The sequence below is a fragment of the Diadema antillarum genome, unplaced genomic scaffold, assembly GCF_040938485.1.
Source record: "Diadema antillarum isolate AM-2024a unplaced genomic scaffold, OU_Dant_1.0 seq00000136_RagTag, whole genome shotgun sequence".
Taxonomy (NCBI): domain Eukaryota; kingdom Metazoa; phylum Echinodermata; class Echinoidea; order Diadematoida; family Diadematidae; genus Diadema; species Diadema antillarum.
The window spans coordinates 2,357,438-2,429,526 of NW_027271213.1; the positions used below are offsets into that span (position 1 = coordinate 2,357,438).

The 72,089-nt window shown below is 38.3% G+C and overlaps 1 protein-coding gene across 1 annotated transcript; it reads left to right on the plus strand.

Moving 5' to 3' along the window:
* The first annotated feature begins 13,524 nt into the window (after positions 1 to 13,524).
* Positions 13,525 to 47,787, plus strand: LOC139727560 (LHFPL tetraspan subfamily member 6 protein-like). Its single transcript, XM_071638541.1, has 3 exons — positions 13,525 to 13,620; positions 35,308 to 35,828; positions 47,681 to 47,787. The coding sequence occupies exons 1-3, from the start codon at positions 13,556 to 13,558 to the stop codon at positions 47,785 to 47,787; spliced, it is 693 nt and encodes a 230-aa protein (XP_071494642.1). The 5' UTR covers positions 13,525 to 13,555.
* The last annotated feature ends 24,302 nt before the right edge of the window (positions 47,788 to 72,089 follow it).

The following is a 72,089-nucleotide window of genomic DNA, read 5'->3' on the forward strand; positions in this document are numbered from 1 at the left end:
ATCCGCTGGATTTGTCTTTTTTCAATACCAGGGATATACATGGTGGTGGCGACCTCTCAGTCGGGGAAAATTATCTTGGAATTTCTACAGATGTGTGGTTTGTGCAAATGTGCTGCAATGAATGATTCTGAAGGATTCCAGCAAGAGTTATTTTGGGTCAGATAGCCCCTTGGCAGTAAGTGAGCAGAGCAGGCTGTCAAAATGAATGACGCTCAGTAGAAAATGTCCTTGGGGATGTCGGAAAGTGGAGCAAAGTCTATTTGGAGGTCCTTTAACCACAGGAGACGTATATCAAGAGTTGAAAATGTTTTGATGAGTTCATGGTTATCGTGGTTGTCACATTTGTGGTGTCCGTGGTGATGATGATGTTTAAATCATCGTTGGGTAGAAGAAGGAGTGATGAAAGTGTGTCTCCTCTAGAGCCAAGCACAAGGCCACCATGTCCATTTCAATTTTGCAGACGTCAGATAAATCATAGCTCTCATTATATTCTCATTTAGTTTTATGAGGACAGTGCTGTATGCTCTTATTGGCTGTCATTGATCTAGGTGATGTGGTATGAATATGATTCTCTTTTATGTGATTGTCAGAATAGGTGGTGAGGTGAAGTTTGTTGGAATGTTTGAAGGAAAACAATTTGATATTGAATAGGGCACTCTGCTGGAAAGGTGCTTTTTAGGTAAAATATGTGAAAACAGTTTTTAGTGTTTATATAGGTGGAAAGAGGTTGTAAGAAGGAGTGAAAGCTAAAAAAAAAAATATGCCAACATCAACTGACTGGCCATAATTTGCATACTGCTAGTTGGGTGCCATGTTACATTCTTTATATTATGGGGAGAATGATTAGCATATGCTTCTCTATAAGCCAGTGGCATACAGTCAAACAATGAATTTGAATGCATCTTCTGCCAGTAAGCCATCTTCAGTTTTAGTTAATATGTTGTATGTGATCCATTCATACAGGCAGTAAGTACCACTGCAATGTTAAACTTTGAAGTACCAGAAACATACCTGTTATGGGTAATGTATCATTTCATTCTCCTCATTGTTAGTATTTCATAGTAAGGTAGAATAAAAAATAGTATTCTTTCATTTGAGCCATATTGATGTTTTTCATATTTAGCCTAGTTGTTGTTGGTTTTTTTTTCAGGTGTAGAATATAAAATGCCTTTTAACTCAATATGATTAATATAAAGTACATGATTAATTACAAATTCACAAATTTGTGTTTTTTTCTTTCTCATTTTGTGCAGATTAGTGATTTTTAACCAGTTTCATTTCTCTAATGTAAGATACAGTGATAATCAGAGGTGCCAATTAAGTGATGATGCATTGGTAATTGCTGTAATGAAATTGCTGCTCGACTCATTGGATTTTAATAATGTGAAAGGTTTGACTTAATCATGCTGTGCATGGTGACACCCAAGGCATGCAAGACAAATTTGACTGGTAGAAATGTGATGATAAAAAGGAGACAAAAAGACAAAAATAATTATTTCAAATTGCTTGAACCAGACACACTCATATAAGATGGGTGAAAATGACAAACGGACTTGCTTACTGGCTTGCATCAAGGCGCAAAATCTGCGCCGCGAAGATTCACCGTGCATCATGACAAAACATTCCTATGAATCTGGGTATTTTATGGTACTGTTTAATCAGCAACATGGTCGTATATTAGAGATTTGTTGATTTCTAATTTACGATTTGTATAATGCTTCTGTCTCTCTTTGCTGCTGAAGAAATGCAGAATCTTCATCAAACTTTTTGTGAAATGAGGGGCCTACATGAAGAACTTTATGAAAAACAGATATTAAAGGCAACTATGAAGTGCTGAATAGTAAAGAAAAGACATTATCAAATTAATGGGGTTTTTTTGGTGAAATTTGAACAATTTAGATACTTAGGCATAGGCCTATACATGTATATCAAATACACTATGATGTGTGCACATCCTATTAAAAACTGATGATTCAGTTTTTATATTTCTAGATAAAATACACTTCCCTTTTCAAACCTCAATTTTCATTTACTGAAGCAAAGATGAAAAATGACAAGAAAACAATTGAAGACATTTTTAACAATGCACTGTGTGTGAATACTCCCTTTATTAAACACTGTTATAGCCTAAAATGCTTGTGGGAATTTTCTTTTTCTGTATATGTATGGGTGACATTCCTCTGTCAATATGTTTATTTCCACTCCCATTTTATGACCCCCATAAACCTTAATACTCTTCTTTTTCCATGATGCCTATATGTTAATGCAGTCTTTATTCAGCAGCAGAATCATAGCCAATGATAGAAAGAGGAATTTCTCGAAAGCAAAGTCTCTGAAGGTCATCCTTAAAATAAAAATTCAGCAAAGGTCACATTGTAACTTATAATTCTAGGACTCGTGAGGGCTTTTTACACTGGTAAATTTTTGCTTAGTCCCATATACCAATGGTGGGGCTAAGGGGGGGGGGGGGGGCCTTAGCCCCACCGTTGGTACGGGACTATCCTTAGCCCACTTTCTGTTTACACTCGTTTTTGCCAAAGTGGGCTCGCCCCAGCGATAATCCCGTACTATCTGGCCCTGCAAAATAGCAGGGTTAGCACCGCAATTGCGGTGCCAAGCAAGTGAGTGTAAACAGAACGAAAAAATAATCCGGGGCTAAGCGACGGAGACGAAGTCCGACCCCCACTGACCAATCAGAAACAAGGTAATCAAGTGCTGCCGGTGCGTGCGTGTACGTGTACAGTGCACAGCGTAATCATGAATATTCATATGGTTTGGAAAGTACCGGACTAAGAAATTCGAGTGTAAAAAGGTCAATTTTCTCCTTAGCCCCGGACAAGAGCTTAGTACGGGACTAAATGGCGAGTGTAAAAAGCTGAAAAAATTGGTGCGGGACTAACGATAATCCTGGGTCAGAGAAAGTACGGGGTTAAGAAACACAAGTGTAAAAAGGGCTATGGAGAAGCTGTTTTAGTGTGACCAATTTCCCCTGGCAGATGTTACCAAAATTATCAGAAATATAAAATATGAGACATACTTCACTTAACAGGGATGAGATGAAATAGAAACCTAATAGGTAGAATTTGAAGGTTACGGCATACTGCTCTATCAAGCTATTAATCGTTCTTATTGGAATATAAATTATATTCTCTTTTGAAAGTTTTCATAGCTTCACAATCGTTGCAAAGATATGCAACGTTCCATATCGCTCGATTTGAATGGAGACCGATTATACCAGATTAGATTGCCGATTTTATATTGTGTTTCTAGTAGCTGTCATAGCCTTTACTCTTTCATTTCAGGGTGAATTGATATTTTGGGATGGGGCCATGGGGGAGGGGTGGAAGAGTAGGAGTTAGATCAAAATAATATCATGATATGTCATGATTTCAGTGTATGTTTAATTGAGAGGTTCTGTCTGAACATTTGTCACTGGAGATTAAAGGACAAGTTCCTCTAAATAGTTGTGTGGATTGAGTGAATACAGCATTACTAGTAGAACACATCAATGAAAGTTTGAGGACAATTGACAGTCCATTCAAAAGTTTGAATTTTTAAAGTTTCTTTGCAGCCATTGCTGGATGAGAAGGAGAGTTATTAGTTTTGTTTATGATATCAGATACAGGTCAAGTGACTGTGTGCTTGATTCATTAATATGAAGATTTATACAATTCCAGTTATACTTTGTGTTTAAAAGTTATTTGTTGTGACATCATGATTGTGGTAGAGTTCTCATCTTCAAAAGTAGAGGGGACAGCATGTTGAATTAACCAAAACTTGACAAAATTTTTTTCAACTTTTGAACAATCCCTTGAAGCTGTTTTCTATGCAGGGTATACATATAGCTGTGCAGCCCCAGGATGCACATAACACACCCCCGTTAGGCTGTGGCAGTACAATGCTGCAACATATTGCAGCAGAGCTGGTAGAGTCTGAGTAAGACATTCCCGCGTTTGTCACCGGCAGCGACGGTGATGAATGCAGCAATTAAAGAGACGACTCCTGTGACAGATCTCTCTTGAGGGAGCGCCCGAGTTCAGTGGCACCAGACAGAAGTCTGCGTCTATGGAATAGACCCTGCAGCAAAATGCTATAGAGAATGTTTCTTGACCATGTCTTGGAGGATAATGTTACCATGGAAACCACTGGCGTGCAATGACAAGACCACAAAAGCTCTGATAATCCATCCAGTTGTGGGGCGATTTTACTGCAAGAGTCATCCTCTTGTCCACATTGACTTTGCAGCTTCATATTTTATGCTGTATCCTACTAAAAAAAAAGAAGAAAAAATCAGAATAAATACCAAAGTTAGCCAGTTTGAGACAGAATCATAGGCTTTAATCTTTTAAGTCTATTGCCAATTTAACATTCAGTTACAAATTTAACAACTTGAGGGCTGTAAATAATTTTGCTCAAATGAAAGATAACTTTTTCATTGTCCCTTATGATATGAAATACTAGCTGTTGATGACAATATTATGATTAAAAGATCCAACATTAAATCACCAAAAAAAAAAAATGTGGTTTGGAGGACTTGGTGTGTCAAACAGTGCTTGTAAAAGATACTAGTCAAGTGACGAAGTAAAGTCAAGTAAGTGCTGTGAAGGACTCACATTTTGTTGTTGTTGCTGCTGCTGCAAAGACAGGAATTGAGTTGCTGAAGAGATCAAGAAGGACCAAAAAAAAATTGTGTTGTTAATAAGAAGAGAGACAGAGACATGTAGCTCATTTGTATGAACTACTACAAATAGCCGAGTATGAATTCTGAGGAGGCTAAGATAATGGAAAGGTGACAGACCTGCCATTAAGACGGGAAGCGATAATTGGTAATGTGCATTATCCCTGAATATGACAACATCTCTATATCATATCTTAAGTTAACCCATGTCATGTCGTGTTGAAATTGTTTCTTCAGCTCCCTGAAAATTTAAAGTACATAGACTTAGGCGTGAAACATGATTAATCCCATGTCATTTTTATACATGTATTGTTTTAAGAGAAGCAGTTTTTTCAACTGACCAATTTTCATTGTAAACTGACAATCGATATAAAAGGAAAAATACCAGTAGAAAATCAGCGACAAATTGAGGTCAGGTATTGTGCCCTTCCTGCCCTTAGTTAGATAAGGATCAATGTACTATTATACCCTTAAAGGACAAGTTCAATCAAATATATGGTGGTTTGAGTGAATGCTGCAATATTGGTAAAACACATCAGTGAAGTTTGAGAAAAATTGGACAATCCGATCAGAGGTTATGAATGGTTAAAGTTTTAGTGCCATTATTGCTAAATGAGAAGACTACAACAGTTTGTGACATCACTGCAGACAATGACATAGAGAAAATATAAAGAGAGTTCCAATAAATTAAATTTTTTAATGAAATATACACTTTCCCTAAACGTGTTTCTGACACATTGAGGATGATACTGTTCCCCTTGCAGCACCAAAACTTTAAAAACCCATAGCTTTTGAACTGATTATTTGATTTTCCCCAAACTTCCACTGATTTGTCTTACTAATATCTTGCTGCATTCACTCAATCCACATATATATATTTAGTTGAACTTGTCCTTTAAACCCTGCACAGTCTTCTCTTGTGCCTGAATATACTTTCATCCGGGACATCAAGAATTTGTTTGGCATGGCAAGAGTTGCTCCACTCGAGGTGTCGCAGTAATGGGCCATGGCAGAGATGGAATCAAATTTTGATCACGCTCACCTTTAAGGCCCAATATTTGCAAGATTTCCCTTTCATCCACCAGTAAGGAGCTGATGATGGCAGTCACCACTGACTACCGCCTGATAAACCCATCCCCTGCATCATTGACAAAGATCTTAATGACAAAGACTGTGTGACAAAATTGACTGATGACACGGCTTGTGATAAGACGATAAGATAAACTGTGCCAGCGAAGTTGATTGCCTGTCAAGATATACACTGATGTTGCCAACTTGAAGCGATAATCTTATGAATATTTTATCCCTTTGTCCACAGAAACCAAGAAGATTATAGGAGCTAGTGTCACTGGGAGTCAAGTCTAGCGAGACAAAATGGTTTTGTTTGCAGATCATTTTGAGAATTCTCTATAACGTTATCAGACTGTTCAAATTGGTTTATAGTCAGTGGGCAAATCAATCAATCAACAAGATTTAATTATGAATCAGTCAAAGCCCTTTTTTATAAATAATTCATATCTAAAAATAGTGACAATTTCTCTTTACAGAATTGCACTGAAAGGATGATAAAAAGGTGCTTAGAAGCAAAATATTATTTCAGTGGGATAATCCTACCACTCTGAGTACCAGAAGGGAAACTGGGTCCTATCTTTTTATTTATTTTTTATTTTGCTTTCTTCTTATACTTTAATGGGGTTTTTTTCCCCTGAGGTTACACATTAAAGGGATGGTACAGTTTCAGTTGAGATGTGGCTTGAGGTTTCCAATGTTTTTTGGATGATTTTTTTTTTTTAATATTGAGAAACCTATCATGAAATATGAAATAGCATTGCCTTGTTTTACTTTGTTTTTGGATATCTCAGCCATTTCAAAACAAATTTTCATCAAATGTAGTTTGAATTCTTCTTAGAATTGTATGCTCTTCAGCATTTCATGAAGTGGTTTCTAAAGTATCTTGCAATACATTAAAAGCTGAATTCTCACTTCAACCAACACTATACCATCTCTTTAACAATGTGATACATCTATATGTAGGTTCACTTTGTTGTTCTTTACTAATTTTCAGAAGTGATATACTGTGCCCAATCTTTAAATGAGATTGTTACCAGTATTTGACTTGGAATAAAACTTACGAAGATGGGCAGGAAGCAGGGTGGGGTGGGGAAGTAAACCTCCAAAATTAGAATTGGAAGTGACAGCAAGCTGTCTCACCAAGGCAATCTGGAAAATTGGCCGGACCAATCTTTCATTCCCCCTCCCATTATAGGCTTACCACCTCGATTTGCTATCTAATTCCGAATGTTGACTCGCAGCACACCGAGTAGGATTAGGTGGAGGTTACGTCAAGAGCGGCGTGTTTGTAGATATGTGTCAATTTGCTCTTTCCCCCCATGTAGCGCTGCCCGTCCACTTTGTCCCCCTGCACCCGCTTTACTTGTGCGAAGGAGAGATGTCCGCTGTTGGGCGACAGATGTCAATATCATGTAGACAGACATGAGTATTCGTGTTTTCGCCAAGGAGAATACGAAGGCCTATTTTCATCTGGGATGAGAGGTAACATGACCCTGGGCCAGCAAATCCGGTTACCATGGAGACGGTTGCGCTGGGATGAAAATGGGAAAACATTCTAAAGGGGTTCTGACACATCCCTGCAGCTTATATCGAAAGTCAACGTAGGGCTCTTCTGTTGTATAGTTTGCTTTTAGGGGAAGGGATTCTTTTTTTGATAATCTTTCAAATGCAAAGTTAGCATAGACTGCCATGAGATGAAATTTTACACCACAGAAATGATAGCCTTTGCTGAAAACTGTGAAGCAAAAGTAACATACTGTTGAGAAATTTGGTGATATTGGCAACAAGTTAGAAGTTAGTGATGTGGTACCAGTATTTAAAGTAATATTATTTGGGAAATAATAAGCTGTGTGGTTTGTTGATTCCCCTCAGATTTTTTTTTAATATGATTAAGAATTTTTTTATTAAAGAGCAAACTTTGTAATGTGCTTCCAAATATTTAGTATTTCTGACATTTTGTAGCAACCCAGTTCATCTTACTCTTGACAATTTAATAACTAATACACATATTGAAAAATAGCATACAAAATATATTCCTTAGTGTCAACTTCAATTATAGTATACTTCCGTACAAATGAGGCGCAAGCCATCAATTACCGTTACATAATGATGCTTTGTGAGATGCTTAAGTGTACTCCTGAATTCTCAATTTTTGTTTTGTTTTGTCTTGTTTTCAAATAGAATATAATGTAATTACAGACTTGCAGGGGCACACATGATAATTGCATTCAGTCAGAATACACCAGGCAAGTCTGTGTTCTGAACAATATGCATTAAACAGCAGGCAGTGTACAGGAATCTAATTTGAGTTTCAGCATTTGACAAGTGGCAACACTATGCCCGGCCCTCCTTAAACTGAACTGTGTATGTAGTATACATTTAAATGTCCTAGCCTCATTTCAGACTTATATATATTTTTTCAGTGTCCATGTGTCACGATGGACTTGGAAAGCAAATCTGTGTATGATTAGGCATAGTTACCAATAGATAACATACTTGTTTTTATAAAAGGCAGGGTCTGAAATCATTTTAAGTTTTTTTTTTTTTCCCCACAGGTCCAGTCTCACACTCTCGTAATTTGTTATTCCAATAGAATAGTTGAGTAAGAACTCATGTATTTTACCAGATATTTTGAATTTCACATGGTTTCTATGTCTTGCCTTGTTTATAAAGTCACATTTATGATTGTTCTCCCTACATTATGTTTTCTGCACAAGGTTTTCTATGAATTGCAGAAATCCCTGTAACTTTTGCCTTGCGGCACAAGTTTTTGGTATTCACTTACTCTGCATACTGGGTTATAGATCTCTATACTGACATTGTCACAAAGCACTTCAGAAAGCTTATTACAGGTGAAGCATTTATTGGAGAATGTTAAAGTTGCATCCTGCAACAAATATATTTCTCACTCATCGATTAATGCATAATCTGGCAAGTAACTCACACCATGGTCTACAACGAATGCTCACACAAATACACATATAGTTGAGAAAATAAAAATGTTAGGTACCCTAGCAGAGCAAATAATGACCCATGTTTTTTAATGCTGTATCAGCAGTCCCTTTATTTTAGGCCTACTGTTTATTTAAAAGGTGTATAAATTGCTTGTTTTCCTTTCAGTTCAATCTTCAGGCCATGTATGGTTTTATAGGGTTTTTGTTTGTTTGTTTGTTTTTTTACTTCGGATGGGCATAGAGCATTCGAGCGTATATAATGGTTACCCAATTCCAATTTTATGAAGCGAAATTGCATTTTATTTGCCTCATGGCAAATCTTACTTTTTCCTCGTGGTGGATTTTACTTGCCTCAGGCTAGGACTCGGAGGCAGCAGCTATGACTTTGTGGGCATCTAGAGTTTTTGGCTGGCAGCTTGGAAAGATTGTGATCTTTCTTTCGGTTATCACATCAATGGGTTCACGCTCAACCCTAACTGGCCCTGTGCGCTCTACTATACCTCGGCTGGCTCGGCAGGGGCAGTGAAGTGTTCTCGTATGCCCCACCGAATATAGGTCGATAGATGCTGTCCCTTTCTTTGTGTGACTTCCAGTTTCATCCCGCCTTGTGGAAATCATCGATCGGCATGGAAATGAGATTGGGAGACGCAGACCCTCTCCTCCCAGCTACCAGGGCCAGACTCCGGTTGTGTGAGTGGCAGGGTAGGCGTTAGTCTCTGAAATGCAGACCTGCATTCAAGTCACATCACCAGAAGGAATTTGACATTTGTTGGCATTATTCATTATTCAAAGACAGGGATTTTATTTTTTACTAGCACCATGTGTCTCTAGTTGAGTTTGTTACTCTTGTTCATTTGTTTGTTGTATGCCAAGACACAAAACCCTTTCTTGCCCAGAACCAAATTCTATCTTTATAGATCGCTGAAATGAAAAATTTTGGAAGCTCTGATGACCAGCTGATATTTTGAGAATGAAACAGGTTTGGGAATTGTATCTACAATTCTATGTAGATTTTGGTCTCAAAGGAAGGCTTCACAAATTACCATGCATTGTGGATCAAAAAGATGGATGATCTATCTAGTCTAAGTTTTATTGAAGTAACTCATGTTGGCATCTTTATTTGATGCACATATTCTTTAATCTTGGTGCATCTAACTTTTGAACTCAGAGATACCCATCCTATAAATGTAGCTACTCAGTGCTGAGGATGTGCACTAATGTACATTTTCCATTATCTTTCTAGAATTACAGTCAATAGTATGATGCTGTAGGATGTTGCATTTGCCCAGCATTCTGCATTTCATTTGTAAAATCTTTCAGTGCATTGAAACAAAATTCAGTTAATAACCATTTTTATTCCTTTCTGAGGTAAATATTGAGCCTCCAAAGTGAGAAGTTCTTTAATATTTCTAGTGTTTCACTGCCAGTAATAAATGACATCCTAATTGCTACATGATAGGAGGATAAACTTCGTTTAAACTTGAGAACATAAAGTCCTGTGATTTTTACATAAAAGATAGAAAGGGGTCTGTAAGTACAGACTATGGCTTAAACCTTATTGGTGTCGAGATTTGGCGATGAATATGACCATATGACACGTCTCATAAAGAGTGTGTCACAATTAACACCAACCCCACAGTCTTTAGGCCCAGATTTCAAAAAAATGGAAAAAAATGGCTGCTAACATGGATGCTATGGAAGATAATCTTTATGCATAAAATGAGGGAATTGTATGGGAAAAGTCTGCTCTCTGTTCAAAAGGTTATGTTTTAATAGATTACCATGACATCTATAGGTAAATATATAAAACGTACAATTACCTCATCCTGTGTGTTTCTTTTCAGTGTCTGTGTTTGTTTGTTCGTTTGTTTGTTTGTTTGTTTGGGGTGTTGTTTTGGTGGGGGGGGGGGTACATGAAAGGAAACAACTAACTTTTCCCTGTTAGCTGTAAAATAGGAATTTAAAGAGGGCTTATTTGTGATATGTTCTGAAACATCACTTTAAAGCACTTAATACTGTAGAGCATGTACTAAAGTTTGGATGAGGTCGAGAAGTTTGCACAGGATTTAATGTCAGAGAATAAACAAAAAATCAAAATGAAATTGAAAACTAGACTGGCAATGATGTAGATTCTTAAAGACTGACTCACAGAAATCTAACATAACATACAGAGCAAATATCTCTAACCAAGGAAGTACTCCTTGCTCTAACTTAAAAAAATATCCATTGGTATCCTGCATTAGTTATTAGCAGTGAAGTAGTTCCCAGTTGCTTTTTACAAGAAGTGTGAATTTGTCTATATTTACAATCAGGTGTCTCACTCATTATTACATTGTAATTGATTAGAAGTCTTATCATTTGTCAAATATGCTTTCAGTGATAATTTACATTTTTAGGTGTGTTGCAAGCTGAATCACACTTATATTATTTCTGTAATTTGCCCCATGTGTGGCTAGATATGGAGAATACCGCACTGATGATTTTGAGGTCTGAGCTATTTCTCTTCCGTGCCAGCAAGACAAGGCGCGATGTTTGCTCACACAACTCACAATGTTTGTGAGAAAACACTCGGGAGTTTGACTTCTCCCCAGTTTGCCGTGCAGGGTTAGGAGAATGTCACTCGTCTTATATTTCCACTCCAGGAGCGTTTGGCTCCTCTTCAACTGATGTTCTCCTGTTGCAGTATTTACAATAAGCTTTATAAAAGAAGTTTATGGTGGAGAAACTAGGCTCTATAATCATCCTCCTCACCCTATTCCTATCGTCTCTTCTGTGACTATTACCATTCTCATCTTCTGTGTCTGATGCCTTATCACCAAATTACTTTCAAGTGTTGTGATCAGCTTCGTTGTTACCATGTAATAAAATGTTGACTGCTTTTCTACTGTCTTTACTGAACATTTTCATAATCATCATCACCATCATTATCATGATTATCATCGTCATCACCATCATCATGACCATCATCATCACCTTCATCATCACTATCATAATCATTGTCAGCACCATCATCATCACCATTAACCATCATCATCATCACCATCATCACTACCATCACCATCACCATCACCATCACCATCACCATCACCATCACCATCACCATCACCATCACCATCACCACACCATCACATTCATCATCACTATCATCATCATCATCATTGTCATCATCATCGTCATCGTCATCATGACCCTCATTATCTCACTATATAGTTATTCGTCTTTTTTTTTACCGATACCACTTCCATTATTAACATCATCATCATCATTATTGATTTCATAATCATCCTCTTCAATACAGCATTTGTGTGATTTTTCATGAATCTCTCAAGCATTTTATCTAAATTTCTCTTCATTATTTTCATCACTCATCACCATCACTAAAATCACCACACCCTCCTCCTCCTTATCATGCAGTCATGGTACTACAGTTAACATTACCATCAATCTTGAATGTCAGTCATCATCACCTGCTATTCAGAGCTCAGTCTCCCATATTGCCTCCATATCTTTTATCAATTTCACCGCCACTGTGATACCACTTATGTTCTCTATAATCAGTATCATCTTCATCACTTCTGTCATCCTTTGTTATTGTTGGCACCCTCATATTTGATAATCAAAATCTTTAAATACCGTCAAATGTATAGTTTGTTGTTTTTTCGGTCTCATTTTTTTATGACTGAAGGAATAACATTTACAAATTCAGTCAGAAAGCAATTTGTCGTTCCCTTTGTAGTGCTTATCTTTTCGTAGGGGGTTCCGCATTCTTATTTTCACTTATTTGTCATTGTTACCAATAACAGCTTGGTAGTAATAAATTTTCCATTGTCACCGTGCATTCATGCGACTGCACCACTATCACCAGGGCGTGACAGATGACTAGTCAATCTCCCCAGCGTGCCTTTCAGTAAATGTCATCTCTGTTCTCTCCGTAATCATTGAACCTGACATCTTTCTGAACTTGGCAATTATTGGTTCTACTGTTCCAGTGGACACATTCGGTATATTGTGTGTGTGTGTCTGTGTGTGTATGTGGTGTAGTGATTTTCATTAAGTGTGTCCCTGCTCATACTCATTCAGTTGATGAGCTGTGTTTACCAACCAGCCACTACCACCCTTTCCAAATCCACAGCTTAATCAACGAGTAATCACCGGAGTTGATGTGTAATTTGTTGGTTTGAGGTGTGCGGCTACCGATGTAAGTTCCAATTGGGACAGTATGCATCCGTGAGCCAGAGGGTGAAGTCATTTCAGGAGGAGTGGCAAGTGCCACAGGTTCATATTGTGTCCATTTGTAGTTATCTGTAGCCACCAGGACCCGACAACCAGTGGAGAAGGTGCACATTAATGCTAAAGGAGATCGTCTGTTGATACCAGGGACGGTTTTAGTTCGGTGTCCAAATTTGGTGGTCTTGAAGGTGAGGAGGTACATTGAACATTGTTGGTGGTATGCTGTTGATTGGATCTTGTACAGTGTAGCTTGTTGCCTCCTATTCATCCGAATATTCTTCTGCCACCACATAATAATGCAGGCATGTTTGTTTGAAGGCTGAATTCAGATGTTTTCTCCGAACACTGGGAGACACCTTTGGGGATTAGTGGTCTGACAGATGGATTTTGACAACCGTTCTCGTTTGCGCGCAGGACAGGAATAAGCACCCTTTGATCCATTGAACTTGATGCAAACTGGTCTGTCCCCCGAGACTCGCACATTGCATTATGTGACAAACCTTGATGGACCCAAATACAAGGCCCCCAAGCAGGAGCCTAGTTTTGTCTTGTGATCAAGCCCCACACTGAACGTTTTCTGACTGCTATCACTGCGGATATTTTACACCGTTTGTCTATCAGCATGTACACCACCCGCTACACGTACAACAGCATCGGGCGAGGGCCGGGGTATCCGATATCAATGCGGTGAGTTGTTTGCTGAACAAACATATCGCTAGTCTTTAGATATTGTTAACAATCCCCCTGCCGTGGTACAATGGTTACATTTACTCCTGTTTGGATTGAAACAGATGCCGGGATATTTGGAGATGGAGATATTAGAGCGTCTTGTTACTAAAAGTAGATAATTCTTCCTTCTTCCAAATCTTTGAGAGAATAAGGTTAGTGTCATCTAATCCAGTCATTATTACTTCAAAAAAAAAGTCTTAATGTTATGATGATGATGATGATGAAATGGCATTTATCTAGCTCTATTTATCTGTACAAACATTCAAAGGCGTTTTGATGTCTATTAAACAAATTTGAATCTATATGGCATTTTAGATGCAGAACATTCATATGTGTGTGTGTCTGTGTGTCTGTGTGTGTGTGTGTGTGTGTGTGTGTGTGTGTGTGTGTGTGTGACAGTAAGAGGGCTTTTTCAAAATATGAATCACTGGAATAAGATTATAATTACTATTGTACAACCTTGATGTACTTGAAGGCAGCTCTCACACTTGATGCCTGACAAGAAGGGAAAATTGAACTCATTTATGTTGAAATATCCATGAATAGTAAAGGACAAATCATGCAGTTCCTTGTCAAAATAAGAATAATGTAGCTACTGTAGAAGAAGCAGCACATATTTTATCATCAAAATGATACATTCACAACAACAACAGCAACAAAATCTGATATGTGTCAAAAAGTATTTTTGCAAATGTAATTTTGATATTAAAGGTTGACAATTCAGTGTTTTTGTTGAGGTAAGGGGCAGAAGAGAAATCATACAATTTTGCTAATGATCTCTAGTGGGATTCACATTGATGCAAATTGGTGGGAAACGATTCTCGAGATTTGTATATTGATCCAAATCTTATGATTTTTTGCCAGTGTGGACATAAAAAAACTCACTAAATAGCACAATCAGCATTGCAATCCAACTCCCGAGAAATCTTGCAAATATGTCAGAATTATCATGATAATTTTAGAAATAGTGCAATAATTTACACTGCTGCAAGTGTGTGAACGAGGGAGGAAATAATCTTGAGACTTTTTTTTTTTGGTATCCCAACAGTCAAAACACACATCACAAGAGCGCATGAACACAAGGGCGATGGTCACCATTTTGGTTGAATTCGGGAATGTGCAATTTGATTGACAAACTAGTGTGATTGGTGATTAGTGGGATATTTCTGTCCATCTGTAGGGGCACAAAAAGTCTTGGTATTTGGATCCTTATCAATGTCCTGCGACGAAGGGTGCGTTTATCAACTCTTTTTCTAGGCAGAAACAGGTTTTCCAAATGGCTCTCAGGGAATTTTTACGAGATTATAAACGCAAAGCTGTTTTGATTATGGGGTTCGGAAAGCCTTTTTGAAAGCTGCAAATTTTTGCTTTCAGAAACAGGTTTCCGAATAGGTTTCCAGAAACCTGTTTCTAGAAGCCCTTTGAAGCAAGATAAACGCAAAGCTGTTTTGAAACGGCTTTGTACTGCGGTTACAGTATATGACCCCTTTGCAGCTGTGAAATGACAAGGCCAGTTTCGGTGTTCGCGATGAGTTGATAAACGCAACTATTTTGGAAGCCGTTTCTAAAGGGCTTTGGAAACAGCTTTCGAAAGGGTTTTGGAAACGGCTTTTGAAAGCCGTTTCAAACAGGGGAAAGATGGTAAACGCAGCCTATGTCCATGTGAATGACACTAATATTGTCTCACTCTGCCTGTGTAGGAAGAGAAAATATTTATGGTGCTATGAACACTCTTGCCCTGTGGGCCATGGAAACTAAAACGCCCTGTGTAGGACAAGTAATATCAATAGGTACTTGCCTGCTCAAAAAAAAAAAAGAAGAGATCTTTGCCAGAATCTCCAGTTGGACAAGTTGGTAAAAGATCTTTTTAAATACCGGGTACCCTAGTACAATGTATTTTAATTACACTGCCAACAGTCACAAGCAAACTGGAATTAGGAAAATATAGTAAGGCCTACCTACATCTTATACCACAATATGTATCACTCAATTCAATTCTGTGTTAAAGGGATCGTACAGTTCTGGTTGAGACCTAATTTCAGGTTTCTAACATTTTTAGGTGAGATAATGAGAAATCTCATATGAAATATGAAAGAGCATGCAATTTTATGAGGAATTCAATGTTTATTTGATAAAAATTGCTTTTGAAATGGCCGAGATATCCAAAAAAGAATGATTCTAGTAAAGTGTGGGACCCACACTTTGTAACGATCGCTTTGTTTTACTTTGTTTTTGGATGTTTCAGTTTTTCCAAACCCGATTTTCATCAAATAAACTTTGAATTCCTCTTAAAACGGTAGGCTCTGTACTATATCATAAGTGTTTTCTTGGTATCTTGCAAAAATTTAAAAGCCTAATTCTCATCTCAACCAAAACTGTACTATCCCTTTAAACACTGCTGGAATAAACCTCCATAGAACAACAACAAAAGCTGATGGCATTTACTTCCAACGAACACTGACATGCATCTAACCAGTCCTTTACATGGCTGTCAGAAAATGCTTGTGCGTGTACGTAACAAAAGATTGCATCCCCCGGCAGGCGCGACATGTACGTATTAATTAAGCCTCGGCTGATACTTCCAGGGGAGACGCTTGATGACATAATTTACCTCACCCCCACGTGGCGGTAACTCAAGGTCAAATTCACTGGGGCGAGTGGAAGCCGACATTCAATACTCAAGCCAGGGAGGCCATGGTTGCACTTGTGTAGAGTGTGTTACATAATGACGTAGGCAGGCTAAACTTCGGGTATCTGTGGGCCGCGGCGTCACATTGGCTGTAACATGAGGTTGTAAGAACGAAGGAGGTTGCGAATGTCGGGTGAGGTCCAAGTTGGGTTGAGGCGAGCGCCTGTGTTTGGAGTCAGGAGAATTCAGATGAGTCTACTATAGATGTATTCCACTATCGTGAGGAATGGGTATCAATGGGGCTGTATATATATCAATTGGCAAGAGATGCTGACGAATTTTTGACCCATTTTGATGTCACAGACATGCTGTACAGCATCCCAAGTTGATGTCATAATGGTGTGTTTACACATTGTCAGTTTAGAACCAATGGGGCACCAGCACCTTGCCATAATTGTGTGGATCGAGTTAATACCTTTCTGCTCTCAACTGGCAATGTATAATGCCACATAATGTGAAGGAATATCATTCCTCAAAATAGCCAGTTTGTCAATCTGTAAATTGATAGGCCTACATATTGAATTTCATGATTAAGTATAGATTGTTTTTCTACCAACTTTGTGTACTATGTGTCATAGTTCAAACTTCAATTTTATTGTCATGTTTTGTCTGCTGAGAAATTTGTCACTATTACTAATATGATTTTTAAGACTTGATGAGATTCATTCTTTTGTGAAGATTAAGATGATCTCGGATGTCAATAAGCTGTTTATAATAGATTATGTAAGGAATCAAACATCTGGTGTCGAGCAAATTACATTTGAACATATCTTTCATTTCATCATTGGCACAATTTTTGCGACCATGAATAAACATGTTTTCCCATTACATTTGATCACAGTTATGAGGTTGAAACATCATTTCTTTTCCTGTCTAGCAAACAAACTGCAAATATCCAACCCAAGGACTTCTTATAAAATTAGGACTGCCATTCTGTGTAATTTATAACAAACATTCTATATAAATGCACAGGATACATACACTGTATATTCACTATCCATCTATCTTTAACCCCACCCACTTGTACTGCCCCCCCCCCCCCCCCCCCCATTCTCTCGCTGTCTCTGTAATGCCTCTTCCTACTCTGGAAGAAAATGTCACAAGATTTTATTGTCATAGCATCTGCAACTACATGTAGTTCTTTGGGAAGATGTTCATAAACATTGAGGAGGGGGGATGTTCCTATATAGCAGTGGAAGGAAGCGCCTTAATGTAGACCGTGGTTTGTTTGTTTTTTCCATACGGAAATGTACCACCAACAGTTGTTGCTCAGGGATGATGAAAAAGTCCATATTCTAGGGCAATTTGAAGCGCCATTAGGCCGTAAAAAGGGGGACATCATCAGCCAAAATGGTCAGTGCTTATCCACTGACCTTCACATTTGAAAAGAAACGAAGACACAATAATGTTCGCGTGTAATTACCCACCTTAACTTGAATTGGGCTCGTTTAGGTCTCTGCAGTGGAGGGTGGAAGAAACAAGGGGAGCTTAATCACAGTAACTTGCAGAATCTGGCTAATTTTTCATACGCTGTTAACAAGGTCATGACATTTTCAAAACAAATTTTCATGATAATAATGCTTCAGAATTTTATTTTTTCTCTTGAAATTCATGTGTGGGTAATAACAATGATGTGACTCCCTGGAAGATCAGTGCTGGATTATATGAGCCTGCTTTAGTTTTGGTTAAACATGCTGCAATGTTTAATTGCATGAAATATATCAAACAAATGGCAAGAAGCGGTGACCCAGTTGACTTTCATATCAGATGAAAAGTGTATCATTGGAATCCATGGCAGTTGAGATGAGAAAGTTTATACAGATAAGATGGACTGTTTATATTCTTCTAGAGATTTCAAGTGATTCAATTTTGTTTGTTTGCTTGATTTAATGTGATTTGATTTATTTCCACATTCAATCAAATACAAATCAAATACAAATTTCAAGACTCAAAGACAAAGAAAAACAAGTGCAGTGATTTCAAATGATAACATAAAATGATAACATAACATCAAATATTCATGCAAATCAAGATGTCAAAACATTTTTCTTTGTATCAGAAAAGTCGGTTGATAATACGATGAAGCCCATCTTCACATACCGTTATCTACAATGTTTGAGGTATCACTTAAAGTTCCCTCAATATCTTGACAGTGTTATACTCCTGAGGATAAATTGAAGTATCGCATGAATGATGCAAAAAGAAAAGAGAAAAAAATCTTGAAATTTTTGTGATCAATTTAGCATCACCATCTCATTGACTACTTTTAAATTACTGCTGGCAAGCTGTGAGTACATTATAAAATGGTAGTGGGCTTTTGGGCAGGTGATAATAATGATAGAATAATAACAGTTACATTAACAATTATTAAAATGCTTAGAATGATAATAACAATGATAATGATATTAATCTCAAGAATAAATGTTTAAATATTAGCAATTTTTTTCTTGAAAATATTGTCTGTTTTCCAGAGTGACACTTTAGCTTTAAAATGTTTCCCTTAGTTCAGATAAGGGTCCTTCCTGAGCATGGCTCCTTGGGAGCATGTTGAGCAAGACAACATTGGCAAGTCTTCCCTCAACTCTCGTGACCATGGATGTATTCGCACCTGTCCCTGAGGATGCTGATTTGAATCTGACAGCAAACGAGCCCGATTCCACCCTCTCCTCATTACCCTGGGACGCCCCGCGGATCACGTCCTCCAATGTTCGGTCATCGGCCATTTTGCCCCCGCGAGTTGACAGGGATTAAGTGCAGCAGATGTTTCTGGGTGTCTGCATCGTCGCGGACGTGTCACGTGGCCGTGTTTTCTCTCTCTCTCTTTTTTTTTTCTTTCCCATGCCCCCGACGAGATGGGTTCTTTTCATTGATGTGCGAAGAGACGTGTGGCGAAAATCATTTGTTGAGTTCGTGAGTGCGCAACCTGATCGGGGGATGTCGTGATGAAAACTGGGAAGGGGGGGGGGGGGGATGAGGGGAGGGATGGGAAGGGGGTGATGGCGTGAATGAATTGCTGATGAATTCATTGTTGAGAGAGACATGGTCTCAAATAGCAGCGTTAATATCCACCAGACGCTCGGGTGCTAACTAAAAATAGGCCGACCCATTAGAGATGAGGAGAGCGCTTTATGTTCCTCCTCAGTCGCACAAAATCGATGAGAGTGGGTTTCTCCTCAAATAGGCATGGAATATGCTCACATATAATATATTCTCCTTTGCTAACTGTCACTCTCTCATTACAATTTAACATGCTGTTGCTTTTAAAGGACAAGTTCACCTTCATAGACATGTGGGTTGAGTGAATGCAGCAATATCATTAGAACACATCAGTGAGAATTTGAGGAAAATCCGACAATCCGTTCAAAAGTTATGAATTTTAAAGTTTCTGCTCCGTCATGGCTGGATGAGAAGACTACTATAGCTTGTGATGTCACATGAGTACAACGGTATAAAGAAAGTATAAAGAAGATTCACCTTATTTTCACTTTTCTCGCATAACAAAAGAACACTCGACTTCTCTCTTTCAGAAGGCAAGGGGAATAATATCATCCTTAACATACATCAGTAACAAGTCCAAGAAATGTGCACACTATTCAAAAAGTAAGATTTTGTGAAATTCTCTTTTTATTTTCATTATATATCATTATACGCATGTGACATCACACACTGTAGTATTCTTCTCATCCAGCAGTAATTGCGCAGATACTTTAAAAATTCATAACTTTTGAACGGATTTTCCTCAAACTTTCACTGATGTGTTCTACTAATATTGTTGCATTCACTCAATCCACATGTACATGAAGGTGAACTTGTCCTTTAAGAAAAGGAAATTCCCATGGCTATAAAAGTAAAGATTATATACAGTATGTATGTAGTGTATATATATATATATATATATATATATATATATATATATATATATATATATGTATATATATATATGATATACAATGCATGATTTGCAGATTGTTGTATTTCAAGAACGTGTTAGTGTACCTATGAAATTATGAACTACTGTAGAAATGTTCTCTCCTGCATAAATGGAAATATATAGGAGAGTGTGTCCAAAATTTGCACAGATGATGGATGCATGTGGGAAAGATGAATAACAGCATTTGCATTTTTTTTTTTGGGGGGGGGGGAGGGGAACACTGGCTCATTGCTGGTTCATGTTACTCACATTTTGTGGAAAAGATGGGCATAAATGTTGAATTTTGACATTTGAAGGTAGAAAATTGACTGCAGTGCTTGCTGAACATAGGGAGAAACTATCAAAACTTTCAAAGGATTAATTCAATCAATAGATGAATAAATCTCTGAGAAAAAAAAAAAGAATGAATAGAAGGCTCATTTCGATTAAAAAGAATTCGTGGATCTTTAACTTTCATCAGTATCTGTTCCGCCTGAGAGTCAAGCTCCGATTCTAGAAAATTCAACTTGCTAACTTGTCTTCTATAATCATGTCACTTGAAAATTAAGACTAATCTATCCAGATGTTATAATTGCACTGGCGGCAGATGAAATGTTGTGATGGTTTTACCAGGATGAATCTATCAGAAAAAACATTTTTATAATTTCTTAATGAGCATCAGAAGACAAAAAGAAGTTTACCAAAAAATTGTCATTTTGATGGGGTGAGAGAAATGCGATCTTTAACTTTCTATGTTCCCAATTTAAGATTCAGTTTGGAATTTAGAGATCAGAGAGGTTTTTAGAAATTCTGCACTACTGAAGCAAGCAATCATATTTGAAAAACAATGAGAGACATGAATGAAATAAGCAGAAATAAGTTTCTTTCTCTTGTTTCTCTGTATATTCTCAAACATAGTAACATAGTGGGGAAACTGAAGGGGGAACATGGGAATTTTCCGTCAACTCAAAGTTTAAATGACATAGGAAGTAAGCCGCAAAGGTGATAAAATGAACAGAATATCTTTATTTCCTTTTTTGATTGAAGTATTTAAGAATTCATAAGATAAATTCAAGAACCAAATATTATTTCAAATTTTCTTAATTTGGAATAACATTTCAAATTTCTACCATCTTTGTTACCATTGCTTCTTCTCTTATGTCTTTTGGATATGGATTTGACAGAAGATTCTTCATTTTCCTCCATTACTTTTTGCCTTTCTTTATATTTGGAGGGTTTCAGAGACATAGAGATCATAGGTTGATTTTTGTAAATTAATTTGCATTTCTTATTGTGTTGAATCTGTCTTTTGTTTCATTGTTATGTGGAAGAGTACATACGCTTAAATAACAACCTGTCCATTTTTGCAATTTTTGCTTTTGTGCCTTGGAAGAGAAAAACGAATGTGTTCACTCATGTGTAAAGTTTCCCATTTTATTGACCCACAAGAATGAAAGCCAATTAAATTAGCTTTAATATGGTATATAAAACATTAATAATAGCTAAATAGTCTATGAGAAAGATGAAGTTGGAAAAGTGTTTACTTTCTTCTTTTTTTTAATCTTTGCTGAGTGTACGTATATCCATTGCACACTTGAGAGATCAAATTGCATTTATGCAAAGGAAGTAAATGCCTCTACCAAATGCATTAGGTAACGTATATAAAAACCAATGGTCACATCTACACAGAGTAAAGCAGCGTGAGGGCAGAAAAAGAGGTCTGGGATTGGAAACAAAGACTATAGTGCTTCCATTATGAGGTGTCACAGTGGAGTCTGTACCTCTAAAGACTACAGCCGATGCCTCATCCAGATACACCTTATTGTCTTTAGAATCTTGTCTCTCCGAGATTGCGGTCTGGCGGCATTTGCCTGCACTCTGCTCTCTGCAAAAAACAGATTTCATGCAATGGGAGTTGAAAAAAAAAAACCCTCGCTTGGACGGTTGCACAATGTACAAGGAGGATACGTGTTTATGCTCTATGCGTGAGTGCGCGGTGCATTGACGCAAGATAATCCGTGAATAGGATTTTAAGGAGGATTGGCTTGGCTCTCTCTTCCTCTCTCTCTACCTCTTCCTCCATCTCCTCACCCCCTTCTCTTTCTATCTTTCTTTTTCTTGTTTTTTTCTCCCTCTCCTGTAATCTGTCTCTCTTTCATTTGTAATGTGCTTTTTTTTTCTCATGCTAGAATTTGAGGCATTGTTGTTTCCACCATTTTCTTTCTCACAAGCTGTATTTATTGTGTTTTGAAATCTGTGGCAACAAAATTAGGCTTTTCCACCTTTGGAAGTATACTGTGGATTCATTTGATTTAACTCTATGGGAATTTAAAGATATCATATGAGACAATAAGAAGAGCTGATTAGGAAGAAAGTGCAAAACCCATGTTCTGATTTTGTCTAAACTTTAGGGTAAGTTCTCTTGAGATGTGTGCAGTACATAATATTGTAGATATGCTGTTGTATTGTCAAGGGTGTGTGTGAAAGCTGTACTTTCCTCCGCTGTGTTGGGTGCGCACAATTGAATTACAGAGCTTGAATTGGATGCAGAGGTGAGTATGAATTTCTTCAATCAGAGCTTGTTAAGCCGAGTTGGAATGGATTCGACTTCGCTAAATCTAAATTAGCTGCGACGACTTTCCCATCTGGCTTCCAGCGTGAGGTTATGAATGTTATCATTACACGGAGATTGATTGTCATTTCATATCTCCGATTGCACTTCTGTTTCTGAATTTCATCTAATTGGTGATGAATATGCATGGTATCTGCCAGAAGTGTTTTACTGAAAGTTGTCATCAGTAGTGACACAAGTGTATGTGTATAAAAAAAACTAAATGAGAAACTTGATGGAAAAATTGGGTGTTGGCACCCCTCTTTCAGGAGAGCATCAACATAGAGGGGAAAAAGAAACTGGGTGATTCTGCACAAGTGAAAACTTTTGCATGCTTCGTTTCTTGCACTCCTCAAATATCAGTAAAAATTTCTCTTTTTGTATGATTTGTGGAAAAGATTATTTCTGCCCATGATTTCATACTCCCTCAAGTATTCGCATGATGTTACTTTATAGCTAGGTCAGTAGGTTTGAAAAGAAAAAAAACCCCAGAAAATTTCCATACTGTGATATAGTTTTAGCATGTAATACCTCATATTTTGCAAAAGCAGTTCAAGATGAAATGCACAAGTCTAATTTTCAATTTTGAACCATTGAGTCTTTGGATAATTTCTCTGCTCAAAATCATAAAAAGATACAAAAATCAGTCAATTTGAGAGGGAAACAATAAATTCATTATTCTAGACTGTGTTGCCAAGTTGAAATATAGTTATGGATTTGGCGATTTGGAAGTTTCATATAATTCTGCATCAACAACAAATGCACCCAATAATGGTATATATGCCAACCATATGGTCAAATAAAAGAAATTCTTATTCTGCTTTATGAAACAGTAACAATGAAATGCAAAAGTTATGCTAGAAACAAAACAAAAATACACAGAATCAAAGTACATAAATGTTGTTTCTGGGACTGGATGTATATAGGTAATAGTGTTGCAGTGTGTGACATATAGCTAAATTCAAAAGGCAAGCATATCCGACAAGCGTTTTTCTGTCACAGCGAGTGTAAAAATGTTACAAGGGGTGAAATACACTCCTTGAAAAGTCGTATGAAGCTCCTGCCTGGAAGAATGCGTTGATAACCTAATGGCACACTCGTTATACCCCGAGCGTGAAGGCCATAGATTGAGAGCGAACTATGTAGTTTTATTTTAGCACAATAATATGACTGAATGCCAACTTTTGTATCACTTGGCAGGTGAAAGGTTGCGGTAAAAATGGGTCAAAACGAAATGCTTTCAACTCTTCGTAAAGAATTCAAACCATTGTTGAATGCTAAGTGAGACAGTTTGTGTTTTGACCACTTGCTATAGCAGTTCTTCAGCATGTTTGCATGAGTAGATGGAAGCATAGTGATACAACTTGCATCGACATTGGTACTGGTTAGACTATTGCTTGCCCTGTTTGCGTAATGCACATTTCTGCATGAAGAGCGGTTGAGGAGCATGTTGCAAGTTCATCCAAGGGGGTGGATTCATCACATCTGATGCTGTGTACATGCTGGATGCATTTTCATTCTGCCGTTGCGACTGCCTGTATTACTTCAGCGTTCAGCTCCTTTAGCAGACATGCTAGATCAAATGCTTTCAGTGCTGTCTACCTATGGAAAATTGGACTTGTCATGTTGCAGTTTACTCTGGTATGAGAATGGTTAGACTGCACTTGTATTGAATTTCCAAATAAATGGGTCAACTAGTTTTGTCAGTTGGACGTCACAGGTGCTCATGCCGGTCTCTGAGGATAAAGGTCTTAATGCAGATAGATTTTAGCATATTGTCTTGCCCGCATGCAGAACAGTTCCCCGTCCCATGCGCTTATTATCCTGGCGCAGTATGAGAATTGCGTAGGGATAAAGTGAAGTCTCCCTCATTTGCAAAGGGCCCGCATCTTTTCGCAGCGATGATTCTCAAGACATGGTGCTCAATTTGTGCACATTTCGTCGACTACGTCTTCAGGGCGCTTTCCTTTCCTGAAGAGCAGTGAAGACTTATGACTCCAAAACCTCTTCCGCACATGCCGGGGATGATATGAATCTCTCTAGCGGGCTTTGAACCCATGACCTTCCAGTTTAAAGGTGGCATCTGCCCTTACAGACCATGTCTTGATTGGTATTCCTTTGCCCACCCTGTCAAATATCAAGTGGATTGAGGTGTATCGCATATCCAGACAAGCTGTCTCTGCCTGTGGGGGATTTGGAAGTATTTTGGCCGATGCCAAGTGCTGTTGATTGCATCTTGACCTTATCAAATAAAAACTCTCAGACTTCGTTCATTTAGGGAATTAAACTCCTTGCATCAGCTCCCTTGATGCTGTTGGGCATTATTCCATCCAAGATGAGATCATACAGAGCAACCAGTGCTTGTGGTTTAAAGCTTGTATTACTTTAGTTTTGATATACGACAGAGAATGATACTATAGCACTTAAAGGGATCGTATAGTTTAGGTTGGGACCCAGTTTCAGGTTTCTAACATTTTTTGGTGAGATAATGAGAAACCTTTTATGAAATATGAAAGAGCATGTAATTCTATTAGGAATTCAACGTTTATTCGATGAAAATTGGTTTTGAAATGGCTGAGATATCAACCAAAAAAAAAAGCGATTCTAATAAGGTGTAGGACCTACGCTTTATTATGATAGTTTTGTTTTACTTTGTGTTAGGATGTTTCAGTCATTCCAACCCCGATTTTCATCAAATAAACTTTGAATTCCTCTTAAAATGGTATGCTCTGTGCTATATCATAAGTGTTTTCTTGCTATCTCGCAAAAAGTTAAAAGCCCAATTCTCATCTCAACCAATACTGTCCCATCCCTTTAAGCTTCGCTAGAAAGAGAATTTGGTGTGGACTGGTCACTATCTTGTTTGTGTACCTTGAAATATATACTTTAAAAAAATCACATGTTTATGAAGAGCTTTGTGATGTGAGATGTTATTGTATGTCAAGCATAGATCAAATTATATTTTTTCTTTACAATGACATCATCAAGGCAACATTTTTTATGTTTCGTTGATGTGAATATCAAAGTACAGAGAGAATCTTTGCACTTTTTTTTTCATTTCCCATAATTGTATTGGGGTTTTTAAAGCTGAGAAAAAAAGAATGTGATCTAATAGCTATCACAAAGATAAAAACAACAAAAATGGAGTGTCAGCTCTAAGATCTGTATTTATCTACGACTGACGATAAGTCTGGTTCTGCTATGAGATACACTGTAATTAATACACTTCAACACTTCGTGAGTTTACTGAACAAAAAATGCAGCTCTTATGCTATTTATTTTTCCAACAAGACTTCAAAAAAAAAAAAAATATTTTTACAATACTTTCCCACAAAAAAAAAAACCTATTACAATTGCGTTCGTATTTACACCAAAGAAATTATAGAAACGTTCAGGAGCAATCCAATGAGATAATATAATATGCTAATAAATCCTTTCCTCATGTAAACACATCCTAGACTAATCTTATAAACACATCCTAGACCCGGGTTGAATAAAATACCTGTGGTTCAATACTTTACTGTGCGCACGTGTGGTTTCAATGTATACTGTCCGACGGGAAGGGGGGGGGGGGTGTGAACTAGTCTGTGCGGTAATGCAGAAGTTGCCTGGATAATCGCGATGTCGAGGATGTCGTCCGGCTGGCGGGAATTGTCGTCGTGTCGACCGAGATGCCACCGCTTGCACCGGAGGACTACCAAGGTACGGGAATTCTGTCCGGGTAGCGGGAATTGCCCTCACGCTAACCGAGATGCCGTTGAGCTAATGGTGATGCCGTCAATATGATGCCGTTGAGTTACCTGACGGTGATTCCGCCGAGCGTATTTGCTATGCCGTCGAGATAACGATGGTTCCTTCGAGCCCAGCTCGTCGGTGTCGATGTCTGATTTGGTGTTCAGACCCTGAAGTAATGGTGAGGAGGAGACTTCAGCTGTTGTCAGTGCCTGCAGCATGTCTTGCGCGTGCCCTGCCCTAATGCGTGGGGCTGCTGTGCCATGACTCTCCTGCCTGAAATGCAGCGCTGCGTTGTAGGCCGATCAGCTACCTCTCTACTCCTATCACCAGTGAGTTAGAAGAGCATGTCTTGCTCTGACAGATGTTCAGATCCCACTGATTTTTCCCTCCAAATTTACTTTCCTTGTCGCCTCTAATATAACTCCACCCTCTACTGAGCTTAAACTGGTTCCAACTAGCTTTCCCCTTTTTATTACATGTCCCTTTTCTTTCCAACTAATTCCTCCTTTTGGCTTTAAACCTATCTATCCCAACTATCTCCCCCTAACTAAATAGGCCTACCTATTCTCTCCTACCAACTCTCCCTTTCTACATTAGCCATTCTACCCTGACTCCACTGAGCCTCCCTCTTTCTTCCACACTGTCCTTTCTCCCTAACCACTTCTCTCCACCTGGCTTGCCCGATTCTAACTTTCTATGCTGTTTACGCCTGCTGTCCCCATTTCCCACCTGATGGTTTGCCTGAACAAAGGAATCTCACACATTCCACACTCGCACTCTCAGTCACATCGTGACATGGAGCACGATGGACAACAGCATATCCAACTGTCATTTATGAACTGTATAGTTTGGTTAAAGGGACTGTACAGTACTGGTTGAGGTGAGGATTCAGCTTGTAACATTTTGCGAGATATTTAGAAACCACTCTATGAAATGTGAAAGAGCATACAATTCTAAGGGAATCAAAAGTTCATTTGATGAAAATCGGTTTTGAAATGACTGAGATATCTAAAAACAAGGTAAAACAAAGAGATCCTAATAAAAGTCGTGGCTTGTCACATTTTATTAGGATCGCTTTTTTGGATAATAGCCATTTCAAGGCCAATATTCGTCAAATAAACATTGAATCCTTCTTGAAATTACATGCTCTTTCATATTTTATAAGAAGTTTCTCATTATCTCACAAAAAATGTTATAAACCTGAATCCTCACCTCAACCAGTACTGCACAGTCCCTTTAAGGGATGTAGGTTGTGATTTTTTTTACTCCTGTCATTATAATCGGATATGAGTACATTTGTTGCTGCAGTCACCTTGTTAGGTTTCATAGCAAAGTTATTATTGTCGTTGTTGCATGGGGGGGGGGGGGGGGTGTTGGAGGATTTTGAAAGAGCACGTTACGTGTCCTCTCTCCGAACCTATCCCATGGCTCATGAATGGCAAGGCGTTAATTCAAAGGCCAAACAGCGCTTTTCCGTGACAAAAGTTGATATTGATTGTTTAGCTCTGCCATCAGTGAGAACCAGGGCCACTTTGATGAATTATTGATTCGCATTTATCGATGTGGATGGCTTCCAAGGAGCGGCGGGGGAGTCGGATAATTTGTCAAGGGCCTCATTTGCTGTCATTTCAAGAGTCGAGTGCAAAGAAAGAGGATGTGTGAAACAGTTAATTCCTGAATCATCTCCACTGTGATTTGCTCATTTATTTTTCTCTCAGTGGAGTTGCTCGAGGGTCCTTGTGTAGGATGGATAGGATACCTCTTCGCTACACGTAAGTTTTTAACGAGACCATAGGGGGGCAGAATCACTCGAAGTTCACGATTTGTTGTGATGCTTACGTGCCGATGGATGTGAACGGTTAGGAGAATATGACAGGAATGACATGTTGTCTGAAGAATGTGCGATTGATTGCCCTCCTCGTGTTGTCCATCTTCACATTCCGTTTGAGTCTGTGGGGAGGGTTGCTGATTGTGTTTGTACATGTCACATGTCCTGACGTATCGCTGACTTCTCTCATATTCTTTTTTTTTTTTTTGGGGGGGGGTGTTGTGACCGAGTAAGGAAAAGTCTCTCCATTCTTATAGGATAGCTTTGATATTAGTTTCCAAATGAAAAAAAAAAATAATAAGGCTCTCTCTCTCTCTTTCATATTCTGCAGTCAACAAAAATTCTAGTGCATGACATTATTTCACGAGTTCAACTCTGACAAAGTTAGAAGAAGTCACTTTTTTTTTCTTGAATTGCTTCCCATTTCATCTGATTGTGCTTGCATCCATTACCAAAGATGAAAAACATTTTCTCCTTGAACTTTCTTGAATTTTTCTTTTCGCCCAAGATCCCGGCTAATTTTCCAGGCCCACGGAGAGTATAGGCTGACTGCGATCTATTGTAAATGTCAAGAGTTTGGCAATGGATTGCGCAGTGTTGTTTGAGTGTATTGGCATAGATCATAATATCTGTTAAAGGTTATCAGAGCCTTTCTCTTTCCTCGGTCCCCTTTCAGTGTCCTCCAGGATAAGTTCACACTGATGATAAAAAACAAAAAACAAAAGAGAGGAAAAGAAGATTAATATGTATGATATAATATTTGTGTATTTGTATGCAGAGAGGAATAAAATCAGTCAAAAGAAAGAAAGATATGCTTTCAGAGAGAAGGTCAGAAACAGATAGAAACAGTTTAATAGACAGATAGACAGACTTAGAAAGAGACAGCCAGACAAAAAGACAGGTTTAGACTTTATAGAAAATTTAGAAGGAAAATGTGTTAGAGAGGGAGAGGCTGACAAGGTAAGAATGGAAGAGTTAATTGATGGATAGGTGGATAGACAATAATAGTCAACAACTACTACAATATTTGTAGGTTCACAGTGTTATGTACATAATGTTCATTCTTGCGTATATATCATATACCATTTCATAAAAATTATTCACACCACATATTAATGCACACATACATACACACATATTTTTGATAGCATTTAACAATATTGTACTACTACAAGGCTTGCTATGCACTAGTGTCAATGGTGGCTGTAAAAAAGAGAAGTTTGTAGATACAAAGAGTGATAGATATACAGTAGGATTGAAAGATAATATTGACTAGTAATATGGAGGTATATTTGATAGAAAGATAGCTAGACACATGTAGACAGGTTTGCATAGATAGAGATAAAGATACAGAGAAACAGGCAGATATGTATACAGGGATATCAATTTGAGGAAAAGATAGAGGCTGCGTTCATGCGAAACTAGAATTGCGTTTCTAAACACGTTTAGTCGCTAAACGTGTTTAGTTGCGTTGCGTTCATGCGATTTTTCCATTTAAACGCGTTTCAAAACGCCGATCTGAAACGCGGAAAATAGGGCGTTTTGAATCATGATTCTGCCAGAATCACGATCGCAGAAACCGCATGAACGCAACCGTGATTTCAATCATGATTCTATGACGTCATTGTGCGTTGTGCGCATGCGTGTCTCGAGGGGTATCCCACAGCTTCTTGCTCTGTTGTGTACGTCTAATGAATCGTGTGTTTCGGTACCATACTTGCACTTATTTGTTTACATCAACGCCATACACCGATTCTATGCTAGTATCTAACGTTAGCTGTTTAATATAATAATACATGTAATTACTCTCCGATTGAGTTGATAAAAGTAATGGCTGCAGCGCTGTGTCTACCTAGGGAAACGATTGGAGAGACGAAGAATTAGGATTATTCCCTTCTGTGGGCAGAGCCTGAATGCCACACCTTAGTATTGGAAAGTATTCACTGAAATTAAAACGTAAAGGCCTATAATAACTGACTGATCAGTTGGCATAAGGAGGTCTGGCTCGAGTTGCAGAAACTGCGCAGTGCGCTGCGCAATGGCAAAGGATGAGCAGAGCCAGAATCAGCATTGCGAAAGCCCGCATGAACGCTCTTCCGCTGAGACCGTGATTTGAAACGCCGTTTTGAATCATGATTCATGTTTGTGATTCTGGCTACGAAATTCGCATGAACGCGGCCAGAGAGAGATGTTCAAATGAGAAGCACATTCTCATCTACATTTCAAAACTAGCAGTCTTGTTGATGTAGTTGATGGTTTGAAGATGGTGGTTTGCCCCCTGCAATGCACAAACAGGCCTCCACGGTGAGCCTAGGGAACGAGTGCCTAACAAGCTTTGTTAGGGGGAAAAAAAATGATCTAATAACGAGAGAGAGAAAAAAAAATAAAAATATGAGTTACATCTGGTATCCATTTACTCCCTGCAAAACTGAGACTATTTCCTCTGCGGCTAGTTTATATCAGATTGTCAGTTCCATTTTTATTATTTTTTTTTTGAATGCCATGGATATTCCTGATTATCGTTAAAACATCTCTTGGCTGGCATTCAAATTGTAGTCAGTGAAAGAAAGCGTCTGGAAATTTTATACATCAGGACAGATTTGAGAAATCTGAGTGTTTTAGATTAACTTCTCTTTCCTTTCTGTATAACCGGAGACAATGCAGAGAGAACACGTGATTGTATTAGTGTTCAGCAGGCCCATTGAAGAAGATAATTTTTATAGTAGGATAAAACACTGGTCTCTTTTTATGGGTGGCCTTTATAAAATGTTAGTCATTTCTTCATCTTAAAGACATACTCCTTTGTCAAGTGAAGATTCTACATTAACTAATCATGTCCACTGATAAAATTTTTCTGCATTTTATCAAATGAGACATCCTATCAAGACAGGTATACTGAATCAATTTTAGCCTTCCAATTCATTTCTTCATTTTCTTTGATATAAGTTTTAAGTTGTCTTGGCATCATATTATATATGTGTAGCTAGCGAGAAAAGTACCGAATTTGCTGGTATCAAGATTATAGTAACTACTACATCATCTCACTTGCCCACCAGTGTAAAAATATACATCAGCTTTGTTATGTGATTTCCTCTGTTAGGTATGGACCGATATTTTGTGGATCTGCTCAAAGCTAGTTGATGCATATCAACCAAATGCAAGTAGATTGAATTTTAAGATGAATAGTGAGCTCTTGATGATTGCAGATATCATCAGAGTGATCCCATTGTACAAAAAGTTACCTTGCTAAAAACTATAAGTGCAAAAATAAATACCAAACATATCAGGGTCACTGACCGTTGGAATGATAAATGCTATCATTAGAAAACTCATTTTTAATGAGTTTTGAATGCAATGTGGCAGAGAAATATGAGAAGAAAAAAAGAACATTGTATCTCATACTTGTGATCGATGAACACATGATGTCACACATTCCACCACGTGTGTGTCCTGTCCAACTCATAAAGAGTGGGATCAATTAATTCCAAACCAAGGATGGGGCTTTTTGTACACCTGTGCTGCTCAAGGGCACAAAGTCTACCAGACAACGCCAAGCAGAGGTGAGGTGGGGGACAGCAATGCCCGGTGTCATTCTTTGTCCGCATGACTAACCATCTATGTCATAGATACCCATCTTTTTTTGTCTTCTTTTTTTAAATGAGTCTGTGACGGGTTTCTTTAGAAGAGCAAGGTACCTTTCTTGTCACTGGGAGATGGAGATGAGATCAGCTTGAAGGCAGTTCATGATTTGATTTGAGATGTTGAGGGTCGTCTTCCAATGGCAGACGCCCATAGTCCCACACACACAAAAGTGGGATTGGGGGATACGTAACTTGGTAGGCCTGGAATTGTCAAACCAGTTGTTATCACAGTAATGTGGTAGGATGTGAATGGAATGCTTTAGTATGGTATTGTTAATCAAATAGCACATTTTCTCTTTGTTCAATAGTTGGTTGTGACCATTTATAGGACAAATGAAGACAGCTACTTGAGTAAATAGGCGTTTTCACATCAGCCCGATAAAAATCCAAGCTCGAGATATTTTTCGTGATCGCAGATTAGCGCCCTATTTCATTTTCTATTCACATCAGCCCGAACATTATGATCAAATAGCACGCTAGTTCCCATTAATTATCCTGCTATTTCCGAAATTTCCCGAGTTGGACTCGAGAAATGTTCTCGATCAATTAGCGCGCTAATTTGTATTCACATTATCAAATAGCGCGCTATTTCGTGATCGGGTTAATTTCCCAAGTCAGAAAATAGCGCGCTAGTTCGAAACATCGGGCTGATGTGAAAACGCCTAATGTGACCAAAGAACTCTGAGCTTGAGGAATTAAGTTATGAATGAATGGAGATAAAAGAGAAAGAGAAAGAGGGAGAGCCCGTGTAAAGAAAGTTCAAATGGTTCAGATGGTATGTTCATGAATGTCCTCCCATTTCCCATTCAGTAAAAGGCAAAAGGGATGATCAGAATATGGGAAAACAAGGAGGTGAATTTCAGAGCTACAGTAATGCCATGTCGATCAATTTGTTCATTGATACAAACATTTGGAAATTGCAAGATTTGCGATGCACTCTTCATAATATCGATCGAACAGAAATACTGTACATGTCTCTTTTCTCCCTTTTAGTCAAATTACATAAATCTATATGGTGTCCAAAACCAAGATTATCTGCCGAATTACCTTTAAAAAGCAAGAGTTCATAAACGCCATGTGTTAGCCAGGCATGTCGAGGTGTGAAAGAATCGATGGAAGTCGCGCGGGGTGTTCTCTAAACAGTGAGGGGGTGGGCATTTCCTGTTCGTTGGGTTTGAGGCGTCTGCAATCATTTCTCAGTGGCGGACTTGATGGGGAGTCTAACCACAGATGTGAAACGTTGTGAATTGATTCGGGGGAAAATATTGTCAAAAGATGAGGGGGAAAAAGGGTGCAGTATTGTTATTGGGTTGTAATACACCACGCGTGAATTGGGCAATGCATAATTAGGATTATAAATCACACCCTGTGTCCACATTGTGGCTTGTAGAAGCTGTAATTGCTATAATCCATACATATAATTGCAATCAGAGTTTGGATTTTTTTTTCTCCCCGTCTGTATCCTGTTCTGAGTGTCTTTGTAAGATATCTTATTTAGCACCTCACATCTCCCTTAGTTGTGCAGTTAGCATGTTGGGGTACCCGTTAATGCAGCACTCACTGTAATTGGGTAGGATTTTAATAATCACTTTCATTTACCCCCTTATCAGGGAATCTGGTTAATTGGTTAATATCTGCTCGCTGACCCGCAGATGCAATTAAAAGTGTAAAGTTATGCATCTGTTTAATTCCCCTCCTCCTGGAGAGAGAGAGAGAGAGAGAGAGAGAGAGATGACAAGAGTCCTGAGTAAGACATACACATTCCACCTCAAAACAAGCACACAAGTCAAGTTTATCTTTGTGATAGGTTGCATAGCCCTTTGAAGATAGAAAAGAAGAAGAAAAAAAATGAAGAAGAAAGAGGAGGAGGAGAGAGAGGAAGAGGAGGATTGAGGAGGAGGAGGGGGAAGATGAGGTGGGAGAGGAGAGGAGAGGAGAGGAGGAGGAGGAGGAGGAGGAGGAGGAAAAGGAGGAGGAGGAGAGTGTGGTAAGGGGGGGGGGGGAGAAGGGGAGATGCCGAGTGGGATGTGTTTGGAGATGCTAATACAGACATCTTGAGTTGCTTCCATTTACATCTTGAGGATGATCATGACACTGTAAGAGGGGTAACGTGAGAAGGTCAACAAATTCTGAACAACATATTTTTTTTATTTCTTGCCGTCTTGTGGTTGTTCTCTTGGTCTATCCCAATACCAAGAAATGATAATCTATAATGTATTTATGTCTGAATTTTCACATGTGGACTGCCTGCACATGTAGCGTGAACTATCATCCATCAACTCTGGTAAACAGGGGGGGGGGGGGGGGGGTGTGGAGGGGGGGGGTATAAGAACCAGTGCTCTGCTTGTTGCATTCTCTTTGATATACAGCAAGCTGCCATCGAGGGAGCTGTGGGGGGGGGGGGTTGAGGTGAAGCATACACACATCATATTTTGAATTACTCTACTCTTGGACAGGTCTGTCAATGAGAAAGAAAGCTGAATTGTATATCCTGCTATATGCAATTTAATAATAATAATAATAAACCATATTTATATGGCGCATATCACAAAAATAGATTAATGTCTCTATGCGCATTGAAGGAAAAGGAAGTAATGAATAGAAATAAGGAAAATAGACATGTGTGAGAGAGAGAGGAGGCAAAACAAGATGAAAAATTTATGAAGTTACCCTCCAGAGTTTTGATGAATCGTTTTATATTATTCTCAGTGATGTTGATTAATACAGATAAATGCTGCATTGTGGGAACTACCTCATTAGATGTTGTTATTAGGAACAGCCCAGATTCATTACAGAACATCTAGATACTTCTCACTTCTTTTTCCATTTTTTTTTTGATCATCGACTACGCAGCCTTTAAGGTATACAATTTTTTTTTTTCTGGTCTAAAAATGTTTTATCATTGTCTCATTTTCGAGATTAAGTCAACTCAATGTTAAATAATGTATTGAAGTATATTTTCTGTGTGTGTTTGCGCTTGGGTGGGTGTGTATGTGTGTGTGTGTGTGTGTTTGTGTTTCTGGCGATGTGTCCTTCTAATTAAATGCATGTATCAAAACAGAGACTACATCTGTTATTCAGCTTGTATGATATATGGACTCCTCATGTCTGTTCCAGGCATTTGAATCTTGTCATCATGAAAAAAAAAATGTAGCCATCAAATCATCTCTTTAACAATTTAAAGAAAGAGGTGTAAACCGGTGATATTTTTTAAATTTTCATCTGATACAGGTCGCTGGAGCCAGGGACGTACATCAAGCGCTCTGCCACTAGTCTCACATCCAGCCACCGCTGTGGAACAGGTGGGACGGGAAGCAACACTGGCCTGGCCAGCCGGGACCGCATCGCTACCTGCACCAGCCAGACCACCATGACCATCTCGTTCGGGCTGACGGCCGTGGGCATCCTCTGGTCCATCGTATCCATCCTGGCAACGATGGCGTCCTCCATCGGTCTCTTCATGCCCTACTGGATGCGCGGCCACATGCTCAACGCCACCCTGCCCGTCCACTTTGGTGTCTTCCGCCGCTGCAACTACCCCACCTCGCCGGGCAGCTACGTGGTCGACTGTGGCCACTACACCACGTTTGCCGACATTCCCACGCTGACGTGGAAGATTTGCACCATCGTGATCGGGGTGGGTTGCATCGCGGCCATGTTTGTCGGACTGACGTCATTACTCGCCTGCTGTATGCGGGATCTCGTCACAAGGAAAGTGGGCAAAGTGTGTGGAATAATTCAATTTTTTGCAGGTAAGCCGAAATGTATATTTCAATTCTGCATTTTACCTGTAGGCTGCAACAGCCTGTATGAAGCATGTCTATACTGAGCATCATCTAAACTTAGTTACAATGTAGAAACATATTTCTACTCACACTGAGTACAGCCTCCAAATGCAAGAGGCTAGAATTTTTAGGATTGAATATTTTATCAGCAGAGATAGAGACCGTTACCAGCAATTTGTAAGCATCGGAGAGATCTCGGATTAAAAGATTACCTCCAACCCGATTTAGACTGTATAGCTAGCCTTCCTTCTGTTTGAACTGTCATTACAGCATACAAAAGTTTTGAGAACTATACTGGTGCTTTTATGACCTATATGAGCACCTGTCACTATGCTAATGTTCCATCTATCATCTATGGGAAATCAGCTCAATCTCAGATTTCCAGCTTTTAAACTTTTATTTGTTTCGTAGTCTTGTGATTACACAATGTCAGAGATTTTGGAAGCATGTAGGACCATGCAGATCAGATTTTTCAATTTGGATGCACATTTCATTAGTGCCTTTTTAAAACAGATCTGTCCAATGAGATATAAAATGAACAGAAGCTTACTCATTGTGCCTCTCCCTGTTTGGAGAACAATGCTGTATTTGCAAAGTGTATTTGCCACACTCATGAATTAACTCCACCCCAAGTTTAATGTTATATCGACCCGTTGAAGACGAGTTCTGAGAATACTCAGGCAGGTGTCTATTGGAAATGCGTGTTATAGCAAAATCAGTCCGTCTTCAACGGGTCAATATTTGTTTGAACGCATCACTTTTGTTTTGCATTTAACGGTACCACATACATATTATTAAGGTATAATATTGTTTTGCAAAAGACAGCCTAAAATTATAGACGAAGTGATGAGTTGAGATCTTTTTTTGTGTGTTTGAAACATAGAAAGGCCACATTATTATATATCCAAGAAGAAAATAATCACGTACATGCATGCCCTAAAATCACTGACTTTGGAAGTTTCCAGTTCTTTGGCTTTCAGCCAGACCACATTTCGAGGCAATGTTCATTAATCTTGATTAAACAAAACTGAACTTAATCACAGACTTGTGGCCTTTATTAGGGGGTGCATTCATCGATCGGCTTTGTTGAAAAGGGATTATTGATTCTTTGCGACCTTCAACACAGGAACGTTTCTCTGAGGTCACTTAACGAGAATTCGCTTACTTCATAGTTTGATTGTTTGCAGAGAAGAAGCGAAACGACTGTGCCTTGTTCCAATTGGCATTATCTTAAATTAATCTTTCGTGGAACAACAGTTTTTTTTTTTGTCCTTTTTAAACGGAAGTGATTCTGTAATTTCAAAGGACTGGAGGGATGGGGGAGGAGGAGGGGGAGAACCCCAAAATTTACATATCACATAGTGAAATATTAACACTACTATGACCAAGAAATTCAACCTCCATTGTCTCTTGAGGATGCAGTAGAGTGTGGGAATAATCTTCCTCAGTATGTCCTGTGAATATATACATAGTATGCAAGTTGGCAAGAGCTGTAAAAGCTGAATTTTATTTATTCTTGTCTCATATGCTTTATGGAACCATGGTGATGTATAGGTCCATATTTTGTGAAGACTCCCTGGTTACTAGTCTGGAGAAGTGCTAAATATTAATATCAAGAGCTTGTGGTGACACACTTTGGCCCAAAATATAAAGATGGGTTGTATAAACACCTCTTTTAACCCACTGAAGACCAGTCCTGAGTATACTTGGACAGGTGTCAATGGGAAATGCATGTTATCACAAAATCAGTTCATCCCAAAAACAATATTCATCAAACTTGACTTTAATAATAGCAGCATCTAAGTACAATTGTACAATTATTTTATAATGAACTGCACTGGGAAAAAGAAAGTTTAAAAACAGATTTTAGGTGTTTGCAAATAGTATACATTATGTTTTACTGATAAAGCAAACAATTTTTAAGTAATCTGATTGTTCTTAATACAAAGAGTGGTTCAAGGTCAATCTCTAATCTGTAGTATGCTTGTTTTGGTCATGTCATCGCTCAGTTGCTTCTTTGAGAAAAGCGAAGTTGAACAACACACTTTGTCCTGCAATTTTCTGTGAAACCATGCCCTTTGCCAAATGCCATCCACAGGCATGATATTATGAAGGTTATACTGATTTGTGCGAGATGGCCATACCATCAATGTTTCCTGCTGAAAAGTGGATTTGGGGGAGGGTAAACTCTACCCTTTCCTTTGGTTCACACTATTTGCTGTGCCTGTTACGGTTGTTTGTCTGATCGGATAATTTGGTGGGGTAGATCGGAGGCACTCCGATCGGAATAAGCCGTCAAATCTAATTTGCGGCTTCGCATTTTGAGCCGCGGCGAGAGTAGACTGCAGCAGCTTTGCTGGCCCTTTCGCTGCAATGGCCAGTTTCCATATCTTTTGCAAGACGTAGGCATTGTGTTATAGACTGTGGAACCAGTCACTTATGGTTTAAAAGTAGTGCCTGCCCAAGTTTGGGAATGGATGGAAATGGGATCATAGGAATACATCTAAACTGAACTGAACAGGGGTTGCATTCAGAGATATCTGCCGTGTTACAGCCAGTTTTTTGGTGGTTAGGTAAATGCCAGTGAGTGCTCATTACTGTGGTTATGGCAGATAGGTGGACAAGAAATTACCAATAAATGTTAAGATGTGTTGTGTACCTGGTAATGTGGTCGCTCATGCTGCAATAAATTGGTCTGATTTTTTATGGATATTACATTTTGATGGAAATATATAAAGTCATATATGTCTGCTTCAGTTATGATGTATTAACATTCATTTTTTATTTCTTATTGATGTTTCTTTTGGCATAACACCATGAAATGCAATGCACTGTGCCATGTTTTAGGGGGTTTTTTTTACCTTTTATATTCTAGGATACATGTATCATTGATGACAAAATGAAACATAATTTAATTACGTTGAATTCGAAATGAAATATCCTTTTTAAGAGCTGCAAGCTTACATTTCATTTCATTTCATTTATTTCCACATTAAAAACAACAATCATTACATTTCAAGTCATAGTATAAACATATTCATTGTGGGGGACCAATTAAAGCCTTTCAGGCTTGTTGGGAATAGGCCCCAAAGTAAATACAAGACTTTCTCAACTTACAATATATAGATACAAAATATATAGAACACAAATGGTGCACAATCAAAGCAGGCTGAAGAAGGAAAAAGACGAGAGTAAAATACTGGCAGAATATACAAGACCATGTTGCTATTGCATACGGAAAGTGCGTCTAAAATTGTTTACGTCATTGCGTCCAAATAAAATATCCTTTTTGATATCCATATCTATCTCTCCATAAATATATTCTTTGATTCTAGATTTTATATGTTTATGCACACAGTGAAATGAGATATAGAATTTAAAGCCTTATTCTTAAATCTGTGTGCTTGTTATACTGTATCCACCTATATGCAGCAAACTATGATAAAATAACACTTGTCATCCCTTGAAAAATTAAGACATGATCAATACATTTTAATTGTAAAATGTATCAAATGTACTTGATGGTTGAGAGAACATACGAGTCTAGTTGAACTATTTGTTTTTAAGTTAGTGTTCACTGTTCTCTATTCATTTCATGTTGACTTCACAAACTTGATCATGTGACATGTTGTGTTAATAAGTGCAAACTCTTCTCTATGCCATGTAGCAAGAGACAGATTAAGTTGAAATTGAGGTTACAGTTGCATGTATATTGCCAGATTTTTGCATCTGTGCCTGCAAGCGAAACTTTTTTTCTGTCCTTTTTTCTTTCATTTTGCATAATTAACCTATATCCTGTCAAGAAGTCAAATTTGTGGCTCTGACCCCAGATGGTGGATTTAATTATCAGGACCAGAGAGTAGGCACAACATGACTAAACTAGAATCCCATGTCATCCGGATGCACGGACATGAACAAATATCTACTAAGATGACAAAAATCTGATTTCCATGCTAAAATTTGAAAGGTTAATTATGTCAATTTAACCCGTTGAGGACGAGTCCCGAGTATACTCGGGCAAGTGTCTATGGGAAATGCGTGTTGTAGCAAAATCAAACCGTCCTCAACGGGTTAAAGATGACATTTGTTAGATTCAGGATCCTTCCTAGAGGGGAATGTTAACAGACTTATTTGTTTGTAAAATGCACAGTCCCTTGATAATGAGTGTACCTCTTGCATCCTATCAAATCCATCCAAACTTCTTCCAAACAGATAACATTTGTCAATATGGACCAATAAACATAGCTGTAGGGAGTGCTTCTCATGGCATATTTTTGATATCTCTGTTATATTTAAAGGGCATTCTAGAGTTTGCTGAACCTGTAATGGCAATTTGTCAGAAACATGTGCACATTTTTTTTTTTAATTTCATGTATTAAAGGCAAAGGCTAGTAACTGATCAGTGGGAATCAGTGGAAATGCTGGGAGATGATTGTTCCAATCCTTATGGGATTCATTCAAGAGTACATTGTATATCTATTGTTGTGTGAAAAGTATTTGCTTCAGAATGGTCTCATATTCAAGTAATGTGCAGTTTAATGCCCCGTCACTGACCAGGGACGCTTACCTGGAAACATTAAACTGCACATTACTTGAATATGAGACCATTCTGAAGCAGATAATTTTCACACAACAATAGATATATAATGTACTCTTGAATGAATCCCATAAGGATTGGAACAATCATCTCCCAGCATTTCCACTGATTCCCACTGATCAGTTACTAGCCTTCCCCTTTAATGTTATTTAACTCACAAAAGATCAGGTAGCACTCTGCTGGAAATGTTGCTATTTTACTGACATCTGCAGAACAGAGGACTAGACAGTATGGTTGAATAAATTACCTCTTTTTAGAATCTTGCAAATCTCAAGTCCCATTCCAAAAAGTTTGTTTTTGCAACATGATGGAAAAACCAATAATTCTTGTGTGTGAACACACAACTCTCTAGTCATTGTGATCCTCCCTGATGGACCGTATGTAAATTGTATCTGTGAAGATGTCTTTCATTTGATAGTAGTCAATCACAGTTGATTTTAAAACCGTTTGCTATTTCATATGTGAATACACACATGAATCAAAAGTTTTGCACAGTAAGACAAGGAAATAGATTAAAGGCAAGGAGAAGGACTGCTACATGTCTGGGAATGTCTTGTGAACTGCACAGGCAGTAGAGAAAAAATACATTGTATGTACGTAGTAGTCCCCCCCCCCCCCCCCCACACACACACACAATATATCTATAAGAACTGTATATATATGAAAGCTATTCAGAATGTATCAAGATAGTACCTTGTAGTCCTTCATTTCGTTCACATAAATTGTGGCTGTGGAATCACAGTATAATGAAACTATATCCAAGACTGTTCGAACGTACATACAGTGTGTATTGTCAAGTTCAAGTGGCTTGAACAGAGACTAGCAAGTGGCGTGCCTAATCTGACCACAATTGGCAGTAATGAATAAGTACACATGATTACCAAGTTGAAAGCGCTTTTTACCGTAGCTCCATCAATTGGTGTATTCACCGAGAGGTGGTTTCCATTGAATGAGAGGAAAAGGGGTGACTTCATCCGATCCAATTTACATAAATTTACCGTTGTTTCCTCTTACAAATTTTATAACCTCTTTTTACCTCCAGAGGGTTAAAGGAAGCAGTCTGAATTTGTGATCCTATTCATCCCCTTGCTGCAGATGTACAACTGTAGGAGTAACTGATATTATGTGCATTAAATTTAACATGATCAAATTGCCTTCATGAATGCTACTCAGAAGTAGAGTTTGAAAGAAATGCAATTTGATACAAGATGAATTATTTATATATATGTAAATTTTGGTATCAACTTTAAACTTTTAGCGATGCAAATGGTTGTGTGGGCTGAGTCATTGCATCAAGATGTGATTGGCCTGATTCATTTCTGCGAAATACTCACAATTCTTTGCAAATGAGGACCTTTTTGTGATGCTGATGAAAGATAGATGAACACTGTCCATATAGAAACATGTTGCAATATCTCCATGTTAGTACATCGCAAAGCTTGTAGGGGGTGCCTTGAATAGGGTTTTATTCAGCCAAGATTTGCAGGACGTTACACTTATGACTCAACATCTTGTCTCATGTTTTGCACACAGGGGTTAAATTTGTTTTGCATCTCTACATCCCGTGGAATCTTTTCTCAGATAGAAAGCAGGGGAATTCATTTCTCAGGGCAAGGTTCTGCAGCTCTCTGCTCATTTCTCCATCATGAGACATTCCACTGTCACTCTGGCCATTTTTTTGCAGAAGAGGCATAGATGTCTTTGTGGAAATTCTGTTTTGAGTCATAACAATGAAAAGAATTGAGTGAAATATAGCAGCCCTGTGGAATCATGGTAAATCATGAATGGCTGCATTATATTTCAGAAAACGAAGAATTTGCAAACAAAATTTGAATATCAAGTGTGCTTACTTGATAACGTTGTGAAAGTAACCAGAAACATTTATGACATTTTAAAAGTTCTTGATTGTTGTTTATAAGCAATGCATTCTGGACCACTTTTTCCCTAATCTGCAATGTATATAAGAATTTTGTCATCAGATTTCTTCAGTGGCCTAATGCACATAAGACGAGCTGTCACTTGTTCACCAAATGTAGTTACTGAAAGTACTGGAGGGGTCACCATGGGAACACTGCATCAGCGCTCGTTGACTTTCCGCGCCGCAGTACGAGACGGGCAATTGATTCTGTCATTATTCTAAATCAAAGAGTGTGTATATTTGGAACGGCAGAGAGGTTCACTTTTTGGCTTCAACCTCATAAACCGTACATGCACCTCAATTCAAAAGCTTGCTCTAGATTAGATTTTCTATCTGTGGCATGATTTGCATTGACTGAAGAAATGAAGTAAAATATTTGTACAAATGGGATTCATTTTTCGGTAAGACTGAGTAACAGACTGTTATATTGTGTCATCATGCTATTGTGTCATCATGATTGTGTTATTGAGATTCATTGCCACATGGAGCTCAGTTATTGAAAGACTTTCTTAATCGTTATAAAACTTTTCACCCCCCTTTTTATTCTTTGGTAAAAACTCTGCAGAATAATTAAGAGTCCTCCAAATCTAAATCAATTACAGTAATGATTTTATACTTTAAAAATAAAATTTAAATTCACCCATTGGCTTTACAGGAGTCAGATATCTAAGAGCTTTGCAGAGGTGATAGGGATTTTAGAAAATCATAGGGAAAAAAGTAGCATTGACTGGAAATGTCAGTAGAGGTCATGAACCCACTTCGAAGGGGTCCATATTGGATACATTGACTTGTGTTTGCCATCCGTCGCGTCAGCTTACGTTGCCGCGCATCTGTGAAAACAGACCATTGAACTAATGGCATTGGGAAATAATGCGGGCCTTTGTTTGGCAAGCGATTGTGAAGCATTCCGTGCAAATTTACTCGTGCCATTGCTAATCGGAGCCGTGAGAGCACTCTTGGAGCCTTCGGTGGAAGGCACCAAGGAAATCAACGGAAATGTGACAGGCGGAGTCGCTGGAGTGAGCCCCCTCAGGCTTGCGCTGTTTGCTCTGACCCAATTAATCACCTGGAATCAGGGAAGACATGTAACTCTCAAGGACGTGAGATAAATGTGTTTGCTTTCGTCATGCGACTTCACCTTTTGGATGGAATTGGGGGAGTACTCTACTGCCATGCGTCTTTCCTATTTGAGATCCTTCTATCTTGTTTTCTGGCCCTACATATACGTCTGATTCTATTTTAGAACACCGAGCAGAGAATGTAGCATTCTTTAACCAGCCAGTCTTACCTCCGGCAAAGCTAACCTGACATTTGTCAACCATCCTGGCTCAGAAATTAGGCCAAGAGATGTCAGAGACTCCAACTCTCCCGTTTTCGACGGGAGATCTCCCGCCGAAAACCCATTTTTGCAAAATCTCCCATTCTCCCGCTTATGATTTAATTTCTAACGCCCTGGCTCTGTGTCTCCCGTTGGAAAGGATTTCTTACTTATTGCTATTGTATGTTGAAAAAATAAACCTTAGCTATAGCACTAGAGAGCATCTAGAACCTGGGAATTTCGCGCTTCGCACACATCAACTTGGAATCTCCTGTTTCCTAGGGGTTTCAGGCGGGAGAATCTCCAGATCAGAAGGTGCTTTGGGTTGGAGTCTCTGGAGATGTACATATCTTCACTTACTACTCTACAAGAACTGGACTTATGAGCAGCGTAATACATCCAATGGAATGACCCCATCTCAGAGACAAGGAGAAGGAGATGTGGAATTTTTCAAGGCTTCTAAGGAATCACCTCTTATCTCACCTGCTGCTGAATTTATATCTGGAGATAAAAGTATTGATTGATTTTACCAAACCAACCACCTACAATGTAAAAGCAAAGAAAACAAATATGTTCTTATGTGTATTTGATCTGATGGATATGTTTTGATCTTTCATTTTAATTCACAGTAAACACCTTTCCTGTCAAAATGTGCTCACTTTGGATGAAGACATGGCTAATACCATGATTGTGTAGCCTGGCCCTCTGCTGAATACTGCCTCTATTCTAATGCAGCATTAGCTGTGATGAGTAATACCTTTGAGACAGAGAAAAAATCACTGTCGGGAAGACTCATGAAGTTTATGGTTCCTAGAAAGGTTAGGATTTGTATGAAGAAAGAAGTTGGTGTTGATGGAGAGAATGGAGCTATGGCATCACGGAAAGACCATTAACTCTTGAGTGCCAATTGACCTAGAACATGCCAAAGCATTGTACACACTGTCCAAAGTCTCTGGTACAGAATGTGATGAAACAATTCCAAGAAAAAATGTGTGACAACCAAAAATAATCATCAGTGTAGATGTCTAGGTTAAGTTTTGAGTCTTCAAATAAATGTAGAAAAAAAAGGTTCATCTGGCAATATGTTTTTGTTAAATACTTTCTATTTATCCACTTTGTTCATAAGGTATTACAAGAAAAGTCAGTTTTCTTGGTGAAGAGAACAAGATAATTGGTTGGTATCGTGACATAGCAGAGAACCAGGAGGACTTTGTGAAAAATAGCAACCTTTGCTTCTGACGACAAGAATATGATATTTATTTATGCTGTTTCTGTATGTTTTAAAGAATCTATCCCTTAAGCTGCTCAAGAGTTACTATGGTATGGAGAACTGCTTCATTTCAGTAATACTTTAAAGAATCGCTTAAAAATGACCCACAATAAACTTCAAAATATTGCCATTACCACATTGGACAAACTCGTACTGTGTAAAGTAGGTAATTCTGTGATGAGGGCTACTGTTTTACCTGTGACATAATAGCTATTAAATCACTGCAATTTAACATTACCGCATTGCTCAGTTATCTAGAGCATTGTCATAAAATGGTATGTATCATGAACTGACTCCATTTGACTTCATTTGTGCAAGTTTCATATCTTCATGAGATGGAAGCACTTAAAGCATTATGGCAATCTCACATTGTTTCTGTTATCTGGGAAGCGAGCAGGCTCCATATTGGCCAAATGCACAGAACCCTGCTGCTTTTCAGCCAAACTGTACCTCCCCACCCCTCCCCCCTCCCACAAATATAGACTGGGCCCATTACCCCTGGGTAGAGCTAAACTTCACATGACCCAGGATTTTCCAACCCAGCAGCACTGTGGTACTTCTAGTAATCAGTCTCTAAACACAGCAGCACTCATCAGACAGGAAGTTGGGAAAAATGCCGAAGATTTTTCGCCGTCAGCCACGCGGGGGGGCAAACAAGAGCCTCAGTAATGGGCTGTATTCTTCACACTGGCCGTACTTGTGGCCTCTTTCGCATAGAACAAAAAGAAAAAGCCGACTGATAGGCTTTTCATCAAAGATGCCCAGCGGATATTTCTTAATGACGACACTTTGATTTTTACTGTTCAAATTTTAGGATGGCCATTAACTTTATTGGTATTCCTCTATCCTCTCAAGTGCAAATGACACAGGATGTCAGTCAAGGAAGGTGGTGAAAAATCAATGTACTTTAAGCATAAATGGGGTAGAAATGCCTCTAATTAGTCACTAGCCGCTTCTGATAGGGTTGCAGATTGGCAATAAAGTAGTCAATCCTCGTATGAGCCAGCATATTTCTCACCCGCTACATGCTTTAACATGGTATCATATAAAGAGAGATTTTAGGCAAGATTCAAATTACAGCTAAAAATTTTAGTAAATCATCAAAAAAAGGTATATACCATTAAATTTTTTCTTTGTTTATGTCACATCTGTATGTTAGAAGACATAAAGCATTAAAATGTGTGCAAGTAAATGTGTAGTTATCGATGAGAACTTAATTGCTTTTGATTGATTTTTTTTTTTGTGGTACAGGTACCAATATCCTTTTTCAGAAATAGCCGATATCTGTTCATTTCACAAATCCATGTCCATGTTAATACTCATTTGTATACAGGATATCCAGTTAATTTTTGTAGTTCCATTCCTATTAATAATAGTTAAGCCATACTAAAAGTATGTTAATGATATGTGTAATTGGGACATTAGAAAGAGATTTCACCAGAGTTTATTCATACAAAAACAGAAAAGACAAATATGGGACAAGACAAGAGAGATAAAAGAACAAAAATGATTTAAACTCTGTTTCCTCACCCGACACTCAGACCAAAGTCAGATATCTTTAATGCATTTCTGTATTGTGTGTGTGTGTTTGCGTATGTGTATCAAACTTTCAAGTGTGTTTACCTTCCCTAGCTAGCTCCTCATTCTCACCACCTTCAAAGATTATAGAGCAAATGTTTGTTCAAGGAAGTTCAAAAGATGGCAGATAGGGGCTAATAGGGGTGCATGCCTGGTTATACCAATAACGGTCCTAAGATTATTTTTGGCCTTCAAAACTACAGAAAGGGAATAAGGTTAATGGACAATATTCCCTTGAGGCTTCTGCCATTTTGAATTGAATATAAAGTCATATTTTTCAGAACTTTTTTTTTCGGGGGGGGGGGGGGGGGGGCAGTCAGGAGAGGGATTACCTATGTATGATTTTCTGGCTCACTCTCTTGCCACTTGGTAGGTCAGAGCACTACAGCAAATGCATCGTTGGCTAAACTGGATATTATCAGCTGAAAACCAGAAGGGCGCTAGTGCGTTCTATTAAGATCTGAGCGTAAATAAAAATGAACCCATCAATTATCACGAAACAAAATGTTTATTTGATCAAAAGTGGGTAGCTTTATAAGCATTGTTCCAAATAAAGGGTAGAATACCACTTTGTGGTTTTAAAATTTAACATTTTACTGAAAATGAAAATAATCTAAAATTGACACTGTAATGTAGAGGAGATTGAGCTCTAGAACACAATACCAATAACTCAATACTCCCTAAAATTGCGGTAAAGCCCTTCTGGTTCTCGGCTGAAGATATGATGATTTATGCTAGGTAGTAGGTATAGTTTGTGTCTGGGTGTTGTAATATAAAGATATGTTTTTTCTTAACAGGTCATATGTTTGTACACCTTCATTTTAAAATGCAATGATTTTTGCCCTTTTGTGAGTTATGGCAGTGTAATTGCACTTTACAGATCAGCTTTATTTATCCCTTGAGTAAAGCAATTGTCTTCAGATTGCACCACAAATCAAAGTTGAATACATAATCTACTCATCAGTTCATGGCGCGGCTAATGAACCTGACATCGTTAATACACATCAGTTCAAGCGAAATCCCTTTTTCTTTTGAACTAGAAATATGGTGAACTTTTATACTCGCTACGTATCTCCTGTGAGTACGTTAATGAATTTTTACTGCAATGATATTATTTACATTTTATCTCCCCTGCCAGCTCTTCTAATTGGTGTGGGCTGTGTCTTATACCCCAACGGCTGGAACCACATTCAAGTTAAGGAGGCCTGCGGTGGAACGTCGGATGCATTTTACCTAGGTAAGTGACTCGTGAAAAGAACCAGTCGGGGGCAAAACTGACACTGACAAATTGATTCAATAGAATATTTACCCAATCAATATCAACAGGGAATGCAAAATGTACATGTGACTGCTAATGCAAATATGTTTTTGTTCGGTCGCTGCTCAGAGTCAATTCTCTCGAGTAATTTTGCAAGAATTCATTTTGCTCTTGTAGAAGTTGACATGCTGTCAGAGTCTGCATGATATGAAAAGTGTGACCACAAAATGGGGTAAATGCAATTTTCAAACATTTCAAAGTAAGTACGTTATCAGATAGTTAACCTTTGGGATGATACCTCACTTGTTGCATAACAAGGAATATTCTTGAAGTTAAGATTAAAAATATCCAATATTTTCTAATTAGTTTCTATGTTTTTTAGCAGGTTTTATTGCAACAATCTCAAATGGTCAAGAATGGAGTTAGCTCATTTTGTGATCAAACTCTTCACATGCAGCCATGTGTAGGCATCACTACCATGACACCTGTCTTTCTTTTGTTTCTGGGTATCGTTTTACTGTGTAGTTGATAGTCTTTTCCAGTCTATACTTATTATCTCTTTGGTCTTTTCCAGTCTATATCTATTATGTCTTTAGTCTTTTCCAGTCTATATCTATTATCTCTTTGGTCGTTTGTGTTCATCTTTATTTTCTGGCAGGCGGTTAGAATATACTGTTTGTCCTCACTTTGTCAGTCTCAGGGATGCAGTGTCAGTGCCCTCGATTCTCCAAACCACTTCAGTGTTCTATTTCATGTGTCACCACCAGTGTCTTGTTCTGCCACATTCTTCCTTACTTCTTTCCTCCCTCTCACCCCCTCCCCCTCTCCTCTGTCTCTCCCCTCTTTCTCTAAGTTGTATTCACCTTACTGATGTTGTTTCTTACTTTTGCTCCCTCTCTTCCTCCACCCTCCATTCCCCTCCCTCTCAATCTCCTACTTTGCCATCATTCTATGTTGTATTCACCTAACTGTTGTTGTTTCCCCTCCCCCTCCATCAATTAATGTATTAACCTTACTGATGTTGTTTCCACCTCCCACCCCCTCTCCCCTCCCCCTCCATCATATTATGTCGTATTCCCCTTTAATGTTGTTTCTTCCTCCCCTCCCCCTCATCATTCTATGTTGTATTAACGTTACTGATGTTTTTCCACCTCTCATCCTCTCTCCCCCTCCTCCCCCTCCATCATACCATGTTGTATTCACCTATTAGGTTGTTGCCTCTTCCCATTCCCTCTCCCTCCCCCCCCCCCCCCCCATCATTCTAGGTTATATTCACCTGAATACTGATGTTATTTCTTCCTCCCACCCCCTCTCTCTCTCCTCCTCCTCCCACCCCCTTTCCCCTCTTGCCCCCCCCCCTCAATGATTCTATGTTGTATTCACCTTAATACCGATTTTGTTTCCACCTCCCACTCCCTCCCCCCCCCCCATCTTCATCCTCCTTTGTTGTATCCACCTTAATACTGATGTTATTACCTCCTCCCATTCCCTCTTCCCACTCCCCCTCTCTCCCACATCTTCCTGTCCTCCTATCTTGCTCTCCTCCTCACCTACTGCTGACACAACCTCCTGCCATACCAGGTACTTGTATTTATCTTCTGGAGCCCTCCCCGTCTCTTATATTCAATTAGTTGTCCATTCCGCTCACCCTCTATCACAACTTCATTGCACTTCACCAGTAATTGCATTTCTGTGAGCATGGAATGATGGTGTGCAAATTGGAACAGGCAGTTACATAAAACGAGTGTACTTTTTCTCTTCAGAAAAAAAATAAATGAGATGGATTTTACTTTAGAAAAGAATGATGGCAGATAAAAGAAGGTTGCTGAAAGAAGCATGCTTGTTTGATTAGCTGTCTAATGGCAAAATTGAGCTATCTCAGTCAAACATATATGGGTTTAAACATTTTACAAACTGTGTGCAAACAGGATATGCAGTCAGTGTTCCAGTGGAATAGGCCAAACATAGTTGATAAGCAGATGAAATGTGTAGAGTATAAAAAGGAGAGCAGGATGTAGAGATAGGTAGAAAGATAGATATAGATGGAAAAAAAGAGAGATAGAAAATAGATGGATAAACAGATTATATTGATAGATAAATAGATAGATAGATAGATAGATAGATAGATAGATAGATAGAAAGAAGATAGAATGGCAGGTAGATAGGTCTACAGATATATTTCCATAGACATACAGATAGATAGATAGATAGATAGATAGATAGATAGATAGATAGATAGATAGATAGATAGATGGATAGGCAGACAGATAGATAGAGAGATAGATGAATAGACAGATGGACAGACTGAGCTATCTATAGACAAATGGATAGAATCAGGGGGGCATTTCATAAAGCACTTTGTTCAGATATTTTTCTGACAAACTGTTACAAGCTACTGAAATCCTTGCATCTGATTGGCTTAAAGCAAATTTGTCCTACAAGTTGTTGGACAAAATGCTTCATGAAATGCCCCCCAGATGGAGAGACAGCAAAAACATACACGGGGGAGTGATGGGGTGATATTAAAGCAGTGTCATGGATGAATTCTGATGTGTAGAGTTGACCACCGCATGCTCATTTCTCCATTCATGCAATGCTCTCTACTGCAACATGTTGAAGTGGAATAGACACTTCATGTGACACAAGACAAGTGGCTCTCTGAAAACCGCACATATTTTCTCGAAAACACCGCATCACAACTCAGATATCAACAGTGCTGTAGGAATGTGGTAGGATCCATGGTTTAGGCATCTATTTTTGCATGTCTTATATTGCTGTTCACATTGCCCTGTTCAAACATATACAGTTATGAGCACAATGCTTAAGATATACCGATATCATATGTATATTCAACGTAATTGTTTTCAGTTCATTGTCAAGCAAGGACAAAATATGCTGCTGCACCAATTTTTGATTAAGTAAGAAAGAAATGTGTGTTTAAAAAAATGAACCTGTATATCATCTTCTTGACAATTTCAAATTTTTCAGCAGCAGTTGATTCAGGAGGCAGTCAGAGAAGGGAAACCTGAGAAAATGTGAAGCGATCAGGGATATATAGTTTTCACGAACTTTGACCCTTCAACTCAATGTCGAAGGGTAAATATTTGTCAGGCTGGTGACACTGGGATCAAGTTTTCTCTGTCTCACTGACAGTGATCAGATTTGTAAGAGAAGCTTGGGCCAACCAAATACCAATAAGAGTTGTTCCATCTTTGTATGGAGCCTTTGCAAATTATGAATCATTTATTTTTGTTGCAGGAATACGAGGAGAAGATACATGAATTACAATTTTCCCATGAGCGGTCCCACAATATCACTTGTTATCTAATCTTTTGTCTGGCATGATCTCGCCAACAGAACCTTGAAGTCAAACTCGATTATGATCCCAATGTTTGGAGACATGGGGTAATATCGGCCGCATGTAGAATACATCTGGAGAAGCATGGTATATCTCATGAGCTCGTACCATTTATTCATTAGATGGGATATTGCGAATATCTCCTTTGTGGTTGCGCATGCATGGCAAGAACACAGCGCATGTATCCGACGGTGATTTACACCAAATACGCGAAATGTCAGTCCAGTTGGCTGCAATCAGTGTAATCTTTCATGTAATAATCACGAAAAGGCTGACACTTATAATTCATTTAGCACTGGACCTGCACAATGTAAATGTATCATATATATGTCAACATATGCGAAGCCTGCGTAAACAGGGGAACTCTTGTATCCATGCCCATACATTTTATGAGCGTGATATATCACAAAGCAGGACTTGCAAGACACTTTTACGACTGTTTAATTCACCAAAGAAAACTACAGCAACTTAACTGCATAATATCATTCCTTTTCAAGAAACAAAGGTAAAATAATTTCCAACAATAGTGACATTATAAATTGTATTAGTGTTCCGAGAAGCAGCTAGATGACTAGCAATAGTTACCAAATGATATCAACCAGGAACATTGTGCTATACGAAAAAGAAGTGTATTGATCAGGTGCGAGTTTCTTCAATTTGTCTCCCACTACAAATTAAGTATTTAAGTGTATTGACGTTATTAAAGCATTTCAAACCTGCGATTCTACACCATGTGGGAGTTGGTTTTGCAGAATAGGGTAAAATTAGATGAAAGGTTATATGGGAGAAGTTTTATCAAAATCAAACTGCAGACATGAAGTGAGAAATATATGAATAGAATTGCACATTTTGTAATTGAATAGTGATATTTCTTGCAACCATGTATATGCACATTAGCTGAGGTAATTATGTTAGCAACTCCTTTATGCACAGAAATAACATTGTAGTGGTGGCCTGGTGGCCCAGGGCCATTAAAAATTGATTTCCACAAGGGCTATCTTTTCGTGGTCCGATCAGGCACTTAAGATTTACAGTGAATTGTTATGTTTCTGTTTATTTCAGGTCACTACATTCCTTTTTCCGGCCACTAAAATTTCAGGTTGAAACATTTTAGTGGCCAGAGAAAAAAAAATTAGTGTCTATAGCCCTAACTAGGTAATACATGTAATTGTGGCACAACCAACATTTTGGAGGAAAAGTTCAGCTTTCTTCTTCAGTTTCACATTTAAAAAAAAAAATGAATTTAGTGAAGAGTTGTTCGCGGGTCAATGGGAGAATTATTAGGTAACGACATCATCACTTCGCCTCCTTCAGTTTCTGATGTAATTTACACCTCTACCTCACACAGTTTTGTTGACTGTTGGTTACGCTACTCTGAAAGAAAATGATAATTTATTGATTACCATGTGGTATCCAATCTTACATGAAATATAGGCGAGAGTGTGTGATACTTCTTTGGCTCTGCGTACAGGATAGAATTGCTTCCAACACAGGCAAATTCAACTCGCTGGATGGAATAGGGTCAAATCTTTGGGTGGTGTAAGGTTAAAACAGCTGGCTGAGGTTCCACTTACAAGATGGCTGGAAGGGCCAACGAGACCAGACTCCACGAGCATGGCACTGTTGTTTTTGTTGTTTTGGATTTATTTGACTGTTCATGATACCGATTAGCCTTTGGCAAAGACCTTCCTACTGTAGTGATAGCTAGAGAAGCAAGCAGAGGATTGCTACATGAGACTAGTCAAGCCAGCAGCAAAAGCCAAGACTCGTTGAGAGGGCTTTTTTGGAGATAGGTTCAAATTCCTTAACTCACGCCTTTACTGAATCACTGAATTTTGCTACCAGCATTTGGCAACAAAAGTCACAACCAATCAACAGAGTGCCTTGCGAAGAAGCTCATGCATATACACATTTCGCACTTGATTGGAGATGGGCAAATTGAGCAATTTAATTGGTCGAAATGACAGACAATTTGTCAGTGACTCAATTATTCTGGGGGGAGTGGTGCATGAGTTTGATTTTTACACCCATAGATCTCAGTGGGGCCTTGTTCTTATACGTACACAGATCTGGCTCTTTGGCTCTTTACATATAACTATCGGTGCTAAACAATAAAAGTAAGGGGCTTTGAAGAAAGGCTAGTCATTGGTCTACTTCCATCACGCCAATTACCAAGATTGCTCTGAGTGCTCTGGATGCTGAAATGGTTGGGAGTATGGGACGAGAGGACCGGTCTAAGTGGGGGTAATCCATACCATCACTGAAATATCTCCTTTCAAAGGTACCCCCCCCCCCCCAAGCTGTACATAGCATAATCATAGGGTCCATGGCATAATCATGGAGCTAGCTCTGACATATAATCAAGGAGGTACTGGTACTCCTATAGTGGTACAAGTAAAGTCTTTGGCCAAAATGTCCATACATAACTCAAATCCATGGTTTAAATTTACTCCATAAACCAAAAAAAAGAAGTGTGACATAGGCGTAACTAGCATGTGCACTTGTCATCGTGTGATCACTTATGGATGTCTGCTGGCACACGCAACTAAATGTGTGCATTGATGCAATCAGAATTTGCAGAAACCATGGACTTAATTTAACTGCCTTTGTGAATTCAGGCTTTTGTGTCAAAGTTCATTGCCTTGTAGTTTGTGTTATTAAAACATCAACTTTTCACTCCCTTTTCAAAATCGTTTTGACACTGTTCCTTTTATCAGCCTATTATTGACTATCCTCTTGCTACTTTAACCTGTCCCCCCCCCCCCCATAGCTTGTATAACCTCTGTCATTGGAAATATTACATTGCGATAATGATGATATCACAATTAGATTGGCTTCTATCTGCAACAAAAACAGAAAAAAAATCCTTAAGTAGTATGTCATTTGCAGTCTGTAACATAAAATTAAGAAATTCTCTTTGATTGTGTTGAGAAGCCTTATAATTCTATCCCTAGTATCTCCAATTTTATTGTTTTGTGATCCATTGAGTCTTAAAAACAGACTAATTGCGTGTCATCTTGCGAGCATTTCTACCAATTTATCACATCGCCCAGTGAAATTTGTTGAGGTTGTAGGAGGGTGTTAGGAGATTAATTACCTGCTGCCTCGCTATGGCAACAGGAAACTTCTCTGGCTCCTGGCTGTCAGACAATATACCCATTTCATATTCAAAACTTAAAATTCACCAAATTTGCTTGATTTTGGACAGCTTTATATATTTCATGTTATATTTGTGACCATGCATCACAAAACGAACAAAAAGTCACACACACTGATTTTGTGTGAGGACTGAAAATAGATGAAATGGCTCAACCTAGCCAATCTTGATTTTTTTTTTCACATTTTCTGAAAGAGTAAGTCTTCTTCTATATTATGCTAAAATTTGGGATCATAAAACGGGCAGGAATGTGTGTTTTTAAGCGGTTTATCTCGAACATTTTTTGGTAGAATAGTGTGATTAGGTGTGTCTTTAGAGTCCCCTTTTCATTTCTTAAAAACCTTGTACATACTCTTCACTTTCAACTCTAATAACTTTTGAAAGGATGATGCTACTGCTTTGAAAGTTGGCATTAATTATTAACAGAATGTGTTCATAAGGTATGCTCAATTTCAATGTAATCTGATAATCTGTTCATTGTTGTTACTCCAGAGGTTTACATCCTGTTTTTTGTCCCATTCACTGCACAGCCAGCATGGCTTGGTAAAGATTTTGAAGCGCTTGTAAAGAGGCTCTGTACTTCAGAGCCTCTTTTCTCAGTTCACACTTTTTCTGAGTGTGTGCTTTCTTTCCAATATTTAGATAGGTTAGGAGAGTCCATTTGATTTGAGTTATACATCATTTTAAAGCTTACAGTCTGCTCTTTCAGAATATGCTCTTAACTAAAATTTCATGTCTGGTGACTTTCTGCTTGTTTTGTGATGCAGGGTCACATTTGTACTGGCCCATGGGGGGCTCAGTTTATGTTTATTACATCTTACTAAAACTTGCAAAATTCAGTTTTTAGATACATGATTGGAATGACTGATGAAATTTATGATATTTGCACACTACATTTATACAGTTGGAAAGAGTCATGCCAAGGTTGTTAATTTGTGTTTCTAATGCACAGTGGTGACAGTATAGTCAGAGTACTGCAATTAAAAGATGCAAAAAGAAATTCGGAGGATGCTTGCACTTGTTCTTTGTAGACCTGTTGAGTATTTTGTCTGTTGTCTGTACCTTGCTGTTCTGATTTCAACATCCTTGCAGGGAGTATTGTGAACAGAGTCAGAGGGCTACCCCCTCTGAATTTTTTCTCTAGATTAGGTTAAACTTGATTCAAGTCTCATTTAAGTTCTAATCAATGACATGAACCCTTGTTTACTCACCAACTTTGTAATCATTTATGCACGCATCTCTTCTGAAGTCTTCATCCTTTGCCCTTTGCTCTTCAGATGCAGGCGTCTGCCAGTTAAAATAATCCCCGGCTGGTAATTATAAGCACTAAAGGAAAACTTTTTAAAGGAACTTTATTCTGGACCAAACAAAGACAAACAAAGAATGGAAGTTGCAATACTAAAGTGCATATTCATAAAAAAAAGAAGAGAATTCATACATGCAGTTTAAAGAAAAGAATGAATGCAAATTTATTTTTGGATGTGAAATGGGGCTTTGGATTATTGACTTATGCTGCAGGAAGACTTAGCAGTTGAACATCCCTCCCTATTCCATTAAAGTCAAAGCTTTTTATTGCAGTTGTGCTGCATTCTTAAGGCTCCATGCTGCATAGCTTTTCAAGTATTTGCCACGTGAGTTCTCAAATTGATGGGACATAATGAAGAGGGACCTTTGCAATGAGTGACATGATGTGAGTGAATTAGGAGAAAAAAAAAGGGGTGCGAATGCTTAGTCAACATACTCCTGGGTTACGTCGGCTTGTGTTTGAAAGGTGCTCGGGTCACAGTATGCAAAATGAGCTTAACTTCATTGGCAAGGCACCAGGTGAGGAAAAATTGGAAAAGGTCAATTTTAGAATCGCTATAAGAGAAGCACGAGTCTTTGGGGAGAAATTAGCCCAAGCAAGGAATTAATTTTAAGTGAAATCAGTGAAACTACAGCCGCAACCTAAAGATAGCTCCAGGAAAAAGCCGAGAGAATTATTAATTAATCCAATGAGAGCCAAGTGATATTTTTACTGAACACATTCTCCAAGGATATACTTCTGTCTGTTCTTTTGGTGAGTGCAGATGGGTAAATAATTCAATGATGATATGAAAAGATATTAAGTTTATAATGCATACTGAAATCTTTGTGCCTCTTAATTAACTTCTGCTCTAATGTTACACTTTCTGATTAATAAAAGATTATAATGCCAGAAAATTGTTTAAGAAATAAAGTGAGTCTGCAAAGACAAACTCTAATGGCTCAATCAGAGATGGAAATGGATAAATGTGGATAAAGAAAACAAAAGGAAATTGCTGTTAGCGGGGAAGCTGGTGGCTGTGGAAAATTGTAACTCTGAAATTAGCAACCTGAATTGTCAAAACTCGCAGTTAGGCTGGTGGTGCAGAATGATCAATTTAACCCAGATTTCAGATTGTGGAGAAGCTGTTCATCAAAGATGGATACACATGACACATATTGCCTTTTCAACCATTTCTCTTGATGCGAAGTTACAGTGACTCGTGATGTATGAATTCATTTATACATCACTTCATTGAGGTTTTCAATCTCAGATTAGTGTGAACAAGGCATAGATTTGTGATTAAATCTAGCCTCAAGTGCTTTTTTAAAAATTGATGTCCATAAAACATGAATATTTCAAAGAGATGAAGAGTGTGATAAAGAGCCCGAAGACAGCCATCAAGAAATATTGAACGTGGTGATTGGTGTTAGCTCCCTGTTTTTACTGCAGTATGAAGACCTGAATCATTAATGCTTTGTTCTGAATCGGTAGAAAGAGGTCTTTGGAATCATCCAATTTAGAGTTTGATAATTGCCAGCATATAAATACATGAATAAAAAACAAACCAAACAAAACATGAAACTTTCTTTTGATGTCCTGGTTTATTTTTCTTTTTCATATCTGATCTAGGTCTTTTTTATATAATAGAATATCTATTTATCTTTTTGTTTATCTCTCTATCATCTATATGATTTTGTTTATCTCTCTATCATCCATATATCTGTTGATCTATATATCTGTCTATCTATCTATCCATCTATATATCTCTCTTCATATATCAATCTATTTATATATTTCTGTTTACAGTAGAGATGGATGTGTTTGTATGAGCCCAATATTTGTATGTAAACCCCAATTGTTATGATGATATCTTGTGACCTCATGTACAAATATGTAAACCAGATTAATATTTGTTCATGGAAGTCCACTGCTAGGGTTTGCACCAAGATGTAGTGTACATTTAAACTTTGATAGGAACTGACGGCTGCTGAAAGAGTGAAACTCTTGCCAATATGTAAATTAATTCACATAATATATTTTAGTTTCCCTCCTCTCCAGCTAAGTTAGCCATATTCAACCCTGCATAGCATCATGTCCACCATCAAGGGAAAAGAATCAAAGAAATGACAAAACGAAAAGAAAAAAAAAAACTCCATGAGCCATTGCCACCCCGGACACCAGAAACATTTCCTCTGTACAACCCCAGCACTGACGCGACACCAATATATGTGCATGAAATCCAATATTTTTCTGGCAATGAATGAAAATTGTATTCATGAATTCATTGCCGTAGGCTGTTTCTGTTATCATTCCTGTGCTGGAAAGTATTCGGCCAGAGCAGCAGCCATGCACTGTCAGCTTGTATTGTGTCAACACAGTCTCTTTTTCAGATATTTGGTCTTCTGGATGAAGCTCAAGGTGATAGCCATCTCTGGTACAATAAGCCAGTTTGTAATTAGCTCATGTGCACATTGGTACAAACAAATGACCTTTCTTTTTTCTCAGTTGGTGTGATACGCACTTCTCTCATCTTCAAAGTGGTACAATGCATAGGCTTGCCCAACATAACAATTTTTGGAATCCATGTTCAAACAAAGAATGAACTTGGGTATAGAACAAGTAACCAGAATGGTCTGATGTCATTGACACTTCTGCATGCATCCATTTCATTGTTTTGTAATCAATGGATTAACAACTTTTCTTATTGATATTGCCAAATACCACTTTTGCTGTCAGGTGGATGTGCTGGCAAGCACCATAATCCTTATAAATGGTGCCGTATGGCATATTTTTATTTTCTGCTTTTCTGCTTTTTTTTAATCTAGCAGATAATGATTTCTAAGACAAAAACAGCAAAAACAAATACAAAATACACTCGCCACCAAGAAAAGTTAATCCATGTGGCTTACGAAGTTCAGATATCTTTCACATTTAAAATATATTTGTCCATAATTAGTCAGTTCTGGTATATTAGCTTTAAGTTTGAATCTTTCATGAAGTTTAAAATGTGTGTATTGGTTTTGTTGAAAAGAAAGCATCCCTCTACATGAAGACATTTGACTTGTTTAAAAAATACGTAAATGTAAATAATTTCAATAATGTCTTTTAATGAGTAAACACCAGAATAGACTGCAAGTATCTCTGGCTTTCTTTAGAGATCTATTGCGTTTGTAAATCTGATTTGATGCTGTATTTTCTCTTAAGTTTTACTCATTACATAATGCTGTAAAAAGACTTTAATCAGTCAATGCCCTTAGCTGTAGTCACATTAAATGAAAATGCCCCTAGCACTTTTAATGCATTAAGTGTTTTGGTACAACTTCTTTCACATTTTATGATTTTCCCCCTTTTGTTTATATCCATTCAGCAGATCCAAATATCACATTGTCATAGCTCTGGGGACATATTTGATGATTGGGTTTGAAATGAACCGCCAAACGACATGTGGCTATAATTGCAGAATGCTTTTGGGCAGTGCGATACTGTGAACAATATGAATGTATATCATTAACGTTACCTCCTATTTTGATTCTCCTGGGAGGTGTAGCCTACTCGGCCATGATGAGAGCATAATAAAAGAGTTAGTGGTACATAATCAATTTTGGGGGTGCTCGGGTAGAGTGTGGGCGGCATTTTCACACCTAGTTGTGATGGATCTATAGAGTGTAAAGCCGAGTCTACAGACTTTTGTTGTTCTGGTGAAACTCTAATCCCAACTCTTCTTATTCTTTCCTTAGAACAATCTTGTTTTGCTTGTTTTTATCTTCTTTTTTTTTCTTTCCTCTTGGAAAGAAGAGAATGAAACAAGAGTTCGTCGTTATTCCCCGAAGCACAAAGCAGACATGTTGTAACAAATTGAGACAAGTTGAGGAGGGTATTCATGTATTCTTGGCTGGGAATGGGAGGGAGGGGGTTGGATGGCGGGGCTGAGGGGGAGGGGTTGGTCGGCAGACACTTACTCAATATACGGCAGGATGTTTTTAATTGCCTGCTAGGGCGATGTGAATGGTACCTAATACGTCTTGAGTGACTATTGGAATATGGAATGAAGTATGCTTGAATAGACGGCAGAGTGTGCTGAGCTAGTGTAGGGTTTTGTAGCTGAAGGGCCCCCAAGTTTTCTTTTCCCACATCATGTTGTGAGAGGTTGAGATGTTATCTGGTTCGTGAATTGTATTACAAGATGATGCACTGTCATACTTTCCAGAACAGGACATCTCCCTCTGTATGATACACTTACATAATATATACAGGCATACATACATATATGAATAGTTTTCTCAGATTCCACTTTTCCTCTTGGAGAAAAGAGAAAAAGGGATATTTTTGATTGGGGGGGGGGGGGGTTAGAAAACTTATTTCAGTAATGTTCAGTATTGGGCATCATAAATTTCATTTCTGTATTTTCCTGTGCAGACATGGTTTGTGTTTCCACCATAAAAATTAGACTATTTTTTACCATATAGATTTGGAAAGGGTGCTTTCTATTAAATATGCATTTATGCAAATTTGACAATTTATAGTGAGAGTATGTGAACTTTGAGATGCCACTCCTTATTTGCAAGTTTAATAGTGATATCTAGGACATGAATCATTATCTAAGCTTAACTGGGACAGGAAAATTTATCAGAGTGGTTAGTTCAAGAATGGTAGCACTTTTATTCAAATGTATGAGCAAACTTTGCAAGTTCAATGTTGATATCTATAACAAGTATCTTTCCAGTTTAGCTTCAAAGACAGAAGGTTGTGATGTATAAATGGGTAGTTCATAAATGGTTGCACTTTTGTACATGCTAAAGCTTGAACATACTTTGTTCTCTTTGCAATCAAAGAAAAAATATGAAAGAAATCTAGAAAAATCCTTTGAAATATCCGTCTGTCTGTTGCCTAATTGAAGTCAGGTCTCATGAAGCACTTTGCAATGATTGCATATCAAAATAATTGTAGTTACTTAGTTGCTAGGCAGCAACTAATTGGCTGTAGGCACATTGAGTCATTGCCATGGGAACTGCTTTTTTTTTTGCAATTCAAAATCATAATTGCAAACCTCTTTAAGAGATGGGCCCAGGTGGCAATAATGAACAGAAATTAGCTGTAGTGAGGCTAAATGCCTTCTGCATGTAACATTTAAAGACACATTAGTGGGATTCACAATTCACAATTAGTGGAATACAAATCTCATTGTTTGCACCGCAATCTAAATCTCGAGATTTTTGCCATGTCTGGACATAAGATGGCACGATCAGCATCGGGATCCAAATCCCAAGAAACCTTGCGATCATTTTGGAATTATTGTGATAATATGAGAAATAGCAAGATAGTCTGCATCGTGGCGAGTGTGTGAATGCTGGAGCAAAAATTCTTTTTCAAAATATGCATGATTGAACAGCACATGAACAAACAGGCAATACAGGGTGACCATTGCAGTAGATTTCGGGCATGCACAGTTTGGTCAACAAATTATTGCGATCGGCAATCAGTGAGCTAGTTCTGTCCATCTAAATTGGAGCAAAAAGTCTTGAGATTTGGATCACGATCATTATCCCCCTATTTTGACTGTGTGAATGTGGCTATTCTAGAATGACCATCGTGAAGGCTTCTAGACAAGAAAAAAACGTAGACACAAAATTGTGATTTTTGAGACACTAAAAGACTATTTCTATATTCATTTCCCCCCTCTCTTTACAGGTACATGTACATTAGACTGGGCATTCTATCTGACAGCAAGCAGTAGCGGGGCCCTTCTCCTGGCTTCTCTGCTCTCCATCCGAGCTGGGGCATCCAAGATGGACATGTACGGAATATGACAGCGACCCTCGTGACCTCTGAACTCATATATGATGCGACCTAATTATCGAAACATGCGATCTACTACTGGAAATATGCATTGACTATGATGTTCCGCGGAATCGTCCGGGGCGAATCTCGTCGCGTGTTTGAGAGGACGAGAAAGCCTTCGTTTTTGTTTTTTTCTACTTGAGCCTTTTATGCAGCTTTCTCACTGCGCTACCAAAGGGAATACCATTTCGCCTCCATTTCAGATGTCATGCGGGCATGAGATGTTACAAACTGGATTTTCACCCTTCGCCTCCATGTAGGGTGCGGTCATTTTACTCAAGTGTGTATGATCGTCAAAATGTGTATTGGCTGTCACATACGGTACAGAAATATTGTTCCGAGACTTTGACAGGTAGTTTCTTCTGTTGCAGTGACCAATGGGGTAATCTTTCTACTCCTTCCACTGTAGTTAATCACTGTTATATACATAGCTGTAGATACTTGTCACAAAGTTTTTGTAACTATGTATGTGTATGTGGCTCATCAAGAGATAAAAAGATTATTGAATTTAACTACTCTAACTACAGCAGTGAAGACATTGTATCAAGGGCAATCTCCAATAGCCAGTGATTTTTGTTTTCTTTTTAATACCCCAAACCAGTAGAATAATTGTGTTAGATGTTGGTTGCTTAAGTGTCAAATGCTATGTGTATAGCAAAATAGTGTATTTTCAATCTATTCTACAACAATCATCTATTCTACTATTCTACAAACAATCATCATCAAGATTACTGCATCTTTACTGGACTGTGTGTCTTTATCGACTCAGGAATTCATTGCACAGTCATTGCTGTCTGAAGAAAAAGTTGAAGATATCCTAGAGTGAGTCAGGGTTTCTGAAAAAGAATTCAGTTTGTCATTCCCTCCCCCAACCTATTTTTTCAAAAATTATGTCTGAAAAGTGGCAGCAAAGTGGCATCCTTAACTTTATGCTCAGACCAGAAGCAATATAGATCATGATTCTTATACTCATACAATTTTCTGTTTTATAGTTGAGTGAACTGCCAGTTGCTTGAGCATGAAATGATACAAGACATCTTGTCTACTGTGATATGTATACAGGATTTTGATCTATGATTCAAAGGAGAACCTTTTCTGAGTTTAAAATCCCAATTGTGTCACTCAAATTGTGACAAGATCCATTCCCAGGCTCAGTCGCTGTCACCAGTCAAATTTTATGAAACATAAGTAATACAGGACATAAGAATTTGTCAAAAAAAAAAATATGAAGAATCGTCTGAAGTCAAGCACTAAGCTTTTCAACTCCCAATGTTGTGAACAAAGGCCTCATATAATGTGATAGTCATAGGCCCCTGTCACCCTGCCTATAGTGTGCTTGCCACATTAACACTACAGATAAGCACCGAGTTTCAGGTATGATGGCTTATGTGTCAGTGTGTGCCCTGAAATTACGATCGTGGGCCCCTGCTTGGGACGCCACTGCTTGGAAAAGTCCATTACCCCTTGTTAACCCTCCCATAACTGGCATTTCAATATGCTATTGACTTTGCATGCATCAGGGTTGCTGGTGGTGATGATAGACTGAAAACCACTCGACTGCCAACTTTAGGGAGGATACTGGGAGATTTAGCCATGTCAAATGACCTGCTCAGTGGCAGTAAAGGTTTTTATGACCGAACATCGACTCTCGTAGATTTCTTGTCACCCGGGTAATGTATCTGCCTGGGCAAACACAGCGCTTTGAGGTGAAAGAGAAACGGGAATGGATGTTGAAGGGAAATTACATACACAGCTTCTCTGAGAAATGCTTGTTTGTGTCTATGTGTATTTCAGGGAATATTTCAGCACCAATTTATCACTGATAATCTTCAGATTTGCAAAACATAGAAGTGCTAGCCTTTGAAGTATGTGGTCAAATGTTGCATTATGTACAGTTGAAAAAAAAAAATCAAATTTGTGGAAGTTTATGTAAAATCACAAATACTGATACCTCTATGGAAAACCTTTTAGAGTGTTTCATTTGTCAGAAAGTGGCCCATTTGAAGGCTTTCTGTCAATAGACGAAAAGCAACTTCTAGAGGTATCTAATTGTCATATATCTGAGAGTATAAAGAAAATAGAGTCAGTTATTCTTGGCACAAGTGAGAAGTTATGATCAGTGTTATTTTTCAGAGGGACTCGAAATTGTGAATGACAAATTTGGTGTTTGCTTTGAAACATAAGCACCTTCATTCAACCAGTCATTGATGCTCTGTGTATCAAATAATAGACTGTGTGAATTTCTATTGCCTAATTTCTATCATTCAGCACTCAGTTATAGGTAGAAATCAGTTTGGTAATGTGGTTTAGAATATTATAACTAATTTATATGCACTATCTATCAGGTTTTTAGCTCACCTGAGCCAAAGGCTCAAGTGAGCTATTGCGATCGCCCTTCGTCCGGCGTCCGTCGTGCGTCGTGCGTCGTGCGTCGTCCGTCGTCCGTCGTCCGTCGTCCGTCGTCCGTCGTGCGTCGTCCGTCGTGCGTCGTGCGTAAACTTTTTACATTTTCATCTTCTTCTTGAAAACCCCAAGACCGATTTTCATCAAACTTGGCAGGTAGCATCCCTAGGGGGTTAGGAACTCAATTTGTTAAAATGGGCACCATGCCCCACCCAGGGGGCCCCCAGGGGGGCCCAAACCCCCCAAAATTAAGGAATCTGTAAAAATCTTCTTCTCTAGAACCAGAAGTGATAGAGCTAAGTTAATACTATGAGTTAGTACATTGATGACTGTAGTTTCAAGTTTGTTCATGGCAGAATCAGGGGTGCCCCCCTTGGGACCCAGGGGAGGGGGGTGGGGAAGGGTTCTAATGGGGCCTAAATTGTACATTTTCATCTTCTTCTTGAGAACCCCATGACCCATTTTCACCAAACTTGGCAGGTAGCATCCCTAGGGGGTTAGGAACTCAATTTGTTAAAATGGGCACCATGCCCCACCTAGGGGGCCCCCAGGGGGCCCAAACCCCCCAAAATTAAGGAATCCGCAAAAATCTTCTTCTCTAGAACCAGAAGTGATAGAGCTAAGTTAATACTATGAGTTAGTACATTGATGACTGTAGTTTCAAGTTTGTTCATGGCAGAATCAGGGGTGCCCCCCTTGGGACCCAGGGGAGGGGGTGAGGAGGGGTCCTAATGGGGCCTAAATTGTACATTTTTATCTTATTCTTGAAAACCCCATGACCCATTTTCACCAAACTTGGCAGGTAGCATCCCTAGGGGGTTAGGATCTCAATTTGTTAAAATGGGCACCATGCCCAACCCAGGGGGCCCCCAGGGGTCCCAAACCCCCCAAATGAAGGAATCTTTATAAATCTTCTCTAGAATCAGAAGTTATAGAGCTGAGATAATATTATGAGTGAGTACATTAATGACTGTAGTTTGAAGTTTGTTCATAGGAGATCCAGGGGTGCCCCTCTTGGGTAGGGGGGGGGGGGGGGGGTGGTTGGAAGGGTCCAAATGGGGGCCTGAATTGTACATTTTCATCTTCTTCCTGAAAACCTCATGATGGATTTTTGTCAAACTTGGCAGGTAGCATCCCTAGGGGGTCAGGATCTCAATTTATCAAAATGGGCACCATGCCCCACCCAGAGGGCCCCAGGGAGCCCCAATCCCCCCAAATTAAGGAATCTTTAAAAAATTGGGCCCTTATTGTACATTTTCATCTTCTACTTGAGAATGCCTGGTCAAATTTTAATTTAGATTAGTGACTGCGTGAAAGGTGAACTTGCGATACTCAGGTGAGCGCTAGACCCGCGGGTCTCTTGTTTTTTTCTAAATGTTTATCCTGGTCATAACAAATAAAAAATGTATAAAAGTGAAATGTAATCATGATAGTAGAATTTTCGAAAATTGAATCTCATTATGGACCAATGCTTGCTTTATAAAGAGTATGGTTAATGGAGTTTTACCACTTATCCAGTTCTCTCATCTTTGTTTTCTTTATGATATTTTTGTGAAGTATATTCCTCAGCCATCTCTTCTAACTGTGAAGCAAATAAGGTTGAAAGATGATGGCAGTAAAATTTTGATGGGAAAGACAAATTTCCCCGACAGCAAGTTGACAAAATTTGGTGTCATCCGAGGATGGCAGATGGTAATCAATTTTTCACCGCATCTTTTTTTTTTTCTTCCTCCTGAACACTCAAGTGATAGATCAAAGAAATGGGATTCTTTCACATCTATCTAAATGTCATGAATGTGACTGGGAGATATTAATCAGATTGTCTCGATAAAATGTGAGCACACGAGCCTCCGTGTTCCCAAAGGGTGACATTTATCTGGCGGCAAATCCGTAAATGGGATTTGTGTCTTACGCCAGCCCTGCGGCTGGTTTACACCCCTTCAGCCTTTCCCCCACCCACACGATCGTGGATAGAAACTCTACCTACCGCCTCTCAGTGTTCTCTTTTAAAGTGATGCTTGTCCGTGACGACAAACATGTACAATCCAGAAGGGAGAGGTGATTAGCATACAGCGAAAATTCAAGGCCACTTCAGATCTGGCGTGTTCTTGGTTTGGCGTTTCTTGACATGTTATAGAAGAAAGGAGGAAGGGTTCAAGAAAAAAATGCAGTCTGAAAAGCAGAATAGTGATCTAATTTTTAATTTTGACAAGGAATAGTTTGTCAGCCCGCCCTAATCAGTAAGGATGGTTTTTGTCTGCGAGATGTGACATGGCTAGGAGAATATTCATTGCCCAGTTTATCAGGTGTTTACATTTGAATTTTAGAATGATTCCCTTTTTGGCGTGCAGCTCTTGGGCGGTCCCAGGCAATGAGCGGGGGTTCCAAGAGTAAACAGAAGGCGTGTCTTCATCAGCCCGAAGTTTTCAAATAGCGCGCTATCTTGCGGTTACCAAACTAACCCGATGTCAAAATAGCGCGCTATCTGTGTAGTGAAGACGCAGATAGCGCGCTATTTGATCGGGAAAATTTCCCCCAAAATCTTGGTCTAGTTCGTCAACTAGAGCGCTAATTCGTGAAATAGCGCGCTATCTTGGGTGCGTCTCCATCAGCCCGAAATTTTCTCGATCCCTCCACGCTTCTGGTTAGCCAGCTGGCAATGTAAAGCGCATGTACAAGCAGCTAGTGATTGTGTATAGTACATTACAGGCACGGTGTATTCAAGGATCACATGTGTGTACTATAGGCCTACTGTTGTTGTCATCTTTAAAACCAGGGAGGTGATTTCTCTCACCTCCCTATTAAAACTCAGTGCCGTGCATGCTAGCTGTTTTTTTGTAAACTTCTTCTTCTGGTCCACTCTACCTTAGCTGAAGATTCTTGCAGATTGTGTGCATTTTGGATTTGTTTAAACATTGCAATTCGTTAATTTCATATAAGATGCCTCACTGGACAGAAGAAAGAGTAGCGTTATTAATATCCCTTTGGAGAGAATTTGCTGTACTGCTCACCTCCCTGGTTGTAGAATCGTACATACGGTGATATAGGAGATTTTGAGCGGGGAAATCCACTTTCGAACCGCGAGCCAGGCAGAGTAATATTGCAAAGAGCGCATGCGTCAATTTTCGGACTAATTTCCCGAAGCAGGCTGTTCGGGCTGATGAAGACGCACATTCGCTGTATCGGGCTATTTTCTAAGACCGCAAAATGTCCCGCTAGTTTGAACTTCGGGCTGATGAAGACACGCCTAGAGATACGCTGAATGTCTTTGTACCAAGCATCACGCTTCAGGGACTTGACTGTCATCCTATCTCTCAAAAGCAGGCTCAGAGGTTTGCTCACCAAATAAACAGAGATAGGAGAGACATTTCTTTATTTGTCAGCTCACAGGAAGGTTTGCTGTGTGGAATTAACCTTGCCCATTGAATAGTCTCAGATTAAGATAAGACGTCATTTAGGAAACGGGGTGGTATTAATTAGGTAAGTGCACTGAGTTTGAATTATTTCATTCCAACTCAACTGAGCTGAAATATGATGTGCAAATGTTTGAAAGACACATAAGTACACAAACTTTGACAATTTTGCTTTTGCTATCAAGATATCTGTGAACAAATATTACAATGCCACTAAGCTATGTAACAGTTTATTGTAACACCTCTCTATGGAATAAAAAAGAATGAGTATGATAAATCAAGTGACAGATTTTAAATGTATTGAAGAATTTAATCAAATTTTTTTGATCTTCCTCTTTTATTTCAGAGCTTCATTTGACATTATTTCAGACTCTCTGGTAGCATATAGATTCATGCAGCTCAGGCTTTTTTTTTTCTTCAACTGAAAACGTTAAGCAGTGCCCATAAGGAAAGTTTATTATCATGGTACACCCACCATGTTGTGGAAAAAAAAAGATACAGCTCTCAATTTATGAGCAGGTTTGTTATGACAGTTTGGCATGACACTTTGGCACTGCCAGAAAGAGTAAATTGTGCCATTGCTCACAGCCAGCTTTTCACAAATTGACTGACTGGAAACAAGTCTTTTGATGCAAGACTATCATATACAATTTGAAACCTGGGAGTAGTGTCTTCAGAAAAAAAAAAAGAAGAAAAAAAATTGATAATAATGGCTAAACTTTCCCTTTCTTTCATGAGTTTATGAAAGAAAAAAAAATGGCTTTCTTAACAAGGATGAGTTTTGATAAGAAATTTGCTGTTGGACCAAATTAAAATCTGATATCAGATTCAACTTTAACACAATGATAAGAAGCGGGTCACACTGCCCTGGAACCTGAGCAAGAAATGAACTCAGAGGGCGCTGTTCTTCTTTAAAAGCATGTAGTTGTCTTGTTACAGGCATTATTTTGATTAGGCATTCATGATTCAGACTTTATAAAGTAAGAGTAAGTGGCTTAAATAATCTGCTACATTGACTGCCCAAGGGGGGGGGGGGGGGGGGGGGGGGAGCTGGGAAGGTAAGAGCCCTCCCTTCCCCTCCCCCCCCCCCCCCCCCCCATACACACACACTTTGGGCTACTTTAAATAGGACATTTTTTTTTTTTTGCTGTTTGCTGCACACACACACATACACTTAATACCAAATCCAACAAATATTACAAATCAACTAAGCCTTAGTACTTCCAAAGGGTTCCCCCCCCCCCCCCCCCGATTTTCTCCCCTGCCCCCAACCTGATTCAAAATCAGCCCAAGTGTTATATCAGGCCACCTCCCTGGTTGTATTATCTTCAAGATCAATTCTGTGAAAAGCAGTTCTGATGGAATCTAGGAGCAGTTTGGTATTGCAGGGCTAAATAGACCATGGTGCTGGAGTCACTTAACCCTTCCCATGCAGGAATCTGGGGAAGCCATGCATGTAATCTCTCAATGCGGCATCACAACAATTAGGAGGAACAGCTTGATTTAACCTGTATAGCTTCATGCTATCAGTGATATCATCCAGTTATTACTGCATTGTTGCCATCTTATCAATTTTATGCAGATTTTTTTTTCCCAATCTCAAAATGACTTGTACAAATTATTTTTGTAACAAATACGCTTGTCCCGCATCTTTTCTGGGAATGCTGATTTAATGACAGTTATTGAAACTGTAGGAATTGCCATTTTTGTATTGTAGGTGAAGATTACTCTTTAAAGTGAGAATTTCTGTGCTCCTCTTCAATTCTTTGCAAAATTTCACAGTTTATTTCTGTCAGATCAATGGGACATTTAAGTAATCTAGTTTTGATACTATTGTTATTACCTACATTTCCATCTGTTCACAAACTTTGTTTTACTCCAGAGTAATGGCAAAAGTTTTATTGTCTCATGACGATGATGTGCATCCAAAGTAAGGAAAGCAATATTTTTTTTACACCAACATATTTAGCTTTGTGTAAACTATTTGCAAATGCATCAGTTGCTCATTATGAGTCGTACATGAATATTCATGAGCAATAACAATGGAAACCACTTACCAATCTTGCATTTATAATTAAGTCAGAAGTACGGAATTGAATTCTGACATAACACGGGGGTCATCTTCACTGTATAAAATGTTACACGCATGTACATTTTTTGAGAAGTTTTACAAGTGTTTTGTAAAGTTTGCATGTTGCAACTTTGCGATGACATGTCCTGAAAGTGATACTCGCTCTATGTGTGTTGAAAATATTTGTTTTCTTATTTTAGTCAAATTAATGAATGGTGATATCAAAATCAATATGGTTTGTAGCCTCGAGTGGATGTAAGTCTGTGAAGGATCTTTGGATGTTGTGGCTGAGTTGAGCAAAATCAATTTGTGGTGTTTGTTGTCGGTAGAGCAATAAATGCATTAACCCTGTTTTATTTGAAAATCTTCCATGTATGCATTTGAGAGTTGTTTCAGTTATCATGAAAACCTTTTTTTTGTGTGATTTTGGGGGACAAAGGTAAGAAGTCATATTTATGTTTTTACGTGTACATTATGATACAAGTGATAAAGGTGTTTACCTGCAGAGATTAATTAAGAGTATCTATATTTTGATCATTTAAACCACTTGTACAGATTGCTGTATTCACTTGTGCTATACAGAAATGAAGTGAAAATAACATCAGGTGTGTTTTCATAAATATGTATGATAGAGGGAGGAGGTTGAATTTCTGTATTCAAATGCTTGTAGTACTTCTATTAAATGCTTTATTTTGTTTGTTATGATTATGTAATTGCGACCCATTTTGCTGTATTTTTTTTTCAGTCAGTCTACTCGTATTCCTCATTTGTCTACATTGGTTTCAACTCTTTCTGTAGTATTACTTCCAAGGGTAGACAGTTTTTATATGCATGAAGACTGCATTGGCAAGGTAACATTATTTGTTTTCTTTGTGTGCGTTCAAAATGCAATGTTGTTCCTCAAAATTTTAGGTCTCGATATTCACATTATGTCAGGCATATGTCAGGTACGTACATGTAATTTGGTGTGTACATTTAGATATATCTTTATGTATATATTGGGTCATGATGTTACACACAAAAAAAGAAGTTATTTATCTCTTGAAATCAATTTTCCCTACAAGTGGCCTGTTAAACATCTTTATCCTTTTGTAGCTTAGTGTTACACAAACGTAAGTGTATCTTTTGAAAACAAATAAACAAACAAACAAACAAAGTTGAGTAAATTTGGACAAAAATGAAGAAGTTAGGGATGCTTTGATGTTAATGATGACTAACAAATCTTAATAATTATAATGTTATTTCACCAAAATTTCCACTGCCATACACACTATATATATTTTTGTTATAAATTATCCAGTGATACTGAGATGTACAGTATATACATCAGTCATTAAGTTAGGTCAGAAAAGTGGAATGCAAAATGGAGCTAGATGAAACCTTATTTGGTACTTATGAGCAAATACACTGTAGCTTTGTTTTCATCGGATGAGCCGACTTAGAATTGTAAAATAAAATTCTGCAACCAGATTCTTGTCATTTCTAATCTGCCGTATTATTTATTTTCAGAGATTTTGGATTATGTTTTCGAAATGTCTAATTTCTTGTGGTGTATACTGTATATGTGTGCTTTATCCAGCTCTGTTATAACTTTATATTTTGATATTAATCTATTATATATGCTTATTTCCACTGTGATATAGCAGCTATGTGTATCTTACTGTGTAATCTATTTTCTTTTTTGTATATCAATAAACGATAATAATGCAAGTTTTATATAAAGCAGACAAGATTTATTGTGGTTTTGTTTTTGTTTTTTGCTCTTGTGCATTCTGAGTGTATGAAAGTTAAAAGAGTCTAGTGTGAGTAGGTGATCAAATTAAAGAGACAGTTGGAGCGTTGAATTTGAAAACTTGATGAATGTTTCTCATCATCTTTTGATAGTACCAAGGCATTGTATGTGGCCCTTGCTACTACCTAATCTTTCTATAACTAGAACCTGGTTTGTATTTTGTTAGTTGTTGCTATGTCAGGCAAGCACCAGACAGTTCAGGTAGGTTTTGAAGTTGTCATGAAAGGAAATTTGTTTATTCTCATCCCAGATTCATGTATTGAAATTGAATTAAAAGCACTGTTAAACAATGTTTCCAGTCTCGGCTACTTGTTGCTAAATACCAGTAGAGCCTCTAATAACAATAAGAAAATAGGAAGCTGCAATAATCAGGGTGGAAATTAAATGGTAAACAATCAGTAACCCCATTTGATATATCCTGGAGACAGTAGTGTTAAAACAAACCATTTGGTGTACGATGTATTAGTCTGGTGATATTTATTCAATTCATATGTCCCTTGATAGTGACAGGAACATTCTCATATTTTGTGTGCTGGAATGTTTTTGATAAAATCGAATATCACAAACAGTTCATTCACCAAAATTCGCCTTCTTTTTTTGTAGAATTGACCCACCACAATATCAATCAAAAGTATTTTTGATAAGAAACATCCATCTGTTTAACAACTCCGCTATACATTCAAAATTCAAGGATGATTCAAACCCATAATTGGTACTGAAGTTAACCGAGCGTTTTTTTTAATATGTTATTTTGTACGTTATTTGAATAAAGTCCAGCTTTTCAATGAATCAACAGGGGTGAAATTGTTGATTCTGAATCCACCAGAAACGTTATACAGCACTTACAGCACTGAGAGACGGAGACCAAGACAATTATCGTGTATATATAGAGAGAGAATGGGGATGAGGGGTGTTGAGAACAGGGAGAGGGAAAGAGAAAATGAAACAGAAGTAAAAACAAAATAAAAA

What these genes read in the sequence shown, in the direction of transcription:
- LOC139727560 (XM_071638541.1), top strand. Translation starts at nt 13,556, where the DNA reads ATGTACACCACCCGCTACACGTACAACAGCATCGGGCGAGGGCCGGGG. An exon ending in GGGTATCCGATATCAATGCG is followed by an intron (nt 13,621 to 35,307) that starts GTGAGTTGTTTG and finishes CATCTGATACAG; the next exon opens with GTCGCTGGAGCCAGGGACGT. An exon ending in AATAATTCAATTTTTTGCAG is followed by an intron (nt 35,829 to 47,680) that starts GTAAGCCGAAAT and finishes CTCCCCTGCCAG; the next exon opens with CTCTTCTAATTGGTGTGGGC.